The following is a 72,089-nucleotide window of genomic DNA, read 5'->3' as shown; positions in this document are numbered from 1 at the left end:
GATTTGTTGGTAGGTGATTCCTGCTCAGTGGGTTTGACCAAAAACAAGCAATGGTTTTACAAGTTTGCTCCATGGATTTGGAGGCTTAGAGGTTTTTTTTCCCCCTCAGCAGTTCACGTGTGAGCAGTAAGCCTGTAGCAAAAGGTGCAACAACGGACGTCAGTGCTTCACAGACACATCAGTCATGAGGAAAATCTCATAAGATAATTGCTATGTCTCTGAATTGTCAAAATTCATACCCAACCGCTTACTAAGTTTAGAGCAATACTTCCATTGTGTCAACAGTTTCTGAGGATTAAAGGACATAACCTTAGTGTATAGATGAGTGAGATCTTTACATGAGACATGAAAGTAGCAGCAAGAGAAAGGGAACATATGAACAGTGTGGTTTATGGGGATAGAAAGGTGTTTACAGATTATGCAGACATGCATTTTACTTAATTTTACAGACAAACCTGGACCTTATTTTCAAATAAGGAGTAAATAACTTTTATTTCATTTGTTCATGAAAATAAAAGCATTTTATGATGTGTGTCTGGTAGGTCTGCCTGTGGGTCAAAGTAGGTCTTAGTGGACCATGGGAGTAGGACAGGGTCACAGGTTTTATTAGAAGACATTTATGGCTTACTTTTAATGGTTAAAAAATATATAAACTTCCAGGGGTAATGTCCCCAGTGGTCAACATATACAATGCTACAAGAAAGCAAATATTTCGGTATAAAAAAAGCTGCGTGGCTCGTGTGCCTAGTGTCTATGGTCATATTGCAGTGTTTCTGACAGGGTGGCTGGGGCCTGGCGATGCAGTTCTAAGTTGAGCAGCTGCATTTGGTTCAGGTTATTGTTCACTGACATCGCCTGGTGTATTTTCGTGGCTTTTCCTGGAGTATTGAATTTGTTAGCAAAGGGTTTGTTCAGAGTGGTAGGCGGTGCTGCAGAACAAGGTGTAGATCAGCTTTGGACTTTCAGCTGCTGGTTCTACTTGTTTGAGATTTAAGCTTGGTAAGACATTTCTTGTTTTAGGTTTGCTTCAAACGGCGTTGAAATGTTAATTGTGCTTTGCTTTATTACTTGGAGAGGTATCACGGGGTGGTTAGTTGACTGGGATGGGGCCTTGCGGCAAAACTACAGGCATCATTTGTTTCCAACATTGTGGGTAATTTACATATGTGTTTAACTGTGCCATCATGTTAGTAGTAGCTGGTAGTAAACTTAGTGGATGGGATGTTCAGCTGTCTAGATTTACTCAGTTCTCAAGCTGTGGTTTGGGCATTTAGAGTAGGGCTGGATGAATAAGGCTTTCTATTCAAGTTGCAGAGCTGGTATCCCCTTCTTGGCTAGGTGTGGTGTGGGTTGAGTCATTGATGGGAAGCTAGAGTTCTTGCCTCATGACAGGAGAGTGAGCTGGTTAAATTAGCAAAGGCAAATTCATTGGCTTGGTAGGGATGGAGACTGCATCTTTGCCTCAGGTTTTGGTCTGTTTCTCGGGAAATTATTGTTTTGGTGAATGATTGGTGAGTTATTAAGGACTTAGGTTGGAAGACAGTGGATATTTGGGTCGTGGGCTTTATGCCCTAACAGAATTCATGCTTATGGGGGGTTCAAAGCATGGTTTAAGTTGTAAGAGTAATAGTTAAAGTTGCCAAGGCTTTAATTTCAGACTTTATGCCTTTTCAAATTCATGGCAATGCAGACGCTGTTTTAACCAGTTCTTAATTTGGTAGAAGTTCTATGGAGGTAATCTTATGCACTATGATAGCGGTCTTGTTCACAGTTTTGCTAAGAGGTATATTTAGGGTTTGGTGAGGAGGGTAGGTCTACCCCTGCTTAGTTAATGTGCACATTTCTGGGACTAGCCTGACAGCTGGGACAAGGGCTAAAGTTATTCATTCAGTTTGCTGAAGGCAGCCCTGGCACTTTCTCCCTCATTTGTTTTCTGATCTTCTATGGCAGAGTGATTCTGGGGAGGGGGATGTCACCCATAGGGTTTGGGACGGTGTGTGGTTAGTCAAAATTAGCTATCCTCCTGGGGATTTGTCACACTTAAGATGCCTGGGACAAATTTGCGGTTACCCACCCAGTCATCAAGGTTGCGTTTGGAGTGGACAACAAAATACTTAGTTTCAGAGACGGGGCAGTCTCTGGGAGATAACTTGTCTCCTTAGCAGCTGGTATTAATGTCATATATGACATTTAAGCTTTTGGGTATTATGAGAGGAGTTAGACTTACTCATACTTCAGACAGGGTTGAAGGAAGATGGTGATGGGTCCCCTTGCTAGCATTTATGATTAAAATACTTTGGTTTATGGCAATGTATTAACAATTTCTTTTCTTTTACAGATCAACGAGGGATCAGCATATATAGACCATTGTGCCCATAGCTGGAATGATGGGTAGTGCGGTTGTGAAAAGGTGCAGAGAGTCACATCAGTTGGTGACCTAAAGGTGATACATGCTGCTTGGCTGGAGTGGCAAGGAAAGACTGCACATGCAGATTACAGTTACGTAAGCAAGGCTTGGTTTGAGGTCTCCTAGCGGATGTTTAGGGTTGAATTCATTACTGAAGGACAGAGGGCATATTGAGAGGAAAGCTTTAAAGGGGAAATCCAAGGAATATGGGATTTTGGTGTGTTTTTCAATTTAGGAGGCATCTTACTAAGTCTGAGGGGAATAGGGCCTATTCCCGGGGTTGATATGAGTGTGGCACGGTTTGCTGGTTGTCAGGCTGGGTTAGCAGGACCAGACACTTGCTGAAGGAATTTGGGGGTAGCTTTATAATTCAAGTAGATGGTAGGGGTGTTAGCTTGGTCAAATTGTGTTGCAGCCACCTGGGGGTAGGAAACTGGTGGACAGGTGGTTGCATTATTTGGTTCAGGCTTGTACATAGGGCAGGAAGTTCCAGTTGGTCAGAGGGATTTAGCGGTGACTTTTGTATTTTACGGGGGACAGCGTTATGTTAATTTAAAAATTTTGGGACGGTGGCCCGATTGCCATTCGGTACTGAGTGAATTGGGGGAGTTTAAGGTTAGACAATCCAAAAAGAGACCAGCACTCAGTGGCAGCAGGATAAAATTACATTTATTTGAGGTTGCCAAAATCAACCTACTGTTATTGCACAAACCGGTTTCGGCTGTTAAAGCCTTTTTCAATGTGACTTAACCAAAAGCTTAAATTTCAAAAAAACATAATGCATCCTGGTTCATGTTTTATACCCACACCTTAAAGTGGTATTGTCCATTCTGATTTCTCTATACAGAGTGCTTATGCATTGTGTTATGCTGTTGGAATATGAATGAAAATCATTTCTTGAACATAATTAGACATATTGATTTACCACATTAACATGCTTATTATTGCTTACTACTTACAAATATGTTATAATTATATTGTAAAGCATGTATTATTGGCATATGTTCATTATACATGTTTTATAAGGCCCACAATAATTATACAAGTATGGTGAAAATATTGTAACCACTCAAAATATAATTCTTGATGAGACTAATTTCAACTATAACCCCAAATAATTAATATTTATATAATAATAAGGGGCAAAAAGCCAATAATATGCATGTAATTATTATATATTTTCAAAAAACATATTATTGTTTGTCTTAATTATTAAATGTTGAGGGTTATAATCTGACTACTAGGTAAATTGTGGACCAGAATCATATGAAATTTCTATTACCTGTGAAAATATATACATATAAATATATACGTATATATGTATATTTTTCCTTGTCCCATTATTTATGTTGTATGTTGACCTGTTATTATTGTATGGTCTATGTATATCAAATATTTTGATATTTGACTGCCTGATGATATTATTATAATCTTATCATTCCTGTGGGGCACCTAAAGACTATGCCTCATGTACTTGGTATTCATTTAATCCTGGTTTGAAAAAAGCCCCAAGGGTAGTAATCCACTTATGTTCCATGTTGTTGAGTTTGGTGTGCCATCCCATCTTGAAATTTCTGTGTGATTGTATTTTGTCTATTATAATAAACTTAAATGAAGCTCCTGTGTGTTGTTGAGTGTGTTTGTATAAAGCATTGGTTATTTTCCTATTTCTAATTGAACTAAGGTGTTCGCTAATTCTAATTCTAATAGGCCTGGAGGTCTGCCCTACATAGAAAGCTGAACAAGAACATTGGGCCAAATATATCACCCAATCTGAACTGCAGTTGCCAAAAGTTGTTATATTGAATATCTTGGATGTGTTTTTACTAGTAAATTCCTTAGTTTTCCAAATGTATTGGCATAAACAGCAGTGTCCACAGGGGTAACAACCAACTAAAGCACCCCCAAACAATGTGGTTTGATGTTTGATCCCTGGTGTATATCTTTTATAATGTGTTAAATTAGACTGGATTGTGCGTCCTCTACGATAGGAAAAAGCAGGTATCAGGAAGAATGTCAAAAAGAAATGGGTTTGACTGTAATATATTCCAATATTTGTTAACTATTTGTCTGAACCAAATTGTATTATTGCCATATGTAGTGACTAATCTGATCGGTTGCCTACCCTGCTTGGAACCTTCTGTAGATCTATTATACTGGAGAAGATCTTGTCTACTTTTTATTCCTATTTGTGCAGCTGTTTTGTTTAACTGGTTAGGATTATATCCTCTATCCACAAATCTAGTTGTTAATTCTGCTGTCTGACTGGAATATTCTGTTGGAGTTGAACAAATCCTTTTCAGGCGCATATATTGTGATTTGGGAATGTTATTGATAATGTGGCAGGGATGAGAACTTGTTGCATGGAGAATCGTATTATATTGTGGAAACTTCCTGTGTATTGTTGTTGCTAAGGTATGGTCCGGTAATCTGTTAACCAACACATCCAAAAATACAATTTCATTATATCCAATGTTGACTGTGAATTCTATATCAAATGGATTGTTGTTGAGATATTCCACAAATTTAAATAATACCTCCTTGCTCCCACGCCACACTAACCAACAATCGTCCAAGTACCTTCGCCATATGTCCATATATTCCATGTAAATGTTCCGCTGAGAATCATATATGAAGTTAAATTCATAGTATCCCATGAAAAGATCGGCATAAATTGGGGCAAAAGAAGCCTCCATAGCTGTCCCCTTGATTTGCCAAAAGGGGTTACCTTCAAAATAGAAGATTTTTTTTGTAATACAAACTCAGTTAGTTTGATCAGAAAGTTGTTAAATCCTGTGGAATATAATTTTGATTCTTTTAACCAATATGTAACAGCCAGAATGCCTGCTCTATGTGGGATACTAGTATATAAAGATGTTACATCTAATGTGCATAATAGCCAGTCTTCCTCCAGTTGAGAATCTTCAATAATGTTCAGGAATTGTGTTGTGTCCTGGATGCGTGATCTGATCATAGGCAATAATGGTTTGAGATACTCAGTCAAAAAAGCAGATAAAGGCTCAGTTAGGGACCCACGACCTGACACTATCGGTCTGCCTGGTGGGTTATTAAGATCTTTATGTGTCTTAGGTATTAAGTAAAGGTATTGCGGCATTGGTTCTGAAACTTTCAGTTGGTTGGCCACTTGTAAAGTGATAATTCCTTCTTCCACGGCTAAATCTATGAATGAATCTATTTCTATTTTGAAATTTGGAGTTGGATCCACTACCATCTTGATATAAAACTGAGTTTGAGATAGCTGTTTCATAGCCTCTGCCTTATATTTTGTGTAGTCCATCACCACAATACCCCCACCTTTGTCTGCATTTGTAATCACAATGTTTTTGTTTTGTTGTAATTGCCTAAGAGCCTCACGTTCTTGTTGGTTAAGATTACTGCGAGTACTATCCATGTTTTTAGAAAAATGTAAATCTTTCAGAACACACTCCTTAAATATGGACACATGTTTGTCCATTGGTGGTATAAATGAAGATTTTCCAAACCTGAAACCAATAGATCTTTGAGAATTGGTTGCATCTGAAAAGAATAACTTTAAATTAAGTGTTCTACAAAAATTATTGATGTCATCCACCAATAAATGTTCAGACACAGGTGTAGTGGGTACAAAATTGAGTCCTTTATTTAACACTTTATATTGAGTTTCTGTAAGTGTCACTGATGAAATATTCAATACATTCTTTACTGTGTCGTTATTTTTTTCAAAAGTGTTTGTAAGTTGGTTGTCACCATTTCTGCACCCATGCTTATGCTTCCTGCCTGCTCTACGTTTATTGCCCCTAAAGGGAGGGACTGCTTTCTTTTGGCCACTGGGGATGCCTGGTTGGAAGAAACATCATCTTCCGTAGTGGATGAAAAATCATCATCCGTAGTGAACTGATTTCTGCTTTCATGTTTTTTTAAAATAGGTCTTGGTCTTTTCCTACCCCTGGGTGGTCTGTATGTGCCTTCATTAAATCTCACATTCTTGGAAGTAACAAAGGGTATACCCTGTTCATAATCCCCTAAGTCACGGTTGAATTTATGTAGTTTTCTTTTCTTGAGGTCTGTTTCTATATTATTTAATTCTTTAGCTAGTTGGGATAACTGGTCCTGATAATAACTGGTGTCAGAAAAAGTTTCAGCTTCTGAACAAGTTGTCTGTAATTCTTTAATAAGAATTTGGATGTTTCTATCATAATATTTGGTGAGACATTCCACAAATAACATTGATGCTTGATGTTGGGCTATGGCCCATTCCTGCCTTAATTCTTTATCAATGTTTCAAACTAAAGGTTGTAACTTAATACGGAGTCCTTTGGTGTTATATCTTTAATGTTGTATGCTTTAAATAACTTCTGATGCCATACATTCGTTCTGAGGGCTTTCATTTGTCATTGTAACTTAAAAAAAACATGTGTACATTTTTCTTTGGAAATAACATTACTGTCAGTCGTTGGAGCTTGACCTGTATTGAGCCCGAAAACCTCTAAATTGTCCTTATCAGCCAACAGGCCTTTTAGGATATCATTTAGATCCATATTCGTAGTCAGCTTTAGTTATTGTCTCTAATTAAAAGAGCTATGTGTGTGTTGATATACCTTATTATATTCTAAAGTCTGATTGTTATTTATATATCTTGTTAATATATGTATATTGTTATTAGATCCGACCAGAATATATTATGAATTTTGTATTTGTTTTTCTTATTATTTGGTCCAAGATTTACAATATGTATAGAAATTAAGCTCTAAAACATCCACAATATTGAGAAAATTCTTTATATCAAATTTCCTTACCATAGGTGGAATTTTGCCCTGCAGGGCTGAATAAATTATTCTGTCTGAATATCCACCGTAAGGATGTTTTTCAAGAATTGTTTTATGTAGATCCTGATGCCCTTACAATCAGTGGAACTAAAACGATTTGTTATCTCAAAAATAACTTATTGTATTTGCCACCGTAAGGGTATTTTTGTACATTTGTTTGATGTAAAGAGCCCCATCAACTAGTACCCTTTTGTGTCAGGGTTTACTTGTCAATGTCTAAGTAAAAAAGAAAAAATTTTTACTAAATGAATTCACCCAATTATATATTTCTGGACAAATTAACAACAGTTTTAAACTGAATATTGTAATCTAAATGTTTAAATATAGATAATGAAAATTATCTGAACCTTGTTGCCGTAGTATGCCTATATAGTATTCAATATGCAATAACAGTAGGTTGATTTTGGCAACCTCAAATAAATGTAATTTTATCCTGCTGCCACTGAGTGCTGGTCTCTTTTTGGATTGTCTATTCTTGGTTTGGACCGTGCACCAACAGTCCTATGTGCGTGCCTTGAGGTGTTGGAGTTTAAGGTTGGGCATGTAGAGTACTTCATTGCTGGGATAGGGTGTTCAGGAACTAGGTTAAGGGGTTCTGGTTTTCTGGATCTTAGTGTTAGGTCACTAAAGTTTTGAAGTAGAGTTTTGAAGTTAGTATTTGGGAGGTTTTGGGATTACGAATTTTCTTGCTTTTGGAATAGTGGGTATGACGGTGAGATTACTAGGCAGCTGATTCACTAAGAAAGGAAAATCAATTTGGTGATTACTTGGGGTTCTAATGTACTTTACAGATGATGGGTACATTGAATGATGTTTGGCTTAACCCTTCCCTTTATTTTCCATTGGGGTAGGGTTTCTTTGAAAACTAATCCTTCTTTTATGCCTAAAGTCATATCTGAGTTTACTTTAAACCACACTATCCATCTCCCTGTTTTCTTTCCTGAACCTAAAAATGAGGGAGAAAGGATACTCCATTCTTCTGATGACCACAGACAACTCATGTACAATCTTGACAGAACTAAATCTTTCAGATATTTGGATCATTTGTTCATTTCTTTTCAAGGTAAGAAGAAGCAACAGCCTGTGTCAAAACAGACTATTTCCAAATAGGTGTCTAAGGCTATTACTTTTTGTTATACTCACCATAACAGAACTATTCCAGGCAGAGTCAAGACCACCAGGGCCTTGGTTCATCTTTGGCTTTTTGGAAAGGGTTGGAGTCTAGAAGTATTCTAGAAGCTGCTACTTTGTCCTGTATACATACTTTTACAAAGCACCATAAGCTTGATTCCCTCTATAGGTCCAGATCAAGCTTTGCTAGGACCATTTTTCAGGTGCACCCTGACTCTTCCCCTTCCAACTCTCAAATGTAGATAGCTAAGTCAATCTACCCAAATAACTAAGGCTACTGCAACAGTGATCAAAATGAAGAACATAGTACAGTTGTGTAAGTTAAACTTACCATAACAGTAGATGTCCCCCCTCACTCTATTCCCCTTCTTTTTTGTTGTGCTATTATGCCAGGGTGTGAACATTTAGTTTTTGTTGTTCCTAGTATTGACCTTTGAAGGCTCTTTCTTTCTACAGGCAGGAAAGCTCTGAAGGGTTTTATGCCCAAGCTTGTGTTTTAGTCTAGCAATTTGTCTTTAGACTAGGAACATCCGTGAATAAAACAGCTTCCCCATCTGGGAGGAGGAACTGGTTCTGTCATTCCTTGGGACAGCATATGATGAAGAACAGGTAGAAACAAAACAGTCTAATGAATCTGCAGGGTAAGGAATGACCCCCCCCCCCGGAAAGGAAGGAATTTCCTCCCACTGCTATCTGTAACCTTGATGAATGATTTTCAGAACCCATTTGCCTGAAACAATCTGTTGCCAAAGGGAAAAATGGAGATTCAGACATTCTTAAACAGAAAGAGGGTCAGGGTGGGAAGGGATCACAAGATCTCTTGAATAGTCATTCAGACTTGTCAGAGTGTCTTTAGTTTTGGGAGGTTTGAGACTTCTTTTTTGAACCTCCTTGCCACTCCTTCTTAAACTTATTCTTAAATGTTTGTTTACATGTATTCTGTCGAGCCTGTTTTTTTTTCCTAAATTGGATGAAGAAAAATAAAATCCATTGGAAAATTTGGAAAATGAGGGCTGAAAAATCTTAGAGATTTTCTGGATCCGCTTGCCCCTTTCATCACACTTTTTAATCAGAAGCAGAGGAGTCAACTAAGGCTACAGCTGCTAGGTCAGGTTTGGGAATAGTGTATAAAAATTAGACTGAGAAACTTTATACATCCTATGTGCCTGTTTAGGGACAGCTGGCTGACTATTGGAAAAATTGCAGGTAGTAAGCTACACATCCTCTAAGGCAGGCAGGACAAGAGGAATGAGTGTATGGTCTGGAAAATCCTTCTGTAACAACTCATAATATTTTCTGAGGGACTGTGAAACCCAGTGGCGGCAGATGACTTCAAATCAAAGGGGGGCTGCAGGAGACAGCTGAACGGGTGGGGTCAATTGGAAGGGGTGTGGTCAACTAGAAAGGGAGGAGCTATGCTCAAAACCACAAAACCTAAATATGTTGCCCTGGGTGCCAAACTGTCATTATGAGAGTCCAATCAAGACAAAATGAAGTGTAGAAGAATAAAAATATTTCAATGCATTGGCTACATGACAGCTTACTTAATATCTAGATGGAAACAAAAAGGTTGTGAGGCATGAAAAAATAAATTACTTTTTAAATACATTACTGGAATGCCAGTCAAAATCAAGTATAAGAAAAATAAGCAGCACTCAACTCAAAACACTTCTTGCACTGCAGTTCTAATTATAATTTATATTCAGCTTTATTAAAGTACCAAGTAACACGCTGAAAGTAGAAATCTCTGTGATACCCCACTTATAAAAATGTTTCTTATCCAAAAAAAGACCTGCTGCCTGACATCTACTTGTTTCATGGGGAAAACATGATCAAAGTAAAAAATGAAAAGCAAACACGAAACAAGCTCAAGATACATTGCTTAAAAGATTACTGTACAGGTTATGGACCACACAATTCTCCAACAAGTGTAATGAGCTTCTTAAAATAATGTAATCCTGTCCTTTATTACAAATGCTGTCATATGCATTTCAATTCCCAAGGCTTATACATTATCTAGTTAAGTATTCTCTACATGGCAACTACAGAAAGGCTTTCAATGTTGGCAATTCTTTAACAGTATGCTTATTAAAGCTTACTTGCATCTTACAATCTCAGACAAGCTTACCTGATGGCCATTAAAGCATTGCTATTTAAACACACAGCAACAGGCACTTTGTGTAATAAGCATAAATCAACAGTACAAAAATATGACAGAAACCAGACCATTCTGCAAAATCAAGGACAGATGAAAAGCCACTGTAGTACTTGTGTCTACCTTGGATGGGGGGGGGGATACTGTGCACATTTACACTGCATAACTACTCCTTGCCTTTCTTGGACACATCCAGAGTCACTACATGGGGAAGTGGGGTGAAACAAGTACGGCACAATTTGAAATGTCTCTGGCTGACTTTGATGGCCCTGACACATTTGTCATACCTCTCAACCTCAGAGCAAGAAATCTGGACAAAGACATACATAGAAGTGGGACAAAGGCTCAAAAATAAGGACAATTTTTAAATATTGCTCTTATAAACTTAGAAAGATAATAGAATAGGTCTTGCATAAGTATGAATTTTCTGGAGGATATGAAATCTGAAACTCAAATGTCTGTCATTATTTTTAACTTCAGTCTTTAATGATATGTCACTAATTTGCCAAAAAAAAACCACAATTTTATGAAAAATGGACCAAAAATGTAATGCAAAAATATAAAATAGCCACACAATACAGCTGTGAACCTGTCAAAGAAGGGACACTTTAATATTAGTACTGCTAACTTGAGCAGCTAACAAAATAAAATAATCTACATGCATTTTTGAAATAAAAGTAATCTATAACTCTGATTATTACAGTTATTTCTTAATTGTAAACCCTCCATGTTTTCTTCCAAAATTGCTATTTTGTGGAGGGATTATTAGGGGGAAGAGCAACATTTTGAGCCAAAATTGGAGACAGTTGAGAGGTTTGGCTATGCCTAATTCTATAAAGCAATTTATATGCATGTACCTCTCAACCTGTTAATGCAAGAAATCTGGACAAGGCCAAATATATTGGGGGAACATATAAACAGTGTTAAAAATTGCTCTTGTATAAACTGAGACAGTTGATAGAACAACAGGTCTTACGTTAGCCTGCATTTTTCTGAAGGTTATGACGTCTGAAACTCAGTGTGTCATTATTTAGTGTCTTAATTCCTAAATGATTTGCCAGAAAACCACAAATTTTATGACGAACCAACCAAAAATAAGAAGCAAAAATCTATTCATTCTTTGGAAATCTGGACAGTTGGGAGGTAGAGTTTAGCTGGGGCTGTCTTTAAGTTTGCCACCCTTCCCCCTCACAAAATCATGGTCGAATGGAGCCTCCCCCCTGCAGCCATTCCAATGATCCATTACTTGGCTATTTCACTCCATTTACCATAAACACTAATATGCATACTGGTTTACTTCTATGATGATTTGGACTTAATTTGAAAGTTTTATTTTGCATTTTGCAGCACAAACACTAAGACATCTGCTAAACAAAGCAATGCAGTCTCACAATGAAAACAGACTTAGCATTAAAACTTCTCTGCCCTTGAAATTCACATTCATGGAAACAGCATTGAAACCCACATTCAAAGAAAATACATTTTGCCAGTGGCAGATAAAGATTAATTCTGGGCTGTTTTCAAATCATAGGCCCCTTGCATATGAAACATACATGTGCTCTTTATATTCCTTGTACAATACAGTACAGTTGTTAGAGGGCATTTTAAATTTATTGTTGTGAACATTTTTCCAGTAAGCAATGAAACAAAATGCATGCACCCATAATGACAAAACTGCCCAGTTCAGAACATTTCCATCATAAAAGTCTACTCAAACTTCTACAGTCCACCATTATCAGTAAATATGCACAATTTTATAGTCCACCATTATCAGTAAATATGCACAATTTTGCAGTCCACCATTATCAGTAAATATGAACAATTCTACAGTCCACCATTATCAGTAAATATGAACAATCTCTGAAGAAGTAAAAGTCATCTAAATAATTCCACATTAAAGAAATCTGTAACTAATGAAGAGGTTGCTGCTAGTAAACACCTTTATATTTCATGGTTTCATCAAAAAATAGCGTCTGTTGCCCCTGAGGAATAAATTGCCTATATTACATTAAAAAAATGATAAGCTAGTAATATTGCAATAGGAAATGGATGGCAAACTGATAGGCTCATAGTATCTTCGCCAAGGAGAACATTCTCAGTACCCCTTGTGGGAGTAGAACCCACAGCCTTCCGCATCAAAAGCAAGTACACAACCTGTTGTGCTATTAACAATGCAAATTGACTTTGCATAAGCAGCACTAAACTTCTCTTCCCCTGCAGCTCTCAGCTCCTTGTAAAATCTACTCAATACTCAACTGCATTTCAACTTCGCAGCACAAGAAATCTGTAAAAAGCCAACATTTATTGGGGGGGGTCAAAAGCCCAAAGACCAGGGACACATTAAACATTGCTTGTATAATATTGGAAAGTTGCTAGAATAAAATGTTGTGTTACCACCATACATTTTACTGCCAAGGTCCCTGTGCAAAACAGTCAGAGCAACATACCACTATGCCAAATCAGCTGCTTTGTGAAAGAGAGGAAGACTGAAACTTAAATGGCTATCATATAGTGAATTCAGTTCTCACCATAGCTGTCAACCTCTTAGCACAAAACACCTGGACAAACCCAGTAATGAGGGAATACAGCCTTCAAACATATCCAGTGAATTCAGTTCTTGCCACAGCTGTCAACCTTAGCACAAAAAACCTGGATGAAGCCAATAATGGGAGAATACAGTCCCAAAAATAGGGACAAATTTCAAATATTCATCTTATAAACTTAGAAAATTGTTAGAATAAAAGGTTGTGTTACTATGTATTTTCTGAAGAATATGAAGTCTGAAATTCAAATGCCTGTCAATTTTACTTCTGACAGAACAAAAACAATTTTCAGCAGAGGCTCAGGGAGAAATACTGCAGACACACGTCTTTGTAAAATGGCAGGACACCAGAGCAAATCCACACAAACACGGGGAGGAGATGCAGACTCCACACAGAAGGCACCCCAGCCAAGAATCAAACCAGACATCCTACAGTTGTGAGACAACAATGCCACCGCTGCACTATCAAATATGTAAGAAACTAAACATTCAGAAACCTGAAGTCTGAAATTCAAATGCCTGTCAATTTTATTTAACATTTGTTAATCAGGACAGTCTGACTTGGAACAAAAAAACAATTTTCAGCAGAGGCCCAGGAAGAAATAATGCAGACATGTCTTTGTAACATGGGAGGACACAAAAGAAAACTCACACAAACACAGGAAGAAGATACAGACCCCACACAAAAGGCACCCCAGCCAAGAATCAAACCTGAGAACCTGCAGCTGTGAGGCAACAATGCTACCACTGTACCATCAGATATCATGCATTGAAGCATTTAAAACCACAGATATTATGAGGAACAGAACAGATCAAATATGAGGCAAAAATCTGCAATTTTTTTACAAATGGTGGTGGGTAGGGAATTCAGGCCCTTAATACCTGCATACAAGGTACAGGGTTCAAGCCTGAGGTATTCCCTACCACATCACCATGAGTTTGCTCTTGCCACCAGTATATAGCAACTGGGGCATTTCACACACACACAGTCCCTTGTTGCCGAGCTTAATAACTGCTTCCACTCTGCTGATCCATTGCCTGCAACTGCTTCCTTGCTGCTGATGAAGCCTGATTGGTTGAATCCAAATCTGTGATTGGTCCAGCCTGCTGCAGTCAGGAGTACCTCCATTTTGTGATGTCACCACCGCACAGACTGCTGGGCATCTTGGGGCTGAGATGCTTTTCCCCTATCTAGACTGCTGAGAAAGCAGTCAGAGTGTGCACAGACTTCTGGGAATTTACTGTTTTTGTGTTTCTCTGTTAATATTTTATTTGTTTTTTTTAAGTAGAACGAGCCGCCCTTGGTAAAACCTTAGTGTTCTCCAAATGAAAACACTGGGACAGTCTAGGAATAGTCTCAGGGAAAGAGAAATGTTCTCAGGGAGAATGAAAGAGAGAGCACAACTGTGAATCTAAATCAGAAATCTGAGGGCAAAACCCTGGATTTGTCCCTGCATCTTTCTGTTCAAATTTAGAATCTTGAATCTCTTCAGGAAAGGAGGCATCCCCCTTTCTTTCACCAGAAACTACTCTAAAAGAAAGATTAACAGCATAAATCAAACATTGAGCCAGTATCAGTAAACTGCTCTTATCCAAAATCATTTGAGGAAGAGTAGATATATACTTGGCTTTCTGTTTCTTTTTGATAGGAAAAATGTGGTAACTGTGTTAATAGCAGCAGCAGCTGCTTCCCCAGGGATGGGCACACCATTCAGACACAACAGGGAAACCTGCCCTGTTCCTTCTCCCAGGACTGACAAAAATGTCACTCCCCTACCCACTGAAGGGACACAAACAGCTACAGAGGACAAGGCTACCCCCGGTGCATAGTGGCTGCAGGTGCTACACCAGAGGGATCTGGGGTAAAAGATGAGTGGTCTGAGGTACAACAAATGGTCACAGCAGTCACCCACCTGATGCTGAGGCAAACCGCTAGTCTGCTGTAGTAGCAAAGGCTGTTTTCTTAACTTTTATGGCTGGAAGAAGGACTGACCATGAGAGTGGCACTTGTTCTATGGTCAAACTAAAGATGGTGCCGCTATCTTGAAGAAAACAAGCAACAATGCCAGTGAAAGTATCAGTCCACAAAAGTTACCTTTTTGACAAAAAAAAAACACTTTCAAACACTATGGCAGTCCCACAACCTTAAAAAGAAGCAAAATTCCAGGAAAAAATATCCAGCAAGAAGACGTCTTCTTGCTGGATATTTAGTCCCACAACCTTAAAATAAACATAATGTTGCCACAGAAAATCATTTATCAGTTCGATAATCCTTTTAAACTGGCAGAAACAAGTGTTCTGTTTAAAATTACACTCTTGAGACAATCTGACACAACACTTCTAGCTTTAAAATAACTTTCCTGAAGAGGAAAGTAATAAAACAACAGTAAAAAATAAGATGGAAGTTTTTTCACCAAAGGGAACGCATCTGGCCCAACTAAGGAAAGCACAAGCTGACCATTTATCCTCAGATGCCTCAGAGGAGCGTACTGCTCAGCATCAGTAAAGCGCTAAAGGGCTTCTCTCCCAAACTTCTCTTTTAGTCAGCTCAGCTTGACAGCTTGGGTGTGTGGAAGGTGTCCTGTGACTTTGGAATCTGACTGGCTGTTATATCCATGGCAGGATATAACCCATATAGCTAAGCCTACTGCAGCCATGATCAATATGAAGAACATTTCCAGTAGCATGCAACACAGACATAGGACAAGATTCCAAAAGAGTTGCTCTCAGTAGTTTGCTTTGATTCCGAAAAACTTGCTATCTGTGTAAGTGACTTTCTTCACTGTAAATCCTATCTATAAATAGGCTTACACCAGGGACCAGATTCCAAAACACCTGTTCTCAGATTCTCAGCCTGCTATTAGTGTAAGTGGTCACTTACACTCAGAGCAAATGTTTTAGAATTTGGCCCATAGTTCCACTGAGAATTACACTTCTGTCTCATGAAAGCGAATATATTTCTTCAGTTCTGCTGATATATTTTTCAGTTGTAGCAGGTACTTCTCTACCCTGATACCATACCCTGTTAGGAACTTAAAATATCAGTGATACGAGATATGAGACATAATAGTCAAGTCTGAGTTTAGTTCTGTTTTTATTTATTTATTTATTTATTTATTTATTTATTTATTTATTTATTTGTATTTCATCATCCTGCAAGCTGCTGAATTTATAAATGGAAAATTACTGAAACTATGTTTAAATTGCATAGAAAATAATTTGCAAACCATTTTGTATGGTGGAAACTCTTCATACACTTTCTACTACAGGATATTTCTCCCTGTAAACATTAATTCTCACATCCAGGATATAATAGTTTAGAAATAAGAACTTAGCATAAGGATATTTATTGACTGTTTTGTGCCTACATGCATATTACATTTTTTAAAACTTTTCTAGTCCAAGAAGGCTTTCATTTCTGCTATCACTATTAGCAGCCTAGGAACTATATAAAGTGTTTTACATGTTTAATTGATAAAGGGGAAAGTCAAATGACGTAACACAGTTAATACATATATACAGATCATAATATTTTACTTGTCACTAATGCAGGAGGGAAGTTTTGCATGGACAGATGGAACAGTAATGAATTTCAAGCAATTTGGACTTGGTCAGCCAGACAATGCTGGTGGTGCAGAAAATTTTGTTGGCTCTTGGGCTACTAAGGATGGTAAGTCATTCATTTGTGTGGTGCAAGTACTTTAAACAGATATATTAATCTGAGTCTTATTTCTAAAAGCTTTGCTTTCCAGAGAATGATTTTTGACTGGTACGTGAAAAAAGGAAATGTGTTGCTTTTGGCCACACATTCTGTAGACAGACTACATTCCATGATACGATAAGGCCAAGAAGCAAAGAAATACAAAGTAGAAAACTTGTCTTGATGCCTTGGGAAATAAACAACACTTCTGAAATGCAGCAGGGTGGGGAGGGGTGTTATCAGGGTCCCAGAACTGTAGAAACTTCTAACAACGAACGCACTTGACAATCATGATTACAAAACATTCTGATCTGTAATGCTGGCTTTGATTCCTATCTCTGCTTACAAAAAAATGAAGCCCCCAGGGGACATGTGCCTTGTTTTTAAAAGAGACTGCAGTGCACTACTGAGGAGACAGTTGGAGAATGTTGTATTTTAGCCTGAAGAAAAAGACTGAGCATAAAATGTCAAAGCATCATCTGTTTTACATGTTTACTGCAAACCACCATATATAGAAAACTGAAAAAAAATGTTCTATGCAGGGGCCATGCTGCACCTCCAAACATTTTGCTTGTTTTATATACCAACTCTGAAATTGCATTTAAGCGGGAAGAGGGCAACTTCCCAAAAAGAAATATTGTAAATACCTTACAAATGCCAATATATAATTTGCTCATATTTATAACTTCTCCCTTCACAAATCTATAAACAATTAAAAAAAAAATCAGCATACAATATAACCTCAACCTTTTACTTTGAAAAAAATACACTTGTTATTGCAACAGCAGTAGCCCATATGTTTGATATTCCAAACATTCGACATATTAAACATAAAAGACAATGTTCAATACTCTGAACATTGCATAATCAGAAACTCATATATCTGTCTATCTACACACGCACACACACACACACACACACACACACACACATATATATATATGTATATATATATATATATATATATATATATATATATATATGTATATGAGTTTTATCAATCTATCGAAGTGCACGCAATTCTAATTGCATTCACGTATATAAAAAAAAATGAAAAATGTAATGATAAAAGTAATAGACTGCTCACACACAATAATGCTTTTTAAAGTGTTTTTGCAGGGTACAAGTGCCCCCTCATCACCCATGACCCTGTTAGGTTAAATACACAAACTCTGAAATTGCACAGTACTGGAGAAAGGGGATAATTCACCTATCTCTGGCATTCAACAGTCTCACACAAACATCTGACTTCCATGCATTTTTTTTCAAATCACATTAATCACATTACTGCATACAAAATTAATTTGAAAACGTTGCACTTCAAATATATATATATATATATATATATATATATATATATATATATATATATATATATAGGTCCATGACATTTGATTGAATATTCATTGGATTGAAACTCAAATGATCAAACCCATTTGAGTGAAAAGTCATTTAGGTTCATAGGTTGGTACTAGGCTATTGACCCTAGGTCCTATACAAGCCTAGCCATAACAATTCCCTGGCTATTTCTTCCCACAGTATTTACTTCCCTGGACCCCTGTCTAGCAGGGCGACTGACATAATCCCCAGGGTGAATTTCCTATCTTCCATCCAGTCATCAAGGTTCCTTTTGAAGAGGGTCAAAGAGGAGGTCTGCTTGACATGTATGGGCAGTCTATTCCAGAGTCTGGGGAGTCTCTGGGTCAGGAACCTATCTCTCCAGCATGTTTTGTTCATTGTGATGACAATGTTTAGATTCCTGGAGCATGTCTCTGAGGGACTGGGATCTCTTTAAGTGTAGCATGTCTAATGGCTCTGGGTTTGACATGGCCTTGTATGTTAAGCAGAGATCGCCTCTGAGTAGACGATATGTGACAGAATATAGCTGGAGTTTTTTTAGATGGTCAGCATAGGGCATCTGCTTTAAGCCTGTGATTCATTTAGTTAGGTATTTCTGCGGCCTTTCCAGTTGTTGCAGATGTCATGAGAGGTACATACTAAATGGGGCATTGTATTCTATAATGGGTCTAATGAGGGATGAGTACAGTGGGAAAATGACCTCCTTTTTTCTGGATGAAAAGCCCTTAGTGATGAGGTGTGCCACATAGAAGGATTTTCTGACAGTTGTGGCAATGTGGTTATCAAAGGTGAGACCACTGTCCACCTGTGTCCCTAAGTCTCTTATCACACTTTCAATGTTTAGTATACTGCCATCTATGTGGTAATTCATGGGTACATGTTTTTTTCCCAAAGGGGATAACTATACATTTCTTGGCATTGAGCTTGAGCCCATGGCTCTGGCACCAAGTATCTGTTTCTGTAAGACCTTTTTGTAGAATATCCACATCATTTGGGGATTCAATAATGGCTCCCAGTTTGCAGTCATCTGCAAACTTTGTTAGCCAGAGTCCCTTTGTGTTGGCATGTACTTCAGAGAAGTAGCTGCCAAACAAGAGTGGTCCCGGGACTGAACCCTGAGGTACTCCACTTGTCACTTGTCTGGAGCTGGATTTGGAGTCAGCTACTTTTACAGTGTGGGTTCTGTCAGTAATCCAGTTAGCAACCCATCGAGTGACATAGGGATTAATGCCCAGCTTAGTAAGTTTATCTATGATTCCAGAGTGGGGACTGGTGTTGAAGGCCTTGGCGAGGTCCAGATAGGCTGTGTGGATCACCTTGCCCTTGTCCATGGCTCTGGAGACTGATTCGAAGAAGTCAATCAGGTTCAGGAGGCAAGATCGGCCCTTCATGAACCCAAACTGTGTGGGGGGTCCAGTGCTTGAAGGTTGCCAATGTCTTTGTTTATAAGTTCCATGATAATACATTCCATGGTCTTGTAGATCAGACTCATCAGACTGATGGGGCAGTAGTTCCTGGGAATCAAGGTGAATCCCACCTTGTGGAATGGGATAACTGTAGCTGTGTGCCACTCAGTGGGCATGAAGCCTGAGATGAGGCTATGATTAAACATGACACTTAGGTGAGGTAGTAACCAAAACGAACACCAAACCTGTCCCAGGATAGCGAGATGGAGGCAACGCCAATAAGGAGATGAAAACAGCAGAATACGGACCAAAAACTTCACTATTAGGCAAACTGTAAACAATACGAACACACAGCCACAACGTTCCACAACGAAAATTCCTTTATTTACCTAGGTTTCGTTCGTTCCTACGAACTTCATCAGAATACAAACAACTGTTTCTGTACCACGTTTAAATACAATTTTGTATGCTGTTAATTACTTAATTAATGTCAATTCGCTTTTTCTAATTGACTTCATTCCTTAAAGGGATACAAAACTTTACTCAAAAAATTCATATATATGTGTTAAAAACTGTTCCAAAACATACAATTATTTGTGAAATATTATATACATTTAAAAACTTATGTATTGTCCTAAAACATTGCAACTATAGAATTATTATACTTGTTTGTATATAGTAATTATAATGTTATACCTAATTTTAAAACCTATAACTAACTAATTGTAACTATTATGTCATGGTGATACAACTCCATATGCATAAAGCTAATATACGTAATACTAATACTAAAATTAAAACGAAACAATCTTACTACTATAAATGTGTACCTCATCAGATATCATTCATAATTAATTATAGTATAATATATTAATAATTAATATTTGATTTACATATTGATAAAAATATATATATATATATATATATATATATATATATATATATAAAGAAATTGATGTGTGCATGTGTATATACTTAACAAAAAATATTAACCCCATTATTGACATCCACTACCATACCACATATTAGAACAAACAACATCCACAATTAAATCTTATATTGCAGTACAAATGTTTTCATATTTATATGCCATTTAATTTATTTACTCTTAATAATGGCATAATAGTTAAATATTCATTCAAACCAGGTGGATTATATGAATTCAATCGTACTTGCCATCTTAATTCCTCCATGTCTAAATGATATTTAACAATTTTTTCCTTGTTGGTCATATTTTATTTGATTAATAATACAAAACTTAAATTTATGGTCTGTATTATCTATAACATGTCTGGCCAAAGCATTTGTTGTTTTAAGATATTGTATATCTAAAAGATGTTCTTTTATCCGTTCTCTAAAATGCCTGTTAGTTTTTCCTACATAGAAGGCCTTACATTGTTGGCACAAGGCCATATATACAACATTAGATGTAAAACAGTTATAATGTCCATTTATATTAATTCTGCAACCATTTATAATTTCTTCGATACCAGTACAATATATATGACTACATACAGTACATTTTCCACATTTGAAATTTCCTTTAATTCTATTATTATATCTATTCACATTTCCTTTGTTTTCAAATATATTTTTAAATGATGGACTTTTCCTATATACAAATTTTATAGGTCCCTGAAAAAGTTGTCTCCAACCTCTTTCATTCACAAATATATTCCAGTTTTTTCTCACTATCAACTCAATATTTTTATAGGAATCATTATAAGTAGTTATATATAAAGGAACATCATTATATTTGTTTTCAACCCTGGATGTACTAATAGTATTCATTTGATTCAAAAAGCCAGATTTTAATATTGCCGTATATATACCATTTTTTCTTTTTTCTTTCACCTCATTATATATATTCATACAAAATTGTTCAGGATAACCTCTACTAATAAAGAGTTGTATTATGTATTGCAATTCATCTATAAAGTCCTGCTCATCACTTACCATTCTGGCTGCCCTGACCATCTGCCCTTTAATAATGGCTTTTTTCTGATGGTCAGGGTGCCAGCTGCTAAAATGCAAATATGCATTTGAAAATGTTGACTTTCTATGAATTTTTGCTACAGTAACAGGGTTTTTAAACAATTTGTTTCTCTATTATATATAATGTTCACATCTAAATAAGTGATGTCATCATTGCTGGTATGGTAAGTGAATTTTAAAAATCTTACTGTTGTATTGATATATTCTAAAAAAGACTTTAAAGTTTCTTTATCATGATCCCAAATAATAAAGATGTCATCAATATATCTAGTGTACATCCTAATATGCTGGTAATATTCGGATTGAAACAGATAGTTATTTTCCCAATAACTCATGATTAAGTTAGCGTACATGGGGGCACATGGTGCCCCCATCGCTACTCCATTTATTTGCTGATAATAACTCCCTTCAAAATATAAAAAGTTATTATTTAAGACAATTTCCATCAAATTAATTAGTGTATTAATTTGTTCTTGCTCGTATAAATGTGTCTCAAACAATTGTTCTTCTAGCCATATAAGACCAATATCATGAGGAATAGTTGTAAAAAGGTTGCAGACATCTACTGTTACAAAACTATATTCACTTTCCATTTTAATTTCTTTAAGTTTACATAAAAAGTCCCATGAATCCTTAGTAATATAATTAAACCATGTCATACTCTCCTTAAAAAAATGATCCAAATAATGACTTATATAACATGTTTTACTTCTTTTTCCATCTACTATGGGTCGAAACTGAAGATTATTAAGGCCTTGGGTTCTGTCAGTAAGCCAGTTGGCAACCCATCGAGTGACATAGGGATTAATGCCCAGCTTAGTAAGTTTATCTATGATTCCAGAGTGGGGACTGGTGTTGAAGGCCTTGGCGAGGTCCAGATAGGCTGTGTGGATCACCTTACCCTTGTCCATGGTTCTAGGGACTGATTCAAAGAATTCAATCAGGTTCAGGAGGCAAGATCAGCCCTTCATGAACCCAAACAGTGTGGGGGGTCCAGTGCTTGAAGGTTGCCAATGTCTTTGTTTATAAGTTCCATGATAATACATTCCATGGTCTTGCAGATCAGGCTCATCAGACTGATGGGGCAGTAGTTCCTGGGAATCAAGGTGAATCCCACCTTGTGGAGTGGGATAACTGTAGCTGTGTGCCACTCAGTGGGCATGAAGCCTGAGATGAGGCTATGATTAAACATGACACTTAGTTGAGGTGCCAGTTCATTTTGTAGTTCATGTAGTACACAGCCTGGGATGTTGTCTGGTCCCATGGATGCTGTATTCTTAGCATTGGAGAGTGCGTTTTTTACCTATGTGGCCGTTATTACTGGAATTTTGCAATCTTTCGGTTTTGCGATGGGCCCTTTAGGGGGTGGGAGGGGTGAAATTTGTACTGAATCGATCTGCCAGGATATTGGCAATATCCTTGGGATCAGTATATTTAATGCCATTTTGTTGTAGCTCAGAACAGATCTGAGCATTGCAATTTAGATTCTTGACATAGCTATAGAATGCCTTGTCATTGTCTTTGGAATCTTTGGTAATTTTATTTTTGTAACTAGCTTTGCAGGATTTTATGAGGGATCTCAGCTTCTTACTGAGGCGGGTAACGGAGTTTTTTGCATCCTGGGATTTTCTTCTTTTCTGCAACAGTTTCTTCCTTTTGTTGTAAAGTTTGTTTATTGGCAAGGGACCACCAGATTGGCTTCCTTTTTTGGAGGAGAGCATCTTGGTTCTACTGCAGATGGCATGATTCATGCACGAGTGGATGTGCTCGTACAGTGCCATAGTGTAGGATTCAGCAGTCGAACTTTCAGTTCCTGTCTGCATGAGTTTCATGAAGTTTGTCACTTCTGACTTGAGTAGCATGAAGTTGGCATTGGAGAAGATTTTTACAGAGGTTTCCTTACTGGGGGATGGGGGTGGGATGTGGATGTCAAGGGTGATTAGCTTATGGTCAGACCTGACCAAAGAGGGGGTGACCATAGGTGTGGAGCATCGATTTCCCATGTTGTCAATGACCAGGTCTAGGATATTGGAGCCCTTGGTGGGACTAAGGATTAGTTGATCCAGGGGGTTGAGTTCCAAGAACCGTTGGACAAAGGCATTGGTACATGAGTAGTTTTTCCAGTTAATGGCAGGGTAGTTGAAATCACCCAGTATTAGGGTATTCGGTTGTATCTTAATATTTACCAGTATGTTTAGAAAGGTGTAGTGAGAATCTTGGGGCATGGTGGGGGATCTTTAGCAAGCTACAGTTTGGATTATGGTCTTACCTAGTGTTAGTTGCACCTGGAGAATTTCAGACGCACTGTGTTGGGCAACTAGCCTGGTATTGTGAATATCCTTGGTGAATATGGACACTCCTCCACCTTTAGTGTTTCGGTCCTGGTTTGGTGGCCGAAAAGTGTGGTAAGAGTTGTAGCCTGGTATTGCAGGGGTGCTCTCTGGAGCCTTGAACTAGGTCTCAGTTACTGCACAGATATCGATGTTCTCCATTTTGGAGTGCCTCAAGAGAGTGCATTTTGTGGTTTAGACTTCTAGCATTGAGTAGCATTACCTTCATATTTTGCATGCTTGTACCTGTTACGGTGGTGGTTTTGTCCTTTGAACTTTGCCTAAAAAAGGCACTATTGGGTGGTGAGAGCCTTAGCCAGTAACCTGAATCTCAGGGGCAACAGGTGCAGACCATCTCTGGCAAAGCATCATGGTCTGTCGATCATGACATCCCAGGCAGACAGAAACTGGATCACCTTTGAATGGCACCAGAAGCTTAGCCAATTGTTGAAGTCAATCATTTTGTCCTTATACTGTGGTATCATTCTGGGCAAAGGCAGGATGCTACTCAGGGTTAGGGTCATACCTGCCTGGGCCACATGATCTAAGAGCTCTTCCATATCTCTTTTTTGTAGTCCAGGGAGGTACATCTCAAGTCATTCACTCCAACATGGACAATGACAAAGTCATATCTGTACTTGTTGTGGAGTGACGTGAGTGCATGCATTATGTGGCTGATCCTGGCACCCAACAGGCAGCTGACTGTAATTTTCTCCTTGTTCAGCCTGGTGAGTGGGACATCAGTGTGCTTGACTATTGAGTCACCTAGGACTAAAGTGTTTGGTACATTGTCTTGCCTTAGGGGCTGTTGTTGGGTGGCACACTGGTGTTGTGAGCTATGTGACACTTTGGTTGTGATTGGTGTTTGTTTGCATTTCAGCTTTGGAGGGCCTTGTTGCTTGAGCAGGTTAATGTTAAGGGCCTCCACATATGTGGGTTTAGTATTGCTATTTGTGGGTGTTGGTGGTGTAGGCTTAGAAGGGCTATGTGTTGCTTGAGGTGTAGTGTGGGTGTTAACCTTCTCCTCTTGACTGTCTAGCACAATCTTGGGTGGAGAGAGCTTTGCTTCCAGTTTGGCTATGTAAGTGCATCTCTCGCAGGTTGAAGTGTTGGGATGGTAGGAGGAGAGGGTTGTCTGTGTACATGAGGTAATTGCTGCATTGCCCCAGTATGCCCAGATTCACCAGGTGGACAGGAAAAATCACTGGAAGCTGACCCTTGGACATGCCTGGTTTGGTGCTTTTTTTTCAGTACAAGAGCTGTTTTTCCTTACCTTAGCAAGGTACTTTGCAATTATAGGCTGTTCAGTGCCTACAATTAATTTATCCTTATTAACAAGGAGAGTTGAATGCTTGTATCAGTTTAAGACTTCCTAGTGCTTTCCAGTAAGTTTTAAAGCAAGTGCTAGTCACAGGGATGCTTAAAGGTAAGATGAAAAAATGGTTTATCCTAAACACTGCAGTGTGCACTAGAGGAGTTAGATATGAAAGTAGGTAACTTAAGTTTTACCTGTCTAAAAAGTTAAGTTTTAGTGGAAAGTCATTATTTTTAAAACAGCAAGATAGATTGAAAGGGAGTGGTCACTTTTGTATTCTGGTACTATGGAATATAGTAGGATGGCCAATAAATGTAAATAGTTGAAGAGGAGTGTTTTCACAAAATTATAATTTTGTGCTTACTCGCACAACCCAGTAAAAACAGAGAGGAAATGAGATATATGGTCAAATTAACATAAGGGGAAGGGAACTAGAAAGACAGCAGTGTTTAAGAACACTACACTAACTGGGTGGGAGGGAAGGGAAAAACATTTCTGCCTAATTCACAAGAAACAGAGCTGTGGTCTCTTTTTAAGTTTTAATGTGTAGTTAAAAGCAGAATACAAGTAAAACACAAGGTAAATAAAACAAATCACAGTATTAAAAATAGAAAAAGCCAATCAAGTAATACAACAAATAAAAAGCAAACTAGCCTTTCCTTCACAGCAAAATGTAGAAGAGTCTGAGTGAGCCTTTCTAGTAAAGCTCTGAAATGTTTTATTTTACCCCTTAAATAGAAGGTTTAGTTCCTAGCTTCACCCCCTCAGTTCACAGATGATTAACCTTAACTGATCTGTTCTATTGACCTGTACTAATTTCTGCCTGATTCACAAGAGACAGAGCTGTGGTCCCTTTTGAAGTTTTAATATGCAGTTAAAAGCAGAATACAAGTAAAACACAAGGTAAATAAAACAAATCACAGTATTCAAAATAGAAAAAGGCAATAAAGTAATACAACAAATAAAAAGCAAACTAACCTCTCCCTCACAGCAAAGTGTAGTAGAGTCTGGGTGAGCCTTTCTAGTAAATTTGATAGAAATTCTTCTTCACAACAAATATACCATAAACAATGTTTTGACAGACGGACTTATAGATAGATAGGTAGGTAGATAGATATTGGAATTTTGTTGATCGGTTAAACTAAGTTCACAAAAAAAATCAGCCTTTGGTGAGCCTCTGAGGTCATTTTGTTTTGAAGGGAGGGCAAGCCCACAAGTCCCCATTCAGCCTACCAAGTGGAGGACCCACCCACATTGTAAACTTATATATACCCACTCCAAGTTTGCTTAACAGTGAAGATAACAGAAACCTTGACTGTTGCCAAAACTTGTTTTGGTATTTTTATTTCAGTCTATCAGCATTCATAAAAAATGGCTCACAAATGACAGGCTCCCACATATTTTCCTTTCAAGCAATTTCTCAGCTATCAGAGGCATGATAGACTGGTCAGCATGTATTCAAAGTGTATTTGTATCTGTAACAATATGGTTTACTGTATTTCATCTATCTATCTTTATGTTCACTAACCACAGCATATGTGAAATGCTGTTTGGGTTGACAAAGGGATGTACCATACCATGCAATTTCAGCAGACTATTTCGTAGATCACCATCTCTCTGGTGGTCTTATTATACCTACATAACATCAATATACATTTTGGGAGTTTATACATACCATATTAACATACCTCTTAACTGTCCAGATTTTCTCAGAATGTTCAGATTTTGTCTCATATTTTTGGTCTATTCCTCAAACAATTTGTGGTTTTCTGTCAAATCACTGGTATGATCTGAGGACTGAAGTCACTAAATATTGACATACATTTGAGTTTCAGACTTCAAAGCATTCAGAAAATGTATGTTAAGACAAACCCTGTTACTGTAGCAACTTTCTAAGTTTGTAAGAGTAATATTTAAAGTGTGTCCCTATTTTTGGCCCTTTGTTGCCACCCATTTTGTTAGACTTTGCCCAGATTTCTTGCGCTAAGAGGTTGAGAGGTAGATATTAGTAGGCGGTACTACTGTTTATTCTCTGTGTGGAGGTATTAGTTGGTACTGTAGCACAATGCATAAGGCCTGAATACTGTAAATATACTGCTAATGGGTGGTTTATACATGGAGCAGATGCATACTCAGCACCTGAATATATTTTCTTAGCAATGCATATTCTTATTTTTATCCTGTAATAAACAGGACTCAGCATCACAATAGGATGAGGCAGACAGAGGCCAGATAATTTCAGCAACATTGACAACAATGCTGGAATGCAGGCGTACTCAAAGTGCAAGCTTTCAGATGAGGGGTAGAGGGGTGCAGACAAACCATTTTAGGCATAGGTATAGCAGTACAGTTTAATGAATGTAAATGTGATGAGTGGGCAGGATCACACAATGAATGAGGTTAGTTGCTGCTTGACTGACATGCTCCACCATGGCAAGCAAAAGTTACAGAAGAATACAAGGGAATGATCCATCAGAGAATTAGACTGCTAGCTGCTCTGATGGAGTAGAGGTATAAAGCCCTGACTATAACTCAGGTGACCTGAGTTCAGTTATCAACTTGGATGACTGATAGAGTGACAGGAAAGGATGGGTGGGCCTGTCCTTGGTGGAAGAGTGGCAATGTGGATGTCTACTGCAATTATCCCTGGTGAGGGCTGGGGATGTCATTGGGTGGAGGCATGATCCAAGGAGCAGGTAGGGGTGGACATGACTTAGCTGCCATGGAGGTGCAGTGATACACTGCAATGTCCTCATTGCACATCCACCCTCAGATGCAAGCACATCACTACAAGGGAGGGGGCATGGAAAGCGTATTCAAGAAAACCCCCAGATGTATGCGAAAATGGTCAATCTCTCAGGACACCCTTAGGACTCATAATTAGCATCAGCACACACCACAGTGTGTATAGGAGGTTTAAGGGGATTGGCTGGTAGACCCAATGTGCATGTGGGACATTTGAGTGCTGGACATGTACAATGACAGAAGGGGACCCCCACTCAAAATAAAAAAAGCAATAGGAGTCAAGCTGCCAGCATACTTATCAAATGACCATGATTTTGAAGAATATCCTTTATTTTGACTTATATTTTTGCTCAGCCTCTAGTAAAATGTTTAATTTTCTGCTAAATCATTGAGGATTACAGACAGGCAATAATACCAGACATTAGATTTTCTTGCTTCTAATTGCTCAGAAAATTAACATGTAAGTGAATTAAAGTAATATTTAAAGACTGCCCCTGATGATTTTGGGCTTTTGTCATCTCTACTGTTCTACCACCCCCCCCCCCCTCTGATTACCTGATTACCTTATGCTTTATCCAAAATATTTCAGTATACAAGTTGAGTGATAATGGTTGTCACGGTCAGTAAGACTAGACAGGTATTAAAGAGATCCAAGTATCATTGGCTAGAGGGCTTGGAACAAGATTTATTCTTGGCAAGGATACGGACATTGGTGCTGGGCTAATAGTAGTATACAGCAAAGGTTTTCATACAAAGTTGTTATGCTGCTAGTTGTACCATAACAAAGTAGGCATGATGTGTACTTCTTTTCAATGTTACATTAGGAACTCAGCAGGCCGCTATCACCAGATAAGGTAAAGCTGTATAAGAAGCAATTGACTATATATACAACCCAGTCCCATATATTACATTAGCATTCTTGCAGCATATTATAAGGTGTTCACTGTACTGCTTACTAAGGTTTTCATTCACTGATGGAAGTGATGATGGACAAAGTGTAGAAATCGCTGAGGCTGGTTAAACTGCAGATGTGCACATCTCTTCAGAGTCTGGCAATGGCGCTATATCATAGAACACTTGTGATAGTCAGGGGCGGCCCGTGCTATCGGACTGCCGGACTGCAGCCCCCTCAACAGTGCACAGACTCAAAATGCATCAGGGCCGGACTGCAACAGCAGCAGTCAGATGGGACTGTGGATTAGGGTTTGGAGCACAGGAATATGGACTCTCATCAGGACTGGATTATTGCACGGGCATTTGGATTACATTATGGAGCAAGGACAGGTAAGTGTGTTAATTATTGTTTACAATGGTAGGGAAGGGAAGTGTGTGAATGAATATATGCCTATTTGAGTGGACTAGTGTGTGTTTATTGTAGGAAATGGTAGAAGCCTATTTGAATGGACTGGTGTGTGTTTATTGTGTAGAATGGTAGGGAAGCCTATTTGAATGGACATGTGTGTGTGTGTGTGTGTGTGTGTAAATGCCCCAGGTGCTCATGGTGGTGTGGTAGGGAATACCTCAGGCTTGAACCCTGTACCCTGTATGCAGGTGTTAAAGACTGGAGTTCCCTACCCCACCACCAAAAATTAAAGAAATTTTTGCCTCATATTTGATCTGATCTGTTCCTCATAATATCTGTGGTTTGTAAATGTTGCAATGCGTGATATTTGATGGTGTAGTAGTAGCATTGTTGCCTCACAGCTGCAGGTTCTCAGGTTTGATTCTTGGCTGGGGTTCCTTCTTTGTTGGGTCGTTTGCTTGATATTTGATGGTGTAGTAGTAGCAGTTTTGGGGGTTCCTTCTTTGTGGGGTCTGTTTGCTTGATATTTGATGGTGTAGTAGTAGCATTGTTGCCTCACAGCTGCAGGTTCTCAGGTTTGATTCTTGGCTGGGGTTCCTTCTTTGTGGGGTCTGTATCTTCTCCCTGTGTTTGTGTGGGTTTGCTTTTGTGTCCTACATGTCTGCATTATTTCTTCCTGGGCCTCTGCTGAAAATTGCTTTTTTTGTTCCAAGTCAGACTGTCCTGATTAACAAATGTTAAATAAAATTGACAGGCATTTGAAATTCAGATTTCAGGTTTCTGAATGTTTGTTTAACTTCTTACATATTTGATGGTGCAGTGGCAGTATTGTTGCCTCATAGCTACAGGATTTGTGGTTTGATTCTTGGCTGTGGTGCCTTCTTTGTGGAGTCTTCATCTTATCTCTGTGTTTGTGTGGATTTGCTCTGGTATCCTGCCATTTTACAAAGACGTGTCTACAGTATTTCTCCCTGGGCCTCTGCTGAAAATTGTTTTTGTTCCATCAGAAGTAAAACTGACAGGCATTTGAATTTCAGACTTCATAGTCTTCAGAAAATACATAGTAAAACAACTTTTTATTCTAGCAATAAATATATAGTAACACAACCTTTTATTATAGCAATTTTTTATGTTTATAAGATGACTATTTGAAAATTTTCCTTATTTTTGGGACTGTAATACCCTGTTAGTGGCTTTGTCCAGGTGTTTTGTGCTAAGGGGTTGACAGCTATGGTGAGAACTGAATTAATTAAATGATAGCCATTTAAGTTTCAGTCTTCCTCTCATTCACAAAACAGCTGATTTGGCGTAGTGGTATGTTGCTCTTGACTGTTTTGCACAGGGACCTTGTCTGTAAAATGTACGATGGTAACACAGCATTTTTCTTTCACAAAGCAGGTGATTTGGCATAGTGGTATGTTCTGACTCTTTTTTGCACAGGGACTTTGGCAGTAAAATGTATGGTGGTACCGTGGTAACACAGCATTTTATTCTAGCAGCTTTCAAGATTATACAAGCAATGTTTAATGTGTCCCTGGTTTTGCCCTTTTGACCCACCCAATAAATTTTGCTTTTCCAGACTTCTTGTGCTGCGTTGAGATGCAGTTGAGTATTGAGCAGATTTTGGCAGAGAAGTTTAGTGCTAATAGCACAACAGGCTGTGTGCTTGCTTTTGATGCAGAAGGTTATTGGTTCTACTCCCATAAGGGGTGAATGCTGAAAGTTAAGATACTAATTATGAGCCTGTTATCAGTTTGCCATCCATTTCCTATTGCAATATTACTAGCTTATTTTTAATGTAATTTAGGCAATTTATTCCACAGGGGCATCAGACACTTTATTGTTCGATGAAACCATGAAATGTAAAGGTGATTGCTAGCACCAACCTCTTCATTACAGATTTATTTAACGTGGAATTATTTAGATGACTTTTTTACTACTTCAGAGATTGTGCATATTTACTGATAATGGTGGACTGTAGAATTGTGCATATTTACTGATAATAGTGGACTGTAGAAGTTTGAGTAGACTTTTATGATGGAAATGTTCTGAATTGGACAGTTTTGTTTCATTGTTTACTGGAAAAATGTTCAAAGCAATAGGAAGGTGTATCAAAGAGCACATGTATGTTTCATATGCAAGGGGCCTATGATTTGAAAACAGCCCAGAATTAATTTTTATCTGCCACGAGTAAAATGTATTTTCTTTGAATGTGGATTTTAATGTTGTTTCAGTGAATGTGAGTTTCAAGGGCAGAGAAGGTTTAATGCCAAGTTTGTTATGTCTTTGTGTTTGTGCTGTAAAATGCAAAAATAAAACTTTCAAATGAAGTTCAAATCATCATAGAAGTAAATCAGTATGCACATTAGTGTTTATGGTAAATGGAGTGAAATAGCAAATGAATGGATCATTGGAATGGCTGCAGGGAGGCTCCATTCGACCAGGGTTTTGTGAGGGGGAAGGGCAGCAAACTTAGACAGCCCCAGCTGAACTATACCTCCCAACTGTCCAGATTTTCAAAGAATGAATAGATGTTTTGCTTCTTATTTTTGATTTGTTCCTCATAAAAATTTGTGGTTTTCTGGCAAATCATTTAGGAATTAAGTCACTAAATAATGACACACCTAGTTTCAGACTTCATAACCTTCAGAAGAATGCATGCTAAAGTAAGACCTGTTCTATCAACTGTCCCAGTTTATAGAAGAACATTTTTTAGTACTGTTTATATGTTCCCCCCAATATATTTGGCCTTGTCCAGATTTATGTCCCAGTTTATACAAGAGCAATTTTTAGTACTGTTTATATGTTCCCCAATATATCTGGCCTTGTCCAGATTTATTGCATTAACAGGTTGAGAGGTACATGCAAATAAATTGCTTTATAGAATTAGGCATAGCTAAACCTCTGAACTGTCCCTGATTTTGACTCAAAATGTTGCTCTTCCCTAATGATCCCTCCATAAAATAGCAATTTTGGAAGAAAACATGGAGAGTTTATAATTAAGAAATAACTGTAATAATCAGATTACTTTTATTTCAGAAATGCATGTAGATTATTTTATTTTGTCAGCTGCTCAAGTTAGCAGTACTAATATTAAAGTGTCCCTTCTTTGACAGGTTCCCAGCTGTATTGTGTTGCTATTTTATATTTTTACATCACATTTTTGGTCCATTTTTCATAAAATTGTGTTTTTTTGGCAAATTAGTGACAAATAATTAAAGACTGAAGTTAGAAAATAATGACACACATTTGAATTTCAGATTTCATACCATTCAGAAAATTCATACTAATGCAAGACCTCTATTAGCTTTCTAAGGTTATAAGAGCGATATTTTAAAAATTGTCCTTAGTTTTGGGCCTTTGTCCCATTTCTTTGTATGGCTTTGTCCAGATTTCTTGCTCTGAGGTTGAGAGGTATGACAAATGTGTCAGGGCCATCACAAGTCAGCCAGAGACATTTCAAACTGTGACATACTTGTTACACCCCACTCCCCCATGTAGTGACTCTGGATGTGTCGAAGCAAGGCAAGGAGTAGTTATGCAGTGTAAATGTGCAGAGAATCCCACCCATCCAAGGTAGACACAAGTACTAGAGTGGCTTTTCATCTGTCCTTGATTTTTGCAGAATGGTCTGGTTTCTGTCATATTTTTTGTACTGTTGATTTATGCTTATTACTCAAAGTGCATGTTGCTCTGTGTTTAAGTAGCAATACTTTAATGACCATCAGGTAAGCTTGGCTGAGATTGCAAGATGCAAGTAAGCTTTAATAAGCCTGATTAACAAATGTTAAATAAAACTGACAGGCATTTGAATTTCAGACTTCAGGTTTCTGAATGCTTAAGTCTTTGCATATTTGATTGTGCAGTGGTAGTATTGTTGCCTCACAGCTATAGGTTTTCTGGTTTGATTCTTGGCTGGGGTGCCTTCTGTGTGGAGTCTGTATCTCCTCCCTGTGTTTGTGTGGATTTGCTCTGGTGCCCTGTCATTTTACAAAGACGTGTCTGCAGTATTTCTCCCTGGGTCTCTGCTGAAAATTGTTTTTATTCTGTCAGCAGTAAAATTGACGGGCATTTGAATTTCAGACTTCATGTTCTTCAGAAAATACATAGTAACACAACCTTTTATTCTAGCAATTTTCTAAGTTTATAAGATGAATATTTGAAAATTGTCCCTATTTTTGGGACTGCATTCCCTCATTATTGGCTTTGTCCAGGTCTTTTGTGCTAAGGTTGACAGCTATGGCAAGAACTGAATTCACTGAATGTTTGAGGGCTGTATTCCCTCATTACTGGGTTTGTTCAGGTGTTTTGTACTAAGAGGTTGACAGCTATGGTGAGAACTGAATTCACTAAATGATAGCCATTTAAGTTTCAGTCTTCCTCTTTTACAAAGCAGCTGATTTGTGGTATGTTGCTCTGTTTTGCACAGGGAGCTTGGCAGTAAAATGTATGGTTCTAGCAACTTTCCAAGATTATAGAAGCAATGTTTGTGTCCCTGGTTTTGGGCTTTTAATACATTTTGGCTTTTTCCAGTTTTCCTGTGCTGCAAAGTTGAGTATTGAGTAGATTTTACAAGGAGCTGAGAGCTGCAGGCGAGCAGAAGTTTAGTGCTGCTTAAGTGAAGTTGGTTTGCTTTGTTAATAGCACAACAAGTTGTGTACTTGTCTTTGATGCAGAAGGCTGTGGGTCCTACTCCCACAAGGGGTGGATGCTGCTGTACTGAGAATGTTCTCCTTGGTGAAGATACTAACTATGAGTTCGTTATCAGTTTGCCATCCATTTCCTCTTGCAATATTACTAGCTTATCATTTTTTTAATGTAATATAGGCAATTTATTCCTGAGGGGCAACAGGCACTTTATTTTTCAATGAAACCATGAAATATAAAGGTGTTTGCTAGCAGCAACCTCTTCATTAGTTACAGATTTATTTAATGTGGAATTATTTAGATGACTTTTATGAATTTTAGATGACTGTAGAATTGTGCATATTTACTGATAATGGACTGTAGAATTGTGCATATTTACTGATAATGGTGGACTGTAGAATTGTGCATATTTACTGATAATGGTGGACTGCGGAAGTCTGAGTAGACTTTTATGATAAATGTTCTGAACTGGGCAGTTTTGTCATTATGGGTGCATGCATTTTGTTTCATTGTTTACTGGAAAAATGTTCAAAACAAATTTAAAACGCCCTCTAACAACTGTAATATATTGTACAAGGAATATAATTTAGTACAATGAGGAAGGTGTATCAAAGAGCACATGTATGTTTCATATGCAAGGGGCCTATGATTTGAAAACAGCCCATGATTAATCTTTATCTGCCACTGGCAAAATGTATTTTCTTTGAATGTGGGTTTCAATGCTGTTTCAATGAATGTGAGTTTCAAGAGCAGAGAAGTTTTAATGCTAAGTTTTCATTTTTAGACTGCATTGCTTTGTTTAGTAGATGACTTAGTGTTTGTGCTGTAAAATACAAAATAAAACTTTCAAATGAAGTCCAACTCATCATACAAGTAAAGCAGTATGCACATTAGTGTTTATGGTAAATGGAGTGAAATAGCCAAGTAATGGTTCATAGGAATGGCTGCAGAGGCTCTTCAACTGTGATTTTGTCAGGGGGGAAGGGCAGCAAACTCAGACAGGCCCAGCTGAACTATACCTCCCAACTGTCCAGATTTTCAAAGAATGAATATATTTTTGCTTCTTATTTTTGGTTTGTTCTTCATAAAATTTGTAGTTTTCTGGCAAATCATTTAGAAACTAAGTCACTAAATAATGATACACTGAGTTTCAGACTTCATAACCTTCAGAAAAATGCATGCTAAAGTAAGAACTGTTATTCTATCAACTGTCTCAATTTATACAAGAGCAATTTAAAGTACTGTTTATATGTTCCCCCAGTATATTTGGCCTTGTTCAGATTTACTGCATTAACAGGTTGAGAGGTACATGCAAATAAATTGCTTTATAGAATTAGGCATAGCCAACCTCTCAACTGTCTCCGATTTTGGCTTAAAATGTTGCTCTTCCGCCTAATAATCCCTCCGCAAAATAGCAATTTTGGAAGAAAACATGGAGGGTTTACAATTAAAAAATAACTGTAATAATCAAAGTTATAGATTACTTGAAATGCATGTAGATTCTTTTATTTTGTCAGCTGCTCAAGTTAGCAGTGCTAATATTAAAGTGTCCCTTCTTTGACAGGTTCCCAGCTGTATTGTGTGGCTATTTTATATTTTTGCATCACATTTGGTCCATTTTTCATAAAATTGTGTTTTTGGCAAATTAGTGACAAATCACTAAAGACGGAAGTTAGAAAATAATGGCAGACATTTGAGTTTCAGATTTTATACCCTTCAGAAAAGTCATACTAATGCAAGACCTATTCTATTATCTTTCTAAGTTTATTAGAGCAATATTTAAAATTGTCCTTATTTGTGGGCATTTGTCCCACTTCTGTGTATGGCTTTGTCCAGATTTCTTGCTCTGAGGTTGAGAGGTATGACACGTGTCAGGCCATCACAGTCAGCCAGAGACATTTCAAATTGTGACATACTTGTTGCACCCCACTCCACCATGTACTGACTCTGGATGTGTCCAAGCAAGGCAAGGAGTAGTTATGCAGTGTAAATGTGCAGTGTGTCTCCCCCCCCCCCCCCATCCAAGCTAGACACAAGTACTACAGTGGCTTTTCATCTGTCCTTGATTTTGCAGAAAGGTCTGGTTTCTGTCATATTTTGTACTGTTGATTTATGCTTATTACTCAAAGTGCCTGTTGCTCTGTGTTTAAGTAGCAATGCTTTAATGACCATAATGTAAGCTTGTCTGAGCTCATAAGATGCAAGTAAGCTTTAATAAGCATACTGTTAAAGAATTGCCAACATTGAAAGCCTTTCTGTTGTTGCCATGCAGAGAATACTTGACTAGATAATGTATAAGCCTTGGGTATTAAAGGACAGGATTCCATTATTTTAAAAAGCTCATTACACTTGTTGGAGACTTCCAGTCATCTCTACAGACTTTACCCGTAAACTAAACAGAATGCCAATCATGTGTGGTCCATAACCTGTACAGTAATCCTTTAAGCAATGTATCTTGAGCTTGTTTCTTGTTTGCTTTTCATTTTTTACTTACATGTTTTCCCCATGAAACAAGTAGATAGTTGTCAGGCAGCAGGTCTTTTTTGGATAAGAAACATTTTTACAAGTGGGGGCATCACAGAGATTTCTACTTTCAGCATGTTACTTGGTACTTTAATAAAGCTGAATATAAATTATAATTAGAAATGCAGTGCAAGGAGAAGTGGTTTGAGTTGAGTGCTTCTAGTTTTGCTTGTACTTGATTTTGACTGGCATTCCAGTAATGTATTTAAAAAGTAATTTATTTTTTCATCACAACCTTTTGTTTCCATCTAGATATTAAGTAAGCTGTCATGCAGCCAATGCATTGAAATATTTTTATTTTTCTACACTTATTTTTGTCTTGATTGGACTGATGATGATTTGGTAATAATAATAATAATGATTATTATTAATAATAATAATAATAATAATTTGGTAATAATAATAATAATAATAATTTGGTAATAATGATAATGATGGTTTGCCATGCCACCCAGGGGAGTGTATTTAATTAAAGTGAGTTTTTGTGATTTTGAGCATAGCTCTTCTCCTTTCTGGTTGGCCACACCTCTTCCCCTTGACCCCACCCATTCAGCTGGCTCCTGCAGCCCCCTTTGATTTGAAGTCACCAGCCGCCACTGGTGATAGTCAGAAGACAGCATGGCAGTGTCTGTCTTTTTCCTGGGTAGACAGAAACCCACCACAGAGGGTGTACATATGGCTGAAGATAGTGGTCCCCCTTTGTATCTACTGATTAAGTGTACTACACCCCAGAACTCAAGTTTCAGAGGTTTGCAGTGCTTCTTTTGTGGGCATACCCATCAAAGGCTAACAATGCAAAGTACACAATCCTGACAAAGTAGAGAACTGCCCCTTGAGATGTGGCAGCACATGACATTAGTTAATGTATACAAGAGTGTGCTCCATGGCAGCCTGCTTCCACACACTCTTTAATTGAGTTGGTATGTGTGTTTTGTGGCCTTGTAATGATGTTGTTCTGTTATTTCTAAACATGGAAATTAAACATCATGAATTCATGCTCATGATAAGGACTATGGTGGAATACAATGCTGTAGTGAGAACCAGACTATATGGAATTGCTAGTGTCATCATGTTTGCCCATACTGAAAGTGGCCATGGCTGAAGAATGGCACAGACATGAGGTGCTCATGTACATAAGCCACTGCAGGGGACACATCAGCAACTATGCATTGTGCTGTCAAAAGCCCTAGAATCCATTGCATTGGTGGCCATCATTACCTATATTTAGGATGGGCACACTTCAAGAACAAGTATCATCTAGGTCCGGGTCATCTAGTAGTACAGCAAATGGGCCACATGAGATCTTGAGCCTTGAACATTCAGACCAGCGAAGGTACATCAAACTAAGGTCACAAAGTAGAATACTATCCATGTCAGAGATATCCTGGAAGCCTGCCCCTTCTCAGCAGAGAACTAACATCTGAAGACAGGCACAAAGTGGCCCCTATCCATGTCACAGGAGATCATAATCACTGAAACCATCTATTCTTCCAGTGTTCACACCCCCCCCTTATTGTGCCTCTGTGATATGTGCCCCACACCCATTTACTGCTATCAGTCTTGTATTATTATGTTGATTTTTCCTGTTCATCTGCTGCCCTGTGTTTACCCCCACTCCCAATTTAAACCACCCAGTTTGTGCTGACAGCCTTTTTCTGCAGTGTCTTCAGGTACTCTGTATAAATTGTGATGATTATTGACTCACATCGCTCTCCATTCCATGTGATTTTGAACTAATGTCTGATGCACAGTGAAACCAAACTATGCACTAACCAGCAAAGATTGGCGGGGGCACTGCACACATCATGGTTGATGTATTGCTCCATATATGTAATGGTCCAAAGTTAACCTGAAATTGCAGCCTTTTCAGTGTTTCTGCTTATTGAATCTATCACTAGGGAATCTCAGTGACTGAATCTCATCCTGTTGCTTATGACTACCATTAACTTTTGTTAAGTCATACATTACTTTAAGAATGAAGACAGATACAGTTCTTTCTCTCTTTCAGTGGCTTTTATTAACTACAGTACACACGTGCAGGAGCCTCATGAAAAGCACCAGGGAGACTCCCAAAACAAAGGAATAAATAAGCTTATATAGTGGTGATATTGCTGACAGTACAAAAATAAAGAAATGAACCAATTAGACCATTATAAAGGGCAATTAACCAATCAAAGGTTTACCCGTAAACATTTACATTTACATCAATTTACATTTTACATCATCATATCTCTATGCAGAAAGAGAGAATCAGATCCACTTCCATAAAAGGCACATTTTTTGCTTTCAGGCAGACTCTTGTTTGTTCAGTATTTTTCCATTACTCACAGTTCAGAGTTCACAGTACTCAGTACATCTCAGTTTATACAAGCTGTCACATACTCAATTCCCTTGAAACACATGCTTGGGCTGTTCATATTCTACACTTTATATGTTGGTGCTGCTGCAGTTAGATGTTGCAATGCAGCCACATAGTCAGAATGTCAGCCCTGTCTCCATAACATCATACTATGGAACATGGCACAGACTGTAAACATCTTGTAGGCCCCATGAGGTGAGTACAGAAGGGAGAAATGTATCCAGGCATTAAAACTGTGCCTTCAGTAGCCTAGAAATATGGACATGGTCATGTCTTTCCCCAGAGTAATACCTTAACTCCTTAATATCTACTAAACCTCATCCTCTAAATCCCATAAATGTCTAACCTTGCAAGCTAATTCTTACTCTACCATCTTCTGAACACCTGCTCTTTACCTCTCCAGCCAACTTCCATGCCTTTTCACTCCCTATCCTGTATTAAACCTTGTCTCCCACACATGTCATCAGACTTACTTTCACTTCAGTATATCTGCATCTATTTACTGCCATTCTACTGTACTTCACGATCTACTCTTCTATCTTACAACTTAATATATCAGTTTCTACTTATCTCTGTTCTTCTCTACCTGACAAACTACTCCTAACATACCTCTTACCTCATCTACAGTAGCCATGTCACTCATTTATGAATGTTGTATACAAGTCATCACCTAGAAGCCATTATTAATAATGTAGCTGTGCTACAGTAGCTCCTCTTATTTGCTCTTGGCTGCTCACATGTCTTTTAATCTCTTCTCTCTTATTGCTTAGTATTCAAGGTCTTTAGCCATGTCTGTGATGTGTTCAATGCAAAAAAGGTAATGCTGTACTACAATAACTCTACTATGCTGCTGTTAATGTTCAAGGTATTGTATTTGTTTTCTGTTGTAATTTAATAATTAGGACAACTTGATAAGTTTCTGTAGCATGCACTTTTTGTTTTCAAACTATTGACTAACAATTGTTAGTTATGTATTTTTATTATACTTGCCCTCCTATTTCTTATTGTAACTTTTTGTAAACTTAATGTATGCATTTTATGTAGAGCCTTTCTCCCCAGACCTCCACTGAAAAGGGGCCATGTGCCCAGTCAGAATATCCCAGTAAACAAATGCTAATAAATAAATAAATAAGCAGATCTAATAAGTTTATTATGTTCCATGCCTGAAAATTAGCAGTGTTGAGATTCATACCAGAAATAATTATATGTTTATACACAGCAACATGTATTGTGTGTGTGCATAAGTGCCAGCATGCATTTTATACACCATGCCAGCAATTACCAATAAGATGACCTGTGGGAAACCACCATGCTGGAAATCATACCTGTCAATTGTCCAGAATTTCACAGAAATTAGAACATTTTGCTACATATTTAGGTCTGTTCATCATACAATGTCTGTTTTTCTTGCAAATTATTGAGATTTAAAGTCAATAAATAATGACAGACATTTGAGTTTCAGACTTCCTATATTTTAAGAAAATGCATGCTAATGACTAACAATTTTTCTAACAATACATTTATAAGTGCAGTATATTTAAAATCTGTCCTTATTGTTGGTCCTTGACCCCTCCCCACAAATTGAAGAGGTATGCCAGAAATTGACATACAGGATTAATCTGTATCAGGTGTGAAAATCATGAGTTCCTGGGATGCCACACACACACACACACACACACACACACACACACACACACACACACACACACGCACACGCACACACACACCCACGCACACAGACGCACACACACACACACACACACACACACACACACACACACTCACACTCACACTCACGCACATACGTACACACTCACACTCACGCACATACATTGGTAATGTTCCCCTGAGCGATACGGCCTACTTAACAATTTTAGGAATGGTAGTCTTTCCTATTATGGTATCTCTAGACAGTAGACTGGATAGCCTTTACAGCTATAGCCAAATGAATACAGTCTATGATAATGAGTACCTCAAGGAAGTGGGCATATTGTTTGCATTCTCCTGAGGGGGTCTTTGAGGTTCCTGGGGAACCATATCTGCAGATCAACTTCTTCAGGAACAGGAGCAGCAGCAACAGCATAAAATCAGGGACTTACTGAGTATCCATACAGCAGAAACCTGAGAAATAACAATGTTTACTCAATCGGTTGCTGAACGTTCCTTCTAGGTGGGATGGTAACAGCTGCACCCATACCTTAGTATTGACAGGTATAGGGAGTCCATCAATTCCCTGAGACTGATCATGTGGGCAAAATGCATCAACTCAATCTCCAGATTACATCCCATGCAACTCTATAGAAACTGACTATCTGGTAATCAGTGAGGGCATGATAGGTCAGGCACTGCCAGTAGCCCATGCAAGTCCTAAGTGTGCAAGAACTTGTGATCTGGTCTACTCAGCACAAACTGCCACAACTATGAATATACTTTTTCCTTATATCTCAGCACAAAATCAATTTGCATGACATTTTCAGAGACAACCACAAATCACAGTATTTTTTGTGGTTCATTTACATGTCCTGATGTACTAATTTCCCTATTCATTATCATTTGCAGGTATTTATGCATTCATTTGCATGTGCTGCAAACTGCATTGTGCATGCATTTCCATAGCTGTGCACCTAAGGTGTTTGAATCAGAAACACTGTGCTCATTGCCAGTAATGATGCAAATACCTCTTGTATACTAAGCAACTTGCCTATGAACAGTCTTTTTGTCTGAAACAAGGTGCAAAAGCAGTCATTGTATCTGTTCTTGAGACAGCGGCATATAAATCTGTATTCTGAAAATGCGAGATTAATCTGTATCAGGTGTGAAAATCATGAGTTACTAGGATGCCACACACACACACACACACACACACACACACACACACACACACACACACACACACACACACACACACACACCCACACACACACACACACACACACACACACACACACCCACACACACACGCACACACACACGTGCGCACACACACACACACACACACACACACACACACACACACACACACACACACACACACACACACACACACACACACACACACACACACACACACACACACACACACACACACACACACACATACACACGTACACACACTCACACACATACATTGGTAATGTTCCCCTGAGAGATACAGCCTACTTAACAATTTTAGGAATGGTAGTCTTTCCTATTATGGTATCTCTAGACAGCAGGCTGGATAGCCTTTACAGCTATAGCCAAATGAATACAGTCTATGATAATGAGTACCTCAAGGAAGTGGGCATATTGTTTGCATTCTCCTGAGGGGGTCTTTGAGGTTCCTGGGGAACCATATCTGCAGATCAACTTCATCAGGAAGAGGAGCAGCAGCAGCATAAAATCAGGGACTTGCTGAGTATCCATACAGCAGGAACCTGAGAAATAACAACGTTTACTCAATCGGTTGCTGAACGTTCCTTCTAGGTGGGATGGTAACAGCTGCACCCATACCTTAGTATTGACAGATATAGGGAGTCCACCAATTCCCTGAGACTGATCATGTGGGCAAAATGCATTCACTCAATCTCCAGATTACATCCCATGCAACTCTATAGAAACTGACTATCTGGTCATCAGTGAGGGCATGATAGGTCAGGCACTGCCAGTAGCGCATGCAACTCCTAAGTGTGCAAGGACTTGTGATCTGGTCTACTCAGCACAAACTGCCACAACTATGAATATGCTGTTTCCTTATATCTCAGCACAGAATCAAGTTGCATGACATTTTCAGAGACAACCGCAAATCACAGTATTTTTTGTGGTTCATTTACATGTCCTGATGTACTAATTTCCCTGTTCATTATCATTTGCAGGTATTTATGCATTCTTTTGCATGTGCTGCAAAAGCAGTCATTGTATCTGTTCTTGAGATAGCGGCATAGAAATCTGTATTCTGAAAATGCAAAGCAAAGAATAATGCAAACCATCAACATCATATACTTGAATCTAATTTACCGAATGCAATTTCATAAGCTGGGGAAATGCCAATATTTTAACTTCAGTTTCTCTTCAGAAAGCCTGAAAATGTCATCAGCAAATGTGCACAATCCCCAAAAGAGATTTTGTATTTCCTGTATTAAAAACACTTATAATTAAGGTGCAAATAGTTTTAGCTGGCTAATGAGAACATTAATTTATTTATTTTTTTATTTATTTTACATTTGTTGATTGCAGTAGTCTGACCGGATACATATCCATTTCCATCGGTGGCCCGGGGAGAAAAGCTCCAAAATTACAAACAGATAAAGACAAGCCAGTTACAGTATATGCACAAACATATTGTTTTAACATACAAGTTACAGTCTCACACTTCAAGCCTATGAAGAATACAGTTTATATTCCAAAATATATATAAATATGTTTCAGTTTCTCTTATCAAACCTATAGGTGCAGCTTATATCCAGAATATCTCCAAAGATGTTACAGTTTCTCTTTTCAAACCTTTTAGTGTGAGAGGTTAGTCGCTGTGAATAAAAAAAATGCAAGGATATGGAAGTAGATGAGGCTTTAGTCAGGGTTAGAGCAAGAACATAAGCAGTGAGTTTTAAAATACTGGGTTAGATTTTTTTTTAACTGATTAAGGGAGGGGTACAGAGATTAAGGTCAAATGGGAGCAACTTCCAGGTTTTGCCTACTGAATTTGCAAACAAAGATTCTCCAGATAGGTTGTTGAACCAAATGTTTTGTAGTGGAATGAAGTGGCCTAGCGTTTTTGTAGGGGTGGATAATGTTTTTAAGGGAGGGCATTTTTTCTGGATGGTTAATAATCCTGAATGTTACAGTAAGTTGATTATATTGAATTAGCCTAGGGAGTTCTAGCCATCCTAAGAGGTTTAAGTTTTGACAATGGTGTGTCCTGTAGGGAGTTCCTGTGGCAAACCTGGCAATTTCATTGTAGCAGCTAGAGAGTTTGCTGAGATCAGTTTTGTTCAAGTTAATGAGTATTGGCGAGGCATAGAGTAGAGTTGAAAGCAGATGGGTACGGGCAATGGCAGTCCTAGCTAGAGGTGTGAGAAAAGGTTTGGTTTTGTACAGGGAGCCAAGTTTTTTATTAACAGTTTTAAGTTTGGTATACATGCATATCATATTTGAGGTTGTTGTCTATTATAAACACCCAGGAGTTTGGTATACATATATGGTGAGATTATAGTCCCATTCTTAGATGTTATAGTAAACAAAGTTTGAGAGAATTTGTGAGTAGGGCAGAAGAGCAATAACTTTGTTTTATTAGGGTTTAATATCAGCTGTTGATTAGAAATTCAGTTTTCCACTGTATTAAAGGTTTCCTGCGTTAAACTAAGGAGATCTGTAGGGGTAGAGGATGAGAAAATTAGGCTGGAGTCATCGGCATATTGTATACAGGTTGCATCTGGGATTACAGTGTGGAGTCATTGATAAAGATGGAAAAAAAGAAGGGGACCTAATATGGAGCCTTGAGGGACACCAAGAGTAATGAGGAGAAGGGTGGAGAGTTTGTCCTGCCAAAGGACAGCCTGCTGTCTTCCACTAAGACAAGATTGAAACCATTGTATTGCATGGCTATTTAGGTATATTTTGTTTAGGGAAAGTAAGAGTAGCTGGTGGTTGACCATGATGAAGGCCTTGGAAAGATCAAGAAAAAGGGCAGAAGATAGTTTGTTGTTGTTATGGTTGGAATTTATGACATTATAAATGGAGAGGAGAGCTGAGGTGGTACTGTGCTGTGGTCTAAATCCATGGTGGGAGTTGGACAGAAAATTATGTTGAATAAGGTAGCGTAAGAGTTGTTTATGGATACACTTTTCCATAATTTTAGCCAGAGGGGAAATAATAGCTATTGGTCTATAGTTTGACAGCTCAATGGAGCTGCCTCCTTTGTGGAGTGGTATGACATGTGATATTTTCCAGATAGAGGGGATAGAGGCTTCAGTTATGGTTCTGTTTATCAAAATAGAGAACAGGGTATGCTATAACATCAGCAGCTTTTTGCAGGTAGTCTGCAGGGAGAAGGTCATCTGAAAGGGTGGTGGGTTTGAGTTTTTTAATTAGGGCTCTAATGAGTGAAGTCGGAACTTTTTGGAAGCTAAAGGAGAGCATGTCACTGGGTTTAAGGGTTTCAGTGTTAGGACAAGTGGGTTTAAGTTTGCTAGCAAGGGCCTGGATGGGTGCTGTAAATAAACTGTTGAAGGTGTTAGCAATAGACTCTGGCAATTTTTGGGTTGGGGCTGAGGGGGTTGTAGTTGTGGATTGCCCTGGGTGGAGGAGTTTTTTTAATACCTGCCCAGAACTTCTGCGGCTTGTTGTGGTGTTTCAGCTGTAGATGGCAGAAATAGTTTTTTTTGTCTAGTGATATGGATTCTTTTGTATAATTTCTATATTGTCGAAATTGGAGTTGATCTTGTGGGTCTTTAGAGGTGCGCCAGGTATTCCAGGCATTATTTCTTTGGATGATCTTTAGTTTGGTTTCTTTAGTGAGCCAGGGGGCAACTTTTGTTTTAATTCTAATAGAGTGTGCAGGTGCATGGTTGTCTAGGATGGCCATGAATATGTTATTAAAGTGTGTTACTTTCTCATCTATTTTTAGAATTGGCCAATTGCATAATTTAAGTTCTTCTAAGAATTTATTAAGGTTGAAGTTTTTGTTATTTCTTATTGTTTTATAGGTAGATAGATGGAGACATTCAATTTTTTTCCTAATAGTATACATTAAGAAATGATCACTTAGGTCTTTAGGGAGAGTACTGATTTGTACATGTGATGGGGGCTATTAATTAGTATCCAGTCTAGGATATTTTCTTTATTGTTAGGCTTGCTGATCCTAGTAGGGGAGGTTATAGTTTGTGTAAAACCATGTAGGTTTATGTGGGTGGTTGGGGTCTCTGCAGTGCAGGTGTTCCAATCTATATTGAGGTCCCCTAGAACAATGGTCTATTGGGGGTAGGCATTGGATAGCCAGTAGAGGATGTCTTCTAGGGTCCCTGAGTTATTACCTGGGAGAATATAGACACATACTATGTTTATACATTTGTTTTTATTTATTTGTTGTTTGGAAATCATAATTTCTGCTTTGTTAAATATAGGTGGTTGAAGGTTGTCTAGAGTAGCATTTAGGGTGGTTTTGTAGAGAACAGCAACCCCTCCCTCTTTCCAGGTAGTAAATCTAGCCTAAGTATATTATATCCTGGAGGTAGAATTTCATTATCTGGTGTAGTTGGTTTTAACCATGTTTCAGTGAGACAAAGTATATCGGGGGAGTAGGTTGTCAGGAGGACATGGAGGTTGTGGACCTTATTGCTGATTCTTCTAATGTTTAAGTGGCAGGTCAATAGTGAGTTGGGGGGTCTATTTAGGCTTTGTCTTATGTTTAGGCTGTTATGATTAGAGTTAGTGTTGTCTGGGGATGGTGGCCCAGGGTTGGGGTGGATATCCCCATCAATAGTAAGGGTGTGGGGCAAACTAGTTATGAGCTTTAGAAATGTATTTATTAGTTTTTGGTAGTATTTAGTTTTGGTGTTAACATATCTGGGTATAACAGGGTGGGTGTTAGCAGGGGTAAAGAAGTTGGCATCAATGAACATGAATGAGTGGGCAGAATGGTTTGAGAGGATTGGGGTGGTAGCAAGGCATTTGGGATGGTTGAATCCTATATGGGATTGTTTTTCATAGGCGATGAGAGAAATAAAAGGTGATTAGTAAAGGTACAGTGTAGAGTAGAGAATATACTGCATAAATATTGAAAGTCGTTTAGTTATGAACCTGTACTTACCAAGACAAAATTTGTATTCTAAACTGTTCACATGAATTGTATCTATTGTTGTCCTTGTACCCTGAGATTTGGCTGAAAATTTTCTGAGAAGTGCAGTTTAAGTATGCAGTTAAACTAAATTAAACTAAATTACAGTTTATAATTTTCAGTATTTTGGTTTGAACTTCATATTGTCATTACCCTACCATGCTACTTTATAAGTTTGGCAGTTTTCATGCATCTAAGCGACAATATTTTTATAATATGAAATGTCATTCTTTATTTGTTGTGTCAAAGTACCATATAAGTAAACAGTTAATATATTTCTGTTAATCAAAAAAGAAAACAAAAAAATAAAGTATTGAAAATGTGAATCATGATTTTAGCATTGGAGACACAAAATGTGATTTTCAAGCACACTGACAGAGATGCTTAAATGTATGCAAAAGAAGATTAAGTCTTCCAGTTCACCTATAGTATGTCTTTGGGGTGTTGGAGGAAACCAGAGTACTTAGAAGACAAAGGCAGGGAGGATATGCGACCTTCACAGAGAAGGAGCCATAGCCAAAAATGTAAACTGAGAACCACGTAATGTAAGATGGAAATGCAGCCCATTGCTACACTGTTCCAATGATCAGTTGCTATCACACATATTTTGCCCAGTCCACCAGAAATAGACATTTACTGTTTTACAGTGCTATTGTTTGATTGTGGTGAAAAGTGAAAGGAATTATGGCAACCATTTTACTGTTAAATGCACTGTAATAGCTTTACACATTCACATTCATGCGCGCACACATATAAAAAGAGAGTATCCGTGGTGTCTAATGTTTCCCATCCCCCAATATTGCAGGATGTGGTTTAGAGATGTGTGGAGATGTGATAGCCCCACTCCTTCAAACACACACACCCACACCAACACGAACCCACACCATCTAGTCGCACTCATAGACACACTCTTCCATTCACCTACATACAAACACACATATGCATACACACACATATGCACACACACACACACACACACACACACACACACACACACACACACACAATTACACACACACACACACACACACACACACACACACACACACACACACACACACACATGCATTTTTAAGACATAGGAATGATTGGTGCAGTATACTGTTTGACACCACTCTTGTCAGGCTAGATAAGTGATTCTTGTCTTTGAATTATATCACTTTTGTTCAAAATTTGCCTTTGTGTCCATCAATTAGATACACTTTTGTTTACTGTATACAACTTAGATGTCGCTCTGTGATTTAAAACATGGTCACAGTAAAGTATTCCTGTTTGCTTCTCACAAATTCACTCTAGTCCTGCAGAGCCAAATTGATTGTTTAACTTAATCAGACAACAGGATATTAGTCACTTTCATCTAAAGACAGCCTACATACCCAGCAAACTGAGTCACATTGCTAACTTTGTACACCTCAGATGCTTAATTGTGAGAAAAAAATAATAATGGTCCTAGTAATGTATTCAAAACTTGTCTCACAAAGACACACAGTAGCCAAAGTAATGTACTCCAGCTTACTTCACACAGATGCTTATTAGTCCTGCTGTTCCAAATGAATTGCAGTTTAACTTAATCAAATTATTGCAGTCATTATTATCCACAGAGATCACCATACTCAGACATTATAGCCACTTTATTATCTGTGTACAATCTAAGTGTCTGAAATTTCTAGAAATGGCCACAGTAAAGTATTCCAAAGTTATTTTACACAAACACCCAGAATTTACAGCAATGCATTTCAACTTACTTTACACAAATGTACACTAATCATGCAAAGTCAGTTTAATAACTGTTTAATCTGATCAAACAACAAGGTCAGTCATTTGTGTCAACAATGTCAGTCTACATAGCCAGCAATTATAGACTCTTTGTTGACTGTGTACACCTCATATGACTGTAATAAGGTGACAAAATGTCCACAGTAATATATTTTAGTTATGTTTCACACACATGCGCAATATACAGAGCAAATTATTCCAACTAGTTTCACATAAAAGCACTGTTGTCCTGCAATACATTAATTGCTGTTTGAATTAGTCAAACAGGATTGTTTAGGTTGGTCAAATAACTAGAGGACATGCAATTTTTGTCCACAGAAAGCTCCCATTCCTAGTAATTATATCCACTTTGTTGACTGCATGTAACTCAGATGTCTAACTCTCATAAATGTGACTAATGTACTGCAACTTTCTTTCATGCAATAGACTTATTAAAGTATCCTGGCTTGTGTAATACAAATGCACACTATTCGTGCAAAATTAAATTAATGACAGTTTAACTTGCTCCACCAAAGCAGTGTCAATCACTTTCAGGCCAGTCACTGTCATCTGCAGAGACAGACTTTGTATCCAGCAGTTATAGCCACTTTGCTGACTGCATAGTCCTCAAATTATTATAATAAAACAAAACAAAAATAAAATAAATAATGGCTAAAGTAATTAATGATCACTACAGTAATGCATTTCAACTTTGTTTCATATAAATGCATAGTATTCATGCCAATCCTAGCACAATCTAGCTGCTTTATCCTTTGCAAGATTACAAGACAGCCACAGCATATCCAAGTATTTGAGTCCAGAATCAAGGCAGCAGTGCAAACTATGCCATTTTCAGAAACATTCATATTGGTATTTCGAAAGTCACAATAAGTTTATGCTTCATTAAAAAGTGCAGTTTGTGTCAATTAATATGTTTGTTAATAGTTTACAGCTCCCATGTGGGTTGAGTCCCCGGCAGCTGCCCAGTTTACTCCCCAATTTCAGTCCTTCATGTGCCATGTTGTCAAAAGTCATTGCTATGTTTAACACTGACAAACTCTTTTATTTGCCATGATGGTTTCCTTCTTTGAAATCCTTCATCAACCGCAAAATCTCCCCACTATTTCATCCCAGACTAATACCACCACCTCTTTAATTTATTATTTCACATAGCTTTGTACAGACCCATGTCTAGGTATGTCCTGTGCAGTTTCCCAATCTGACACCACCTCATTTCTTATGTTAGGTACTGAAAAAAGTTCTGTGATGCACTATTGTCCAATCACCATTTTCCAGTCATATCACCTAACTCTTCACATCCAGTGTGGCCTATTTACTTCACCCTGCATTTGTATACTTAATTGCAGGATTGCTCCTAAAATTCTGTTACTCTGATCAACAAACAAATAGATATCCAGTTAGCTAAATTAGTCCTTTCACCTCTTTTAAATAAAAATGTTTTATTCCCTTAAGAAGTCTTCCCTTTTTATATCTCACTGTACTGCTCATTCAGTACTCTTGCAAACTAACCTCCCCAGGAATGCCATTTAAAAATTACTTCCTGTAATACTTTAATATCATAATATTCCATTGTTTTCTTAACTTTCCTGTGTTCTTCTATAATAACAAAATCTTTCAGTCAAATTCATAAAGGTTACTGCAAAGTGTACATGTAACCATTTCAAATTTAGAGACAGCCTTAATTCAGTGCTTTAGCATAAAAACATGAAGCGCCACATTAAGTTGACTCCAAAGCCATGCTACATGTGAATGAGATAGTCCAGTGAAGGGGGATATGCAAACTAATTATGTACTCCCTCCCCAGGGCATGTCTAAAAGAAGGCATCTACATGCCAAACAATTCATACAATTGCTCAACTGTGTAGATTAGCATGGCTATTTCTTCCATGCACAATAGTGAACCCAACCAAAAGGCCATATTCATCCATAATGATAGAGGTACATGCTGAAGAGTTTAGTGGTAAAGTTAATTTGACAGTTGTGTGCATTAATGTATGTGAGGGGTTGTATGTATGAGTGTATGTGTGGCTGTGTGTCTGCTTGGGAGTTGCCATAGGGACGGTAGTGAGGGGATCAGGCAGGTGTGTTCATGCGTGTTTGTATGTGTGTGTGTGTGTGTGTGTGTGTGTGTGTGTGTGTGTGTGTGTGTGTGTGTGTGTGTATGTGCATGTTTGTCTGCATGGATGAATAGATGAGCATGTGACAGCAAACGACTGGGTGAGTAGGGGGCTGTGTGGCGAGGATGAGTTGGTCATGGCTATTATACCTCCATACACTCCAAAAGTAATGAGCAGCCTCTATAACATTGGGTGGATGGTAACACTAGCCAGCAGAGGTAACATACCATAATGACACTTTAATGTATGTGGATCAGGGGGTGGGTGGCTCATTAGACACCAGGGATAACTCTGAGCAAATTGTACTTTAACAGCACTTTGATTACCATGGGGGATAGGGGAAAAACACGAGTCACTAGGGTAACTATTATTCTTGAACCCAAGCAACATGTAAACTGAACAGGCACCAGTGGGGGTGGGGGACCACTAGGCATCTGGTAAAAATAGCATGTCTTAAAAGGCATTAAGTAGACTGCAAACACTGCACCCTATACCTCCCACTGAAAACATTAGTCCTCTGCACCACCATCACTAGACACCAGAGACTGTTATTTCAAATGTATAAAAGGGATAAAAAATATGGAGGAAAGGGGATTTGACCCATAGACACTCAACAAAAGAAACACTTGCATCTTGCATGCACACTTTGCCATCAATCATCCGAACCAGCTGCTAAGAGGTGTGTTATGGAAAGTGCACAATAGCATGTATTAATTATGTTTACTGTCCATTTAGTCTTCATCCCATAAAAGTACGTGTAAAAACACAATCAAAGGGAAGGTACTTTTTTAAGGAAAGAACACATATTTACACTGTAGCTATATGTTACCTGCACCCATGCACTTGAAATTTGGTCTTTCAGTACTTGTTCACAAGTGTATCAACTAGATATATCTTCATACTGACAATACACATTCAGATTTTCCAGAACTTGTAGCAATGCAGACAGCTGTTTGCATATAGTTTGCAAAGCTGTCTATTTAATGTACACCCATGGCAATAACTGAGAAACTAGAGTAGCAGGTGCTTTTATAATATTTACATGATGTGATGTATGAACGTGAGGGACTGGAAATGTTACATGTACTGCTCAACCTCGTAAACAGCTTTTGCCTAAATATGCATTTACTGAAGGACATCAAAATTGAAACTCAAGTGTCTAGCATTAAGGATTGAAATTAAGCATTCATGAATTTTCTGAGCAGTGCAAAATGAGATATATTGGACTTTCTGGAAACAGTGACAGATATGGGGTATGCAGTGAGCATGCATGTATGTGTGTTTTACTGTGTGCTTTTGTGTGTGGGGGATACTGAGTGAAGGGGAGGTGCCTCTACTTTCACGATGCAGCCCCTAATTCTGTTACCTACCATGACAAGTGCTGATCTGCATTATGTAGTAGGTAATGCGATTCAGAAACATTCATTTTATCCTATAATGAGATCTTTTGTCATTGCAGCTAATGTGTCTATGAATCTTAAAACACAGCACCATAATAACAGGGTCTTTTAACCTCAGACCTTAAAGCCTGCCCTAGGGATCTTAATGAATCACATGGGTCATTTTTTCTTCATTACATGTGTTTCTTCTCTCTTCTTGAACTTTGTAAAGAGTTTCCTTTTGGCTACATCCTCATTTCATTCAGTTATCTATTTTCTTTCTTTGCACTGTTCACCCCAAAACTTGTCATAAAAAATAGTTTGGTAACAGAATGCTTTATCTTGGTGCCCTCTCTCAGGACAGGTTCAGGTGAAAAAGGGCCTGAGTGTCATAGGGAGGGAAGACTTTGGCATCAATCAGGCATGTAGAAAGGTGGATTCTTAAAACAGAAGTAGTTGGTATAAGCATGGGTATGAAATAGGACATTTTTACATTGTTTCTGGTAAAATGACAGGCACACCACCCTCAAAATGAGTAATAATGCTATGATAATGGAAGGATTGTGATAGGTAGGTAAGAGGGGTACTATTTTATTTCTCCATTATGTCTTGGAACAAGGTGAATGTTCATTCACCTTGTTTAAGGGTGTAGAATGTTAAGGATGTTCCTTCTTCAGAGCAGTTGATGCCAAATATAACTCATATGGACCTCTGTAATGACAGGTAGTTGATGTTTGCATGGCCTGATAGCTCAGCGGTAAAGTGCTGGACTAAGGAACCAAGGGCAGCAGGTTTGAATCTTGGATGGCACACTGGTGCAGCGGTAGCGTTGTCGCCTCACAGCAAGAGGTTCTCTGGTTTGATTATCAGGTTGCGTTCTGTGTGGAGTCTGCATGTCCTCCCTGCATTTGTGTGGGTTTCCTCCGGGTGCTCTGGTTTCCTCCCACATTACAAAGACATGCATCTGGAGCATTTCTCCCCGAGCCTCCGCTGAAAATTGGCTCGTTCCAAGTCGGACTTTCCTGGTTAACAAATGTAAAATAAAATGTTACATATAGTACAAATAGCAGACAGTTTTCCACAGGGTTGCTATACCATACCTTAAAAGTGAACATGCATAAGATTCATTAAGGATGTCCTTTCCCCAGATATGGCTGATAGATCCTGTTAATGCTGAATGGAAAATGGGCATTTGAAGAGAGAGGAAAACTTTCCCAACAATGATATGTGATGGTGAAAGGGCATAGCTAAGTTTCCCTTCAGGCAGCCCTATTAACTGGGTGCTCCCAAACATTTATGGTTGGGGTTAACTGACAGCATTCAAAATTGTGCACAGTATTGACTGTTAACACAGCCAGGCAAGGGGATTCATGGTTTTCTGTCAAGAATGGTTGCTGTTCTAAGTGTGGTTGAAAGTGAATTTGGAATAATGTAGGAGTAGAATCTGGCACAAAGTTCAAAGAATGCTGAGGTTATGTAAAATAAATATGTAAAAATGTATGGAAATAAAAATGTATATATGTAAGAAAACAAATAGTGAAATCATAATTTGGGATTACTTATGCTTATGTTTATAAGGTATGATTAAAAATGCAATGAGATGCGTGGTGTCATTTTTGCGAGAGGTGCCAAAGTTAAGACGCTCCTTTTCCCCTGTAAATCTGTAAAATGTGTTATTTTTTCTTTTCCCACTTGTATAACACATTTGTCTAGGATGCCACTCTTGAATTCTCTTTGCATTATTCTGAAAAATCAACTTTAGTATTTCTTCCCTTGCAATGATCTCCACTTCACTTTCCTATGATAATCGTTTATTGAATGCCTTTATTCATTTGCTTCCTGATGGCAGACCTATGCTTACATTCTCTGGGCACCTTCCATTTAAAGTTTAATCTCCATTCTCAACATGAGTTATACAGTTTTCATAAATCATCTATTTTTCTGGACTAATATAGTAGAATGTATAAGCCCACGACAAGCACTTGCTTGTCGTGGGCTTATACATTCTACTATATTTTCTACACATTATCACTGGCTACCCCCTGCGGCAACTCCATGGCGGATAATTCAAATAACGGAAGTGATGCAATGGTCGAACTTTCGTATAATCCTACAAACAACTTAGGACAATGGAAATCAAAGGAGAGACTGCAAAGATGTCTAACCAACAATGCTAATCCACTAGCAAACTGTGAGTTTATTTCTTTAGCATCTGATAATGCAACGAATAATGTTGACTTCGAGAGACTAGATTCAGCGCTCAATACGCTTGAATTTGAGCTGCTGAAATTAAAACGCCTACAAATGCAGCGTTATCATTTCGAGGTGTGTATTAGCAAAAGGGTAATTCCAAGGGGACTAAGAGTTCTCAAGATGCCAACTACAAGAGAAACATATCCGGAGTTATTAAGACGTTGGCAGCAGCTCAATATTGAGCTAAGTATAAACTACATGAAACTTTTAATTTAATTTTTTCAACCAGAAGAACAAACTTTGATTGAATCTATTGCATGTAAACAAACTGAATTGTATAAGGATTTTAATGAAACAATAGTTGATACTAAATTAGAAAGAATTATTGATAATGTAATGTTGTTTGAAAAGAGGCTTTTAGAGCAAAAGAAGCATAAATTAACAAGAGATATTTATGATTTTTCCAACGGTCAGGTCTTCACCTGGCCTAGATTTAATTCTGGTACCTCTACAGTCAATAATGTTGTGACTAATAGAAATGTAAGACATTCTGACGTTATACAATCAGACAGCAATGTTAATACTGTCTCTGCTTCAAATACAGGTGTACCTACAAACTCAGATATTCTTGTAGCTACACATAATACTCTAGATAAGTTAGAAACAACTTCATCTATATCAACAGATAATAGAGAAATAGGACATTCATTAAACACAACCAACTTGAATACATTTAACAAAGGCTCTAATCAACAAGAACAGGTGGTACGTAGTAAGACTCGTATTACACCGATTAATGCTAAGGAAGGAGAGATACCCCACCCTTTCCCCATAGCAGATGCTCGCTTGAAAGGAAGAGATCGCTCTATGAGCAGGGGCAGACAAAAGAGAAAGGAACATACCAGCGAACTAAGGGAACCTACCATCAAGAAAATGTGGGAGAAGTTAACTTAGTGCATAATTTGTCCCACAGGCATCTAGACAAATATGATCTAGAAGTATTGAATAAAGGTCTCTCTTTTGTACCCTCCAAAGTAAGTAATATTACTGACTCAATTTTAGATTTGAAAATGTTTACTAGAAATTTACAACTGAAAGTTACGTTCTCAAATCAAAGCACTGCTAGTTATATTCCCGTCATCAAGAAGCCTAGTTTAATAGTACCCAGTCTACATCCAACTATAGAGATATTTAGTAGGGCTGTAGAGAATGAACTCTATTCAAGTCAAACAACTTTGAATAAATCCAAATGCATAAGAAACAATCTAACATTTAAGCAATCAAATGCCTTACACATGTTGGCCAATGACAATAATATAACTATTAGACCTGCTGACAAGGGCGGCCCCATAGTGGTATTTGATAGAATAGACCACAACAAGAGAATGATTGAGATGTTAAATGATCAAGATCATTATAAAATCTTACGGTATGAAGATGTAATAAACACTGTGAATAATGTGTACAATAGTCTTGATGAAATGTATAAAATGGGGCTATTGGAATATTGTTTATACGACTATTTAGTCCTTGAGGACCCCACTATTCCAATCATTAAGGGCCTCCCAAAGGTTCACAAAAATCTCAGCAACCCACCCATGAGACCGATAGTCTCAGGTAGAGGGTGGGTTACTGAAAATATATCTTTCTATCTGGAAAAAACTCTTAAACCTTTTGTGTCAGCTAACAGCATTATATTGAAAGATTCAAAAGAATTTCTTCTAGATTTTTATGAAGTCAGTAAGCCACTGATTAATAATACTGACTTATTACTTGTAACTATGGACGTGAAATCTCTATTCACTAACATACCCAACAATTCAGGTATAGAATATTTACATGCATATTTAAGTAACTATTCTGATTTATATAGAAGTAGTATAGATTTTTTATGTAGTTTAATGGAAATAGTCCTGGAAAGTAACATATTTATGTTCCAAAACAAATATTATTTACAGAAAGATGGCGTAGCTATGGGCACTTCATGTGCCAATAGATACGCCAATCTTGTTATGGCCTTTTGGGAACAAGAAAAAATGTTACAACTAGAAAGTTTTAAAAAACATGTTCTATTTTATAAAAGATTCGTTGACGACCTTTTTTTCTTGTGGGATGGAACTGTGGAAGAACTTAATAACTTTGTTATGCAAGTTGATGATTTAACTCCCTTTTTGAAATTTACCATGAATTATTCTGCTAGTAAGATAGCATTTTTGGATGTCAATATATGGCGTCTTCCTAATGGATATTTTAATACAAGTGTACACAGGAAAGTATGTAGTAAGAATAATTTGTTGTTTAGGGACAGTATGCACCCACCACATGTTTTTAGAAATGTCCTGAAGGGACAGGGCATGAGGATTTCCAGACTTCATCCAGACAATAATGATTTTAAGAAAGAGTTATTAGAGCTAGAGAATAGATTTTGTCAAAGAAATTATACTCCTAGAGAAATAAGCAAGGCATTTAAGGAAGTTGAAGAATTGCGACAAGAAGAAGCGAGTCCAATATTTTCTGATGATGGCTTAAATGAATATAGATTAAAGACAAAAAACACAATAAATGAAATAACTAAGAAAGAAGGCACAGTTAGATTTACGTTATACTATACACAAGATATTCATCATATAAAACAACCCATATATAAATATTGGGACTTGCTGAAGTTGGATCCTGATCTTTCTAAACATATTGAAATAGCACCCAAGTTTGCTTATAAAAATAAGAAAAATTTACAGAAAATATTATGTTGTTCAGAGAATAAAAACAACGACACTTTGGTTATTTATAATGGATTGAAACCCTGCAATAAATGTAATTTCTGTGATTTTTTAACAGATATGCCTGCATTTATACATCCAACAACAGGAGAATATTATAATATCAAAGTAAATGCAACTTGTGAAACTAAACATTTAGTGTATATTGCCCAATGTTCAAGCTGTCCGTCCTATTATATAGGCAAAACGGACAGGATGCTCAAGGAGCGCATCAGGGAACATCTTTATCAAATTCGTATAAAATCAGAGGTGAATGCACTATCAAAACATGTTATGAGCACCAATGAGGAACATAAATTCTTATTCTCAGTCCTACAAGTAATAATTCCTAATACACGTGGTGGAGACATTAAAAATTATACAGAGTCCACCGAAACACAATGGATAATTAAAACTAGGGCTCACTTGCCGCCAGGCTTGAATGACCGTGTTCCATTAAAGCCTATATTAAAGAACAGGAGACACAGAATTTAATTTACATAATTACTATTTTATTATTATTATTTTGTATAAATTGTTATTTATGTATGTTATAATTTATATATTTTATAAAAAAATATATATAATATGATAAATATTAGACTTAATAGATCTTTTACACAATAGTTATTATATATTACAAAGATAAATTTACTTATAATGAATTTATATCAGACAGATTTTTTACACAATAGTTATTATATATTACAAAGATAAATTTACTTATAATGAGTTTATAACAGACTATGTTAGAACTATACTAGTAACTATATTAATTACTATATTAGTGTCTGTTCTAAGGGTAGAATCTGACTGTTTAAATATGTGTTTAAATATGTGTAGTTATACACATATTTTTTATTTTATGCAGAGACACATTATTTTATAATTAGTTTATAACAGATTATGTTAGAACCATATTAATGTCTGTTCTAAGGGCAGAATTTGATTGTTTAAATGTGCGTAGATATATACATTTATTAGTGTCTGTTTTAAGGGCAGAGCTTGACTGTTTAAATATGTGTTTAAATGTGCGTAGATATACACATTTTTTATTAAGGGTAGAATCTCACTGTTTAAATGCATGTTTAAATGTGCGTAGATATACACATTAATAATGTCTGTTCTAAGGGCAGAATCTGACTGTCTAAATGCGTGTTTAAATGTGCGTAGATATACACATTTATTAGTATCTGTTTTAAGAGCAGAATTTGACTGTTTAAATATGTGTTTATGTGTAGATATACACATTTTTTTATTAAGGGCAGAATCTGAGTGTTTAAATGCGTGTTTAAATGTGCATAGATATACACATTTATTAATGTCTGTTTTAAGGGCAGAATTTGACTGTTCAAATATGTGTTTATATGTGCGTAGATATACACATTTTTTACCTTATGCAGAGATACATTTGCCTGTAATTATTTTGTAACAGACTAGGTTAGAACTATACTAGTATCTGGTCTAAGGGCAGAATCTGACTGTTTAAATGTGTGTTTAAATGCCCGTAAACATACACATTTTTTACTATATGCAGTATATCACTTTTAGATTGGTGAATATCTTAATTGTTTTTAAATTGCTCATAATTGTTCTAATCATTTAATTAATCAATTATTATTTAGTATATATAGTTGAATTTGTTTGAATGAGTGTATTATGGTTTGAAAAAGCTGTTTGCGAAAGCGCTTACCTGTCCATGGATTAAACTATTGTCTGCTGTTCTTATCCTGGTTTTATTTTATGGATTCTTTACTAATGGTCTGAAAAAACCTATAACTGTAAGTTTGGGATTTACTCCTATGAAAGTCTGAAGAGGCTCTTTTTTTGTGCAACACGAGGAGAACTGGTCTGAACAGACGCATTTCAGAAGTATTTAACTAACAAGAACGTGGGTCTTTCATTATAGAACTAAGTTTGCTTTAAATTTCTCCGTGGATAGACTACCAGCTGTCTTTGAGAATTATACTTTTTAGACTATTTTTCTGGACTACCACTAAGTGCATGTTATCTTAGTTAAATATAACCTTTTACAGTTTACTTCACTGCTAACTTTTACTATTGGTGGTGTCTTTTCTGTTTGACCTACATTTTCCTCATCCAATAAATCATGTGATTAGAGAAATTAATGCTTAAATCTTGTTCTCAGATATACTCACAAAAGACAAAATAGGGGAATTCCCTCCGTTTCCTAACCAAACCTTAATTGTCTGTATAAATAATGCTTTGGGTCTCCCCCGAAAAAAGCCAAATGCACAAATGGTTTGAATTTTTTTAAGTGCCTTTAAGGCACAACACAGCGAGTCATCCTGATATATAGTGTTTCCCCCACGCCACACCTTTGGTTTGAAAAAGCTGTTTGCGAAAGCGCTTACCTGTCCATGGATTAAACTATTGTCTGCTGTTCTTATCCTGGTTTTATTTTATGGATTCTTTACTAATGGTCTGAAAAAACCTATAACTGTAAGTTTGGGATTTACTCCTATGAAAGTCTGAAGAGGCTCTTTTTTTGTGCAACACGAGGAGAACTGGTCTGAACAGACGCATTTCAGAAGTATTTAACTAACAAGAACGTGGGTCTTTCATTATAGAACTAAGTTTGCTTTAAATTTCTCCGTGGATAGACTACCAGCTGTCTTTGAGAATTATACTTTTAGACTATTTTTCTGGACTACCACTAAGTGCATGTTATCTTAGTTAAATATAACCTTTTACAGTTTACTTCACTGCTAACTTTTACTATTGGTGGTGTCTTTTCTGTTTGACCTACATTTTCCTAATCCAATAAATCATGTGATTAGAGAAATTAATGCTTAAATCTTGTTCTCAGATATGCTCACAAAAGACAAAATAGGGGAATTCCCTCCGTTTCCTAACCAAACCTTAATTGTCTGTATAAATAAGGCTTTGGATCTCCCCCGAAAAAAGCCAAATGCACAAATGGTTTGAATTTTTTTAAGTGCCCTTAAGGCACAACACAGCGAGTCATCCTGATATATAGTGTTTCCCCCACGCCACACCTTTAGTGTTGCACAGTTGTTCTTTAATCTGTTTAAGTGGCATTAAAGCATGGTGTAAAGAGTTATCCATGCTATCAAGTGATCCCCCAACCAATGTCTTTATGTCTGCAAAATGTTGTTCTGCTCTGTTTTGTAGTGCCTTTAGGACATGATATAAGGAAAGTATCCCTGTTATCTGGTGATCCCTCTGCCCTGTATCTTTAGTGTTGCAAAATGTTGTTCTGTTCTCTTTTGTAATGCCTTTAGGGCATGATATAAAGACAGTATCCATGGTGTCTAATGTTCCCCACCCCCCAATATTGCAGGATTTGCTCATTAATCTATGCACCTATAGACACACTCTCACATTCATCTACACACACACACACACACACACACACACACACACATGCACCTACACTGCCTATGTCTAACTGACCCCCAGGCAGACACACACATATGCACAGACACACATGCACCCGGGGCCACTCATCCCTCTGCATACATTCATGCATGAACCTATCTCTCACTAACTGAAGCAAAAAGGACCTCAGTTTAATATTTCATCTGAAAGACAGTGCTTCAGGGAGCTGGCACTCCATAATAATCTATTGCAATGTCAGTACTGAAACATAAATCATGCACCTTGTTTTGGGGATTTGACTAGATTCTAATGGCTTTTCCAGGCATCAAAAGCAAGTTATTTGCTGAGCAAGAGACACTGCATGCTAGTATTACATACAGATGTCATACAAGAATGAACAGGAGACATACGAAAAAAATAGCAGATTCATTCTTACCATAGTTCTTTGTCTAGAAATATAGCCCTCCTTAACTAGTCCTATAGTAGAATGTATCCTCTCCAAGTATCATTGGTTGGCATGGCCATTTTTTCTGGAAGTTCCCACACCAATGATAGATACACCCTCACAATGACAAGTGCTGCAACATCACACACTATTTAAGTTTTGTTATCCCCTGCACTCAGTGTTTTAAACCCTTTTTCCTAGTGACCATCTACTGCAAATCAGGTATAACAATGGGTATAACAATGACAATTTTGCACTCTGTTATTAAAAATGTTATACAATTATGTGTGTGCCCAACTTGCATGGAATTCTAACAGCCAAGATCAGCTGGTGAGATTTCCAATGTTGAGAGGATGAAGGGAGGATTTCCCTGATTCACTAAGGATGGCCTGTTTCAAAGATACGCTGATATAATAAACTATAGCTGTTATATTTTACAAAGATGACCATCCTTGAGGGGTCCTTTGATTAACCTCAATCCAAAGCAGTGAACCCATCCATCTGGAAGGAACCAGAGAATTGCAACAGTGATAGAAAGCAGGTGGCACCGGGGGAATCACCTGGCACAAATGCCCAATTTCCAGGCTGAAAATAAGGTTCGCTGTCTAGAAAGGCATCATCATGATCCAAAAATGGCCATGACAGCCAAGCCTGATAAGGGCAGGCTTGGAAAAATTGTAAAAAGCTATTTCAAAAACAGTCAGATTGCAACTTTACAGAGTGAACATAAGTTCATAATAATTGCAACCCTCTCCCCACTCCCTGTCAAAATAATCCTCTATTGCAAACCAGGATAATTGCCTCAGTGGGAGGATCCATCCCCCAGAAAACTTACCACCTTTAGGAGTAAGGGGCAACTCTATTTGTCCACTTATTAGTACCTTTTCAGAGAACCGGAGAAGCAGATCCTTTAACAGGAATATAGATAATTTACTGTGGCAAACTGGAACAGATAGGGAACAACTCCCAAATGGAGAAGAGATGGCACCTCCCCTAACTAGTACATGTGTTTTGACATCTTTCAGAGCCTCTAGGAAAAACATACTCCAGATTTAAAATGCTGGTGTAGTCATTTTTACCAGAACAAAAGAAACCAAACTTTGCCACAAAGAATAATGACAGCAGGCTAATGATAAATAGCGTACCTACCTTGTAAGTATTTTGGCTTATATATTTGTTTCTTCTGAAAGAACTTGTTCAAAAGTATTTGACAACTGTTTGTATAAATAGAAAGAGAGAGAGAGAGAGAGAGAGAGATAGAGAGAAACATTTCCCCTAACTGTATTGGTTTTCTAACAATGTTAAAACAACCAGTAGATGGTATGGATCTAGAAGCCATGTAAGTGGACTGTACTGTTGTGAGGGGGGAGTACAACTAAAAGGTTTTGTGCTGTGGCTAAAGGAGAAGCAATCATCTGCTTAACAGTTACATTGTTACTTATTTGATCAACCTTTTCACTGTTACCCGTGTAACACACTGTAAATCTGTAAATGTAAGTATGTAGTTGTGATGAATAAAATACGTATTCTGATTTTTGCAGTCCCATAGCTATGGTTCATATCTAGAGCTGTTTGGAAGAACAAAAGTCAAAAATGTTGACTTTCATAATATTGAACATCAAATATTGAATATTTAGAAGGTTGAAAAATGCTGATAGCTCATTTCTGAGATTGCAGTACAGCTTGGAGTGGGATTTGACCTTTCCTTGTTGTAGAGCTGTCTCAGAGTTGATATATATATATATATATATATATATATATATATATATATATATATATATATCGCCTCACAGCAAGAGGTTCTCCAGTTCAATTCTCGGCTGGGGTGCCTTCTGTGCGGAGTCTGCATTGTCCTCCCTGTGGTTGCGTGGGTTTCCTCCAGGTGCTCTGGTTTCCTCCCACATCCCAAAGACATGCAGTAGGTGGATTGGACACTCTAAATTGGCCCTAGGTGTGATTGTGTGCATGTGTGCCTTCTGTAGAAGGTTGGGCACCAGGCTAGCAACTCAATGCTGTAAAACTCCACTACCAGTCATGAGCGGACAGATGATCCGCTGTGGCAACCCCTAACTGGGAAAAGCCGAAAGAAGAAGAAGAAGATATATATATATATATATATAAAATTAGCAGGGGGTACGGGGGTGCTTTTTAGCTAGATTTTGATATTCCGACTGTTCAGTGTTCAGTGCTGTTGGTTCACTCTTTTGAATGTCAATTATTTGTGTAGTCAACATTCTTGCATAGACTTATTCATATTTATATGCCCTGGCATAATGAACACTCCAGCCAGCAACTCATGTTCTCATTATTTAATTAATGACTCTACAGCATCAGCTCCAAAAGATTTTTATCATTCCTGATGCATACTGCTACTGATTCATAATGAATTTCTCCTGGTAAAATCACTTCCGTATGATAAACGTGAGTACTTCCTGAACCATAAGTTACAGTAAAATGTAAGTAACAAATCAGTTTTTCTCATAATTAACTTAACAAAAGAGCAAACAAATAAGTAGAATAAATAGAACAGATGACATTTTATTACAAAATAGCAAGTGGTTTTCAAAACTTCAAAACCTGCAATGGTTTTAGCCCTCAGAATGGGATAGTTCACGCAACAGTGTGTACTTTATTTTGTAATTAATTTGGTTTGGGAGTAATCATGAAATATGGAAATAAAATTTCATAAATATCAATCACTGAGTCATCAAAATTTGTTAATTAAAGAGCTACCTTAAAATAGCATTTGGAATGTAATGATTCAGTTATACTTTCTAATTCAAGTAAATTAGAGGAATGTTTTAGTGTAAGGTTTGTTGTTACAGAATCATCTTAGAAAGTCCTACCATAATAATCAGATGTTTTAAGACTGCATTAAGAATAAATAAATATTAACCGCAAAAGTTCATTTGCTATCTATTTGGTAGTACGTTCAGGATCTGAAAGTTATTATGAGGATAAATCAAATGATATGTTATATATGTTATACAAAATAATATATATATATATATATATATATATATATATATATATATATATATATATAAATATATGAATATATTTTATCAGTTAGAAAAACTATGATCTTTTTAAACACACAGAACAAAGTTTGGCTTGCAAAAAAATATATATTCACTGGATTGCACAACATGAATTTTACAATGAGGGGTAATGATTATGATATAATGATATGTTAAAAAACAGAGACATTATATGATTATATATCAATTACTTCTGAATGTCACTGAGCTTCCTGGTTTAAATGAAAATGTAATTATATTTTGTACATTTAAGATGAGACCTTTAAGATGAAAATATAGATGTTTCACATTTTAAAAGTAATAGAACATATTTGTTTTAATTTTTGAAGCATTTTTCGAAATAAATGAATAATAAATTGTTTTCAAATTAAGTTTAAAAATTGCACTTGAGTACTGTTACCTGATTTGTCACTAAAAAGACAGACATTGACCCCCAGATTCACCTCTGCACAGAGTGCCTGAATAGTGCAAGGGCTGCTGCACACAATATGGCCGCCGAGCAATCCAGGAATTAGCCCCTGAGACGTGCACGAGCGTCCCTACACTATTCCCACACGGACACCACTGTTATATGCTAATTACCTCATTTGCTGGTGATAACTATGCAAGTTAGGTGAATTAGTGATCCAGGAATCAGGTAGGCATCAGTGCAGGAATAGTGTAACCTGCAGAAATGTATTAGGTTACTAACCAAATACATTTCTGCAAATTACAAAACAGAGGCATGACAGCTCAAAAGAAAGCATGTATTTATGCCAATGGCCAAATAAATGGCCATGAGCATGTGAAATAGTTGCAAATTTATAAAAAAACAAGTTTATTTTTTTTTGGCTGATCTCGGCTGTTTAAGCATAGGGCAGCGGTGCGCAAACTGGATCGCCCTGAAAATAAGAAAAAAGGGGAAATAAGCTTTTAAACTCAAATCAGCATTTTGCCATAATAGTCAATGGCATGCATAAGACAGCAATACCAGGGAATAGTGGTAGCTAAGGGGGAAGGTTCAGCGTGAGTGTGGTAACTATGAATTAGCATTCTGTTTTATGCAAATGAGGGGACTGATACTGAATCACATATTTCCTCTCAGTGTTATCTTGCACCCAACCATGTAGGTGCAGCAACACCATTGTCTAAGTCTAAAAGGTGGATGACCTTATCAGGGGGAGTGTCATGCATGTTGTAAGCTTACTGGAGCTCTGTGGCCTGTGTTTGTCATAAGCTAAGCACAACTAAGGAAGGGGGTGTATCTGAGGCTGCCTAGCAGTGTTTACACTGCCTAAACGGGTGTGCGTGCCTCGCTCCGGGTTTTAAACAAGAAAAACAACAGGAAATAGCAGTTCAGTTCACACCTGAGCACTGGGTATGTGCAGCACATATTGGGGCTTAAACAGGAAGGCAATGGGAAGGGAAAAAACAGTAGGAAGGCAATCAAGGAGAACTAGCATAGCTGGCAGGTGAAATGTATCAGAATCTGGTTAAGGTGTTTGCCTTGCAAACACAAGGTACAGGGTTTTAATCTCACAGGGGATAACTGGATAGGTTTAAAAAATGGCTCACAAGGGCAGTTAGCATAGTACTAACATATGAACCTATGAACCTATCTGCCAATTATACATGGAACAGTCTAGCACACTACTATAAACTATGCAAACACCTTCCAGTCTGTTCTTTCCCACAAACTCTACACCACCGGCGTACACAGACAGGGAAATTTTACCTGACAAAACTAACAAAATGCTAGGGGCTGCTGTTGCTCTCATACATCAATATGTGCAAGAGGCTGAGGGTGGTGAAGATGTGAATGCTGATGACCAACCCACAGTGAGGAGGAGGAGAAGAGTGTACAGACACAGGGTAACCTACCAGGGGCTACATGAGCTGGAGACAGTGGAGCAATATAGGGTGGACAGGGACATTCTACAGCAAATTGTTGAGCTGTGCCAGCCACCTCACACATAAAATCAACAGAGGGGAACCCATCCCAGTGGATACCAAGGTATGTGCAGGCTTAAGAATACTAGCCACAGGTACCTTCCAAAGGGCAACTGGGGATATCATGGGGATCTCACAGGCATCAGCATCTAGGGTACTCCACCAGTTCCTGGATGCCATGTCAGCACATGCCAGTGAGCACATATATTTCAACACTCATGAGGCGTTGACCAGCAATATGCATCTCTTCCACCAAATAGCAAAATACCCTGAGGTAGTGGGTGCTATAGACTGCATGCACATACACATCAAAGCACTACCTGGTGAGTGGGGTAGGGTCTACATAAACCGCAAGGGCTTCACCTCCATCAACTGCCAGGTCATTTGAAATGCCCAGGGCATTATTTTGAATGTGTGTGCTCTCAGCCCTGGAAGCTATCATGACTCCCACATCCGGCATATGACACAGCTGTACCAGTCAGTGGGGACATCCCATATGCCCACTTAGTGGGGGATGCTGGCTGCGCACTGGAGCCATGGCTGATGACACCCCTCAGAAATGCACACACACCTGAACAAGAACTCCATAATGAGGCACATGCACAAACCAGAATAATAACAGAGCATGTGTTTGAGATGCTCAAGTCATGGTTACACTGCCTGGACATATCCAGTGGAGCCTTGCAGTACTCTCAGGCTACATGTACACAAATGTTCATAGTATGTGCCATGCTACACAATATGATCCTGTGGAAACAGCTGCAGCAGGAACAACATGGGGCAAGACCACACAGCCACCCACCATTGCCAAGGCCATCACAGACACAGAGTAACTCAGAGGAGCAACTACCTGAGCCTGCCCATGTAGGCAGAAGGAGGCATGCCCAGTATGCCCAGGCCTTGGCAAAGAGGCATTGCATAGCACATGCACTGACATGTTAGGGACCTAGGGAATGACACCTCTCTCTGACTTGCACATACAGTAAAAGGGATGCTAAACATGACACTACCTGTGCTTTACCATGTATAGGGAGTGTACTATGTGCATCCAACATAGTCAGCCCTCCAGCACCATCCTCAGTACTGGCAAAGCCACAAGGTAAGTCACTCTTCCTATCAATTACTGAATGAAGTAGTATGTTCTGATAGTTGTATCTATTGCATGGATGTGAGCAGGCAAGGGAATTGGGTGGCTGAATGGGATGGCTGCAGATAGTGGACACCTATATGGGCAGCATGAAATCCATAACAAATACCGGTGTCAACATACTAGGCAGTATTAGACAAGGTGAAAAATCCCACTGCAGTACATGTGGTGGCTCAAATGTGTATCCATAGGACACACACACATGCATGTCAGTGAGGTTCACGTACCCACCACCAGCCTCAGCCAGCAGGACAGGTGTAGATGACCATAAAGAAATGCTGAGCTAAGGCCTCCAATTGATGTCAATGGTGAGCAGCCCCTCCAGACTTACACAGACAGACTACAACAGGTCTGGCAGTTGTATGTTGGTTGTGAAGGGTAAGAAGTCTGTAACTGAAATGCTGGTCAATAAAACCTAAGATCTGTACTCTACTGATATGTCTCCAGTCTGCATGACAGGTCAGAATACAAAATTAAATGAAAGTCAGTGGAGTACCTGACATACAAGTACAGTCATAGCAAATGTTTAAAGTCGTCAGGTGTGCCCCCCACCACAATCCTATGTAGAAATGCAGTAATATGTAAGTGTGAGGAGTAATATCAGTGAAGCACAGAATACCTGAGCTGGTCCAATCTAGAGGATAGATTGTTGCATGTGTACAATATGCAGGGGTCCGTGTGTTAGGTTGTTGTGTGTTCAATATTGTCTGGAAGTGGTTAGCATGTAGGCATGGAGGGTTGTGTCTCGGTGGCCTATGGGCAGTACTGTGGTTGACAGGGCCATGTTCTGACAACTGCAGTGCCAACCCCAATGCTTCTCAGCAATACCCATGTCAGCAGTCATCCATACTCACTGTCCAGATGTCAATATCTGTCACTGTCTGAAAGGTGGACATGCCATGAATGTGGGCCCAGATATACACACAGTACACAGGTGGAAGTACTCTAGACAGAGTACATAAAATGTAACTGTCAACTGCACACACCTTTGGAATTGTACATACAGGTTAGCAGCACATTAGTTGTCTGTGTAGTATAGAATATTGATGTAGTCTGGCCAATCACTGGCAGACCACAAAAGGCACAGTTATGAAGTAATGAGAGACTACCTATGCCTCCACACAAGGCAGCATAAGGGGAATGTCCCAAGTATATCTGTGAGTCAGCTGCAAGTAGCTTTCATATCACACATGCACTCAACTCACCCCACCATCAGCCACAGGTTTATCACAGGTCATATCCTTGCTGTTGGCAATGAGTACAGTATGACCCCATTTCTGTATGGGAATACCCACAGAATGCATCATGCTGAAGAGGTGTCCCATGCAGGTGTGTCCCTAGCTGTAAGCAGCACCCTGCCAGCATCCAGACCAATGGATTAATATGGACAGGAACTATTGCCATTAATACCTCACACACTTACCATGTCACTGCAGGGGAATCCACTGGTTTGCAGACTCGGAATGTAGAAGTGACAGAATGCACTGGCCTGCTATAGATGCCCTGCATCACTACCAAAAGGCCTACAGTCCTCTGTCAAAGGCCTGTGCCTCACCGGTAGTGCCAATGTATGGTATCTCATGGGGTCCCAACTAACAACCTAACACATTCAACAGAACACAAATGCAAGGCCATGTTGACAAGTCCCAGTAGCATGCCCACCACATCCTACTGCATGAACTGTGAACCAATCCATAAATACCGCTGGGATGAAGGGCAACTATAGGGATACTTCTCAGATATCGCTTGCATAATGTTAAGAAGAGGTTAGAATAACAGAATGGGGTGATGTAGAAGCATAGACATCATGGAGTGGGTGAAATCTGAAACTCTGATGTGTGCCCATACTACCCCTGCCTGCAAACCCAGTAATGGGTGGCTAAAAACCTGATCATAAACCACAATGTGAAGGGAACTGACCAGATATATGAGCCCTGCCTCTGGGTAATCTGGATGAATCTATACAACTGAGAGGTATGGCCACAGCAGGATATGTCCATTCTGTTAAGTCGATATATGTCCAAGAAGGGAATCCTCAACCACCATAGTACCAAGGTGCTGGACCATTTACACAGACCCATCAGCAAATGTCTGCAGCTACCCCTCCAGAATGGCATGAGTGTGCAAGAATTTGTAGGCTGTGGACCGCAATACTGGACACAGCATCATTCATCTTGTATCTCCCAGGAAATAACTGTGAACAAATAATTATATCTGTCAGTAGGTGATGACATAATACATCACAGTGTAAAACAGTACATATGTCTGAATATCTCTGCTAACGCCAACCAAGAAACACAAGCAGCACAGACAGCAATAGTTACAGTATCCCACTATCTGTTTCTCATTGTAACTCCATATTGTCAACCTATCTACAGACATTCTGCAGATACAGGTTGCTAGCTGTAGGTGTAGAACACCAAACCCTGGACTAGAGTTCAGCCCTACCTGGAATGGATTCACACACTCAATACAGAAGGTCATACTGGGCATGCTCCTACACTTAGAGAAATGAAACCCATGTCTGACAACACAATGGACTATACATATCTGTAGTTCGCAGATGTCTGTGCACACACATATCAAATTGTACACCATTCATGCTTTGCACAATCTTTATTAAGTAAGGATTTTTGACTGGAAACAGATTGTCTTGCTTGGATTACTTTTGAATACTTAGTAATTTTGTACAATATTTCAAATTATATATTTTTTATTATTTGTTTTTCACTTAAGCTGAGTTTAAGTTCACTACTTCTACTACTATTGTCTGATCTGATTAATATACAGTGATTAACTAGAGATACATGGACTGAAAATCTTCCACACAGAGAAGATTCTTACACTGTTTTGTTTTTGGACCCACTATACTTGTTCAGTGGGTTGTTTGAAACTTTGGGGATACCACAGAGATTACTTGTTTTATCTTTGATGATTCCTGATTTTATGGACATTCACACTTACTACTCTCCCCTTACCCCTCCTTTAGCACTGCTGCTAATGTTACTCACCTTCAAAGATACCTTTGCACAACTCTCCAACATATAAGCTCTGGCGCGTTGTGATAACTGTGTAATACTGTAGTGTAGCATACTAGTTAGGTAGGAGTTCTAATCCTAGACATAGCAACTGTGAAACTGTGTGTGGGTGTGTGAGAGAGTGTGTGTATCCTTGTAGAGACCTGATTTTGTGGTCTTCACACTAAGAACACTTCCCTTACCCCTCCTTTACCACTGCTGCTGATGTCACTCAGCCTCAAAGATACCTTGGCACAGCTCTTCAACATGTAAGCTCCATGGCTCATGCCATAAAAATGGAACAATGTAGTAGCAATAACTACATAGGTATGGGTTTGAATCTTATCCATGGCAAGTGTTTGTGTGTGTGCATATGTATGTTTGTACATCAAAGATTTTGGCCCCATTTACAGCTAGTACATATCTCAGTGCCTGACTTTAGCAGTCCTGCAGATATCATCCACCTTAGAAGTACCTGTTGCCAACCCTAAACCATGTAAGGTCAGTGGCGCATGTAGTAAATGCATAACATAATGGTCTGAAAAAAATTGTTAGATAGAGGTTTGAACCTCACCTCTGTGTGTAGGGAAAATTTTTTGGGAGGATCTGTCATCTACTACATCACCCAATGCCAGTATTTAGAAGGGCTGGTGATGTTCCTCACCTTAGAATTACATTGGGACAACAGCCATCCTATAAGCTACGTGGAGCATCCGATAAATGCAGTACACTGTAGTAGTAATACATAGCTATGTAGGGGCTTGAATCTCAGTACTGGCAACTGTGTGTGTGTGTGTGTGTGTGTGTGTGTGTGTGTGTGTGTGTGTGTGTGTGTGTGTGTGTGTGTGTGTGTGTGTGTGTGTCTGTCATCAATAGCCCATGTGGGGGTACTGTGATTGTGTAATAACAGGATCTATTGGGGGTGGGTTTTGCTAAATTATTATGTTGAGGACCTAGTATATGTCACAATGCCCACATTACAAGGCCAACAGATGTCAAACACCAAAGAGGTTGGTGTAGACAATCCACAGCCCTAAATGTGACAGCATGGATTAGTGAACAATATAGGCAACCCTTCTATTACTCAGAGAAAACTCTCTACCCATGTATCATACACAAACACACTTGGCTAGTGAACAACCACCATGTTGGTAGTTCCCCTGCATATTGCCTCACAGATACTAACCACAGTGTGATAGCAGTGGCCTACATGCCTGTTGACCACAACAGTGACACTGACATCAGAAAGTACTTTGATGTGTTACATCTCCTGACTGTGTGTGTGTTATCCAGCAAGTAAAAGGACATGGCACCCTGTTCCATCCCCTCAGTAGCCAAATAAATGTGTACAGTGGCCATTTTGCCATGTTCCCCACTGGACACCTGGAACAACTGTCGAGTCTGCAAATGTAGCCCACAAAGGGAATACCATGCCTTATAAAAATGCCCTGTATGGACAGACACCACTAACTCCACTGAAAACCTGTATCATACTGTCACTGTTGGTGCAAACACAACCTGTTACATAGCCAGATCTCACCAAATGAGGTCAGGAATGCTACATCAGAAGATATCAATCTGTCCACAAAACATGCCCCAGATACCTGAAGTACACTTCCACATGTCAAAGAACATGCATGTGGGACATGTGCACAACCCAGACACTGTCCATGTTATGGAATATGGATCACATGCATGGGAAGCAGTGCACATCACTGGCCACCCAAAATAGAAACCCAGATGAGTGGATGGTGAATACAATACCCAACCCTGGGGACCACTCCGGGGGACTACACCCCTGAGCCACACTATCAAGTGTGTGTGTGTGTGTGTGTGTGTGTGTGTGTGTGTGTGTGTGTGTGTGTGTGTGTGTGTGTGTGAAGACAAATGATATTGAGGCCATTCACACTCACTACACCTCCCATTGCCCTACTTTAGCATGCCTGCCAATGTCACTCACATTGAAATAAACATTTGGCCAAGTCTCAACCCTATAAGCTCCATGGCATGCATGATAACTGCATAATACTGTAGTGTAGCAAACTAGTTAGGTAGAAGTTCTAATCCTGCTCCTGCCAACTATGATAATGTTTGTGTGAGAGAGTGTGTGTATGTCTTTGTTGACACCTGATTTTGTGGACATTCACACTTACTACACTTCCCTTACCCCTCCTTTAGTACTGCTGCTGATGTCACTCACCTTCAAAGATCCCTTTGGAGAGCTCTCCAACATGTAAGCTCTGTGGCATGTGTGAGAAATGCGTAACACTGTAATAGCAATACACAGCCAGGAAAGGATTCGAAACTCAGTACTGGTAAGTGTGTTTGTGTGTGTGTCATAAATATCCTGTGTGAGTGTTGGGGTGACTG

The sequence above is a fragment of the Protopterus annectens genome, chromosome 3.part0 (genome assembly GCF_019279795.1).
Source record: "Protopterus annectens isolate FY-2018-M chromosome 3.part0, PAN1.0, whole genome shotgun sequence".
Taxonomy (NCBI): Eukaryota; Metazoa; Chordata; order Ceratodontiformes; family Protopteridae; genus Protopterus; species Protopterus annectens.
Note: the sequence above shows the minus strand (reverse complement) of the source record.